The sequence below is a fragment of the Trematomus bernacchii genome, unplaced genomic scaffold (genome assembly GCF_902827165.1).
Source record: "Trematomus bernacchii unplaced genomic scaffold, fTreBer1.1, whole genome shotgun sequence".
Lineage (NCBI taxonomy): Eukaryota > Metazoa > Chordata > Actinopteri > Perciformes > Nototheniidae > Trematomus > Trematomus bernacchii.
This window is the reverse complement of record NW_022987771.1, coordinates 4,050,795-4,102,798: the sequence shown is the minus strand read 5'-3', so window position 1 is coordinate 4,102,798 and position 52,004 is coordinate 4,050,795. Positions and strand designations below refer to the sequence as shown.

Below are 52,004 nucleotides of genomic sequence, written 5' to 3'. Positions count from 1 at the left end.
CACACACACACACACACGTACACTTCCCATCCACCTTCGCTCTGTCTCTTTTTGTCAGCCTTTCTTTGATGGTGCTACACACACACACACACACACACACACACACACATACAGACCCTTTCCCTATTTATTTTACCTCCCTTTTTTCTAGCTCTTTTTTCTCTCGCCCTCTCCCTCCCTCCTTCTCTCCCTCTCTCGCCGCCTTCACTTGCTCTCCTTCTATTTCACCCTAGCAGCAGAGCCCAGCCCGTCCTCTGATTGGTGGACGGACTGCCTTTGTGTGCTATCTCTAGCGTGACGACTCTCCCCGGCGTGTGTGTGTGTGTGTGTGGGTGTGTGTGTGTGTGTGTGTGTGTGTGTGTGTGTGTGTGTGTGTGTGTGTGTGTGTGTGTGTGTGTGTGTGTGTGTGTGTGTGTGTGTGTGTGTGTGTGTGTGTGTGTGTGTGTGTGTGTGTGTGTGTGTGTGTGTGTGTGTGTGTGTGTGTGTGTGTGTGTGTGTGTACATTTGTTCACCAATGTATATGTTTGAAGAAGGGGGGGTGAGGGGGGTTGGTTAAAGGGGCATTTACATCATGCATGAAGAAGGAAAAGAGAAAAATAAGTGAACGTGTGGGAGGAAAGAGTAATAGCGATCACACAGAGAGAGAGAGAGAGAAAAAAATCCCTTTGCCGTGTGTGTGTGTGTGTGTGTGGTAGAAAGAGAGAGAGGGAGAGGGAGGGGGGTAGAGCGAGAGCGCAAGCGACACAGAGAGAGAAAGAGAGAGAGGGAGAACGTGCGTACGAGGGCTCATGTAAAACCAGATTAAAAACACAAGATGGCTTCCTGAATGGGCTGCTGGAACACAGACGAGAGAGAGAGACCGAGGAAGAAGAGTGGAGAGAGGGAGAGAGAAGAAAGGGAGAGAGAGGGATAGAGGTGAAGACAAGAGGGAGTCTTCTGATGGGGATTCGGCCAGCGGACGGCGGAGTAAAAACCAAGGCAGCTCAGAGGCTTGGAGGGTAAATATTCATCACTCCAGACTATTTTAGGATTGATAGGTGGGTGGGGGGGGGGGGGGGGGGGGTGAGGAGGGGGGGGGAGGTTGGCGGGACTAGGGAACAGCTCTAGACAAAACACATCATTTAACATCGAGACATCCAGGGTTATGCAGACAAGGGGGGACATGCTGTGCAAAATAAGAAGATCCTTTTGTTTTACACAACAGTTTCCATGTACTGCATCCCAGCTTTTCACTGACACTTGTGCACGGTTTTAACAGAAACTCTCGTATTCAGCATTTGATGAGGAGGGTTGTGTCAGGTGAGGAGGATACAGACATTACATAATTCTTGAATTGAAATTGAATCCGTGTCCCAGCAGCAGAGGGAAGTGCCGGCTCGCTGTCTGAAACACCAATCAAAGAAAAATACTTTTATTTATTTTTGAAGCATGACAGCAAGGAGGAAGACAGACATGTTACACCCGGTGCTCCTGTCCTTAATGACGAGTCTTTTTCAAACAGGCCCTTGTCGCATTATTCTATTGATTGTTAATCTCACCCCCTCCCATCTCTCTCTGTCTCCCTCTCACTCCCCCCCCTTCCCTCGCTCCTCGTCTGTTGAATGGCTGTACAGGTGGAGTATTTTGAAGACAACCAACGAGGCAGCTTGGGAAACCCTGAACCTGCAGCGGAGGTAAGACGAGTGCCATCTCTGTACATCTTGCTCTGATTCCCGCTTTTTTATGAGGTGTAAACATTAGTCAAGGCAGCGACCAATCCCTCTACTCTTTCTTTGTGTGTAGTTGCACGTGCATTCCTTTTAAATGTGACTACGTTAGTTTTCCATGTCTGTGTTTTCAATACCTATTACGCAGAAACCGCTGTGGTTCAGTCGCTAGTTTGTCATTTGACTGTTTGCTCCTCTCTTCGGCGAGCTCATTATTTCTCCCTGATATGGTCTCCGGTTGGAATAAAGGTGCATCATTAGACGTCTCAGGATGTACTTTGCCAATCTCAATTTCCCCGCTCGGTAGCTGACTGTGTTCAAGTTTATCTCCAAGCCGCGGTGAGCTGAGCGCCTCATGATGAAGTGGCGGCGTCCTCAGTTTAAAGCGTCCCACGCTGCCCTCTGATTGGTGCCAGAGAAAAGCATGTGTAGATACAACAAGCCAGGGAGAGGAGGGAGTAAGAGGGGGGAGTAGGAGGAGGAGGAGGAAGCCGACTCGCCGGCTCAGGAGCCAGGAGGGCCGTCCTTCTTCTTCTTCTTCTTCTTCTTCTTCTTCTCCTAGGTTCTGGAGTCAAATGAGGTAAAGGGAGTAAAAGTTAGTGGGTCACGCATGCGTACGTGTGATTGCCGGCGTAGTAACCTGTGGCGTGAGGCGGCCGCTGAGCGCTGCTGTTCTTCAGTCTGTCGAGTCGAGACACGCTCCTGTGTTTCTGTGCAGAGGAAGTTTGAGCGGCGAGGCTTCATGAGGAAAGGATTTGTCGAGTTATAAGATTATTAGGATGTCATCTCTGCGGGAGAAAGAGAGCTTTAGTTTGACTTCACATGCACAGGGGACAGTGTCAGTGTTGTAGAACTAGACAACGTGGAAAAGACAAGATACCAGAGGTGGAAGAAGATCATTTGGTCAAAGTAGTAAAACCACTATTTAGAAATACTCAGTTCATTTTTGTTACTAAAATATTATTTATTTTTTGATATTTGTAAAGTACAACAACTAAAAATACTCACTATGCAGAATGTCCATCTTTCAAATAATATATATTGTACTTCTGGATTATAATCAGTGATCTATGAATGTGTTTCTCGCCGCTGGTAAAGGTGGAGCTAACTTTATTGACTTATTAAACTGCTAGGTATCTTAATCCATAACGGTTCATCATAATAAATAATTGTATTGGATTTTGTATTAATAATATAAAGGTACTTGTATTTGTACAATATTTGCTTCCAAATTGTAGAGGAACAGAAGTATATAGTAGGCTTAAATTGGAAATACTCGATACTTAATACATGTCAAGTATTTCAAAGTTGTACTTAATTACCGTTACATATACTTAGTTACTTTCCAACGCTGCAGGTTACGACTGGAGGACATTCAAGCCGACAGATACACATCAGCTATGAGATGTTAGTTAATCAGTTTCAAATGTGATGAACAGGTTTTCTTTAAGCCTGCTCTAATCCCCGTGCCTCTTTATCTTTACAGTATATATAGGACCATCTGTAGGGGGGTAAGAAAGAAATCAGTGCAGACTGTGTTTAACAAGTTTTTATTCTCTGCCTTCCTGAGCTGCTGTTTGTCCGGGGTCAGGGTCCTCGCCGCGGTGTTTATCTCGTCGGGATCTGTTTCCTTGTCAAACACTTCCCCGGTCACACAAAGAATAACCCGGGCGACCGCCAGCAGCAACATGTTTTGACTAAAACAAAAACAGACAGAGAATATCAGCCACGCTTTAGCTAACCTGCACTGTCTCCAAGTGTCTTTAAGCGTTGACTTAACTGACCTGTTCGCAGCTTTTTTAAAGGTTTGGGACTAGCCTAAAGTACCAATTATTTGACATTTTATAATCCTGAAATGACTGTTAGATCCTAATGTTCCTTTATTATCAACAATGTAACACTAGTGCGTTACATTCAGTGTGTGATAGCCGAATACAGAAGTTTGCATGTTGTCCATTTTCATACCTTGACATGACAAGTTGTGTGCACATATAATAGGAAAAACCTACGTAAACAGACAACATAACTGATCAAAATGCAGACATAAACACACAAACATTCATTCAAACATATATTTTAGTCATTGGAAGTGTTTTTTTTAACCTTTGCATTAATACTATTGAATCCCATATCCAAGGCCATACAAGAAGCAAGTTCTGTAAACATATTAAAAACATATATATTGAGCATTGTGTTTAATCAGCTATCCCTCTTTTTGGTTTTATACTTTTTTATATGTATTTATTGCTTAGATTTTCACGTTTTAATCAGTTTTATCAATGTTTTGTTGCAATTTCCCCCTCGTACGGAAGGTTCTGTATAGGTAAAGTTTATTATCAGTACTATTATGATTATGATATTTCCAGGACACACACACATCAGATCAAAGACATGATCAAAAGCATGTCAGTCTGCTCTCTCTAAGTTTTGCTGTTCAGGAAGCAAGATAAGAGTTTGTACCACAACAGGTTATAAGACACACAGTGCACTCGCGTGATTCTTTTTTCCACGCACAAACACAGGATTTCCTCTCTCTACTTGTGATGAACTTCAAACGGCACGCTGGTAGGAAAGAGTCGGAGTAGAGACTGAATTTGCGTGACAGCAGATGGAAGGTGTTTTTTAAAAATCATAACGCTGGAATCCCCGGCTTCGATCGCAAAGGGTTAACGCTGACCCAGTTTCCGTGGCAACACTGAATGTCTGATGACATCATTGCTTTAATTTTAGCTCAAGTCCGGCATCCAAAGTTTGGTCACGTGACAAACTCGCCGGCACTGCACACGTGTGTTTTGTGTGTGTTTATGTGTGTAGTGTAGTAGAGACTGAGGAAGTGGAGGGTTTGACATCACCTCTTCCATTCAGCGCTGGCTCACGATGCGTTCACTGCTCTGTGTGAAGTTTCCGTCTGTGAAGAAATGCAGCTATGTTTCCTGTGTGCTCTGAAACGAGAACTAGTGATCTAATAGCTGTGGGGGAAACGTGGCTTATAGGCGAAAGTTATATCTGCTTTTTGGTTCTCAGGATGAACAGATCGTGCAGTCATGGTCTTTATTCCACTCAAAAAGTCATACATAATGATTGAAGGACACGTCTTATTATTTTTCCTTTAATATTCATTCATGAAAAATTGATTTTATATGAATTACTAGCCTTGTGTTTCCTTGAAATCTTGATTAAAATGTTGAATGCCTCCACGGAGAACATAACAATACAAATGTGGACTTGTACGTCTTGATGTCTGCACAAATGGGGCTGTGTTTAAAAACAGCAAAACTATATCAAAAAACATTCTTGGTTTGAAGGAATAATTCACACGCAAAATTGACATTTATTAGTCAGTTGCTCATTGTTACTTTGAATTGCCAAATCAAACCTTTGCATGCCTCTACGGTGAACAAAGAATCCAAAAATGGAGAAAAGTCTTAATGTGAAGTAAGATGGGGTAAGAAGGGTTGTGTTTTAGAACAGAAAACATTTACAAACTCGCACACAACCTGTGTAGTATAATCCAAGCCTCATTTAATCTGCTTTATGCTCACCCAGGGTGTCCGCGGGGTCTTAAAAAGTATTAAAAGTTGATAAATCAATTGAACGAGTAGTGTGCTTGCACAAGTTTAAGACATGCAGAGGTTATTTCAGTCTTGCTTTTAAACACGACCTACTTTTAGTTAAATTCATCAACACTTGATTTTTCTCCGTTTCTCATTCTTCGTTCACTTTAGGGAGGGGTGCAAGATCAAATCTGTTTTCTTTAGAGAGAACACAAAGTACAAAATTGATACATAAATGGTTATTTTGCAGGTGAACTATATCTTGAGGATACTGGAATATAATAAATGGTATTTTTTACATACAAAGTATATACATGTCCAGAAAAGCATACATTTACTCTGCGTCCTTGAGTTGGTGACAGATCTTCATGATTACATGACTTAAGTTGAGGCATTGTCTGCAGTTCAGAAGTGACTAATAATAAACCCATTTCACCTTGACTACAACCCTGCAAGCAAACTCAGAAATAGTCAGCTGCTTCCTGGCATTTCACAAATATCTACAGTACATTGTGCAGAAGTCATTTCCTTTAACGGTTACAAAAGAAGTATTGTTTGTATCAAAGGCGCCTGAAGGACTGGAAAACATCACATCATGTAAATCCTCATGAGAGCCTCACATACATGCAATCATTAAAGGTCCCCTATTATACTGTTTTTCATCAATATAGTATAGGTCTCAGATATATACAGAACCTGTCTCTGATTGGCTGAAACACCAAACAGATCATTGCAGCATCCCATAATCCCCTCTGTTTCAGCCCTGTTTCAAAAGTGCTGATTCTCTGTCTGTTACTTTAGATGAAAGTAAGGAGCCCCTCCCCACGCCTCTCTGAGAGATATTTGGTTAAAAAGAACTCAAGGTGCTCTAGGAGGAGATTCAGGTGATAAGGGGGGGGGGGGGGGGGGGGGGGGGGGGGGGGGGGGGGGGGTTACCTTGGTTGGTGATTGGCTAATGGTTACACAAGCCAAAACATCGTTATGACATCATAAAGTGGCCAAAATCTGATCAGCTCATTTTCAGACAGGTTTTTATATAAATGGATCAGGAGAAAAAGAGAGAGAATCTTTGTTCCTGAAACTTTCAGAATCTCTTTCCACAGAGGGGACACATGTTGATGTAGAAGAGACATGAAGACGTGGATTTTGCATAATAGGTGACCTTTAATACATATAGAGGTTTCATCTGTATTTAATGGCAGTAAAGCCAGTCTCTGTCCTGCTTCAGTGTGCCAGTGATCATGATGGATCGATGCCCTGCATGGCACCACGAGGTTCAGTGTGTGGCATTGTTGGTGGGATCAGTGTTTGATGTCGAGGGAGGCTGTCGGCCGCCCGGTGCCGCAGTTAATAAAAAATGAATGGGGAGAGGGGGGGGGGGGGGGGGGGGGGAGGAGCCCTCAGCTGTTGCTCGAGCTCTTTAACTCTCACCTCTCTGCTCACTCCCTCTGGACACTTTACTGGATCCTGAATCCCTCCGCTAACCCACCGCCAGGTTTTATGCAACACAACGCCACAGCTGTCAAAGCTTTATCTCACGCTATGGGAGCACGCACATGAACATGTTGATCTCTGGAACAACAGAGGTTTATTAATGTGCATTCATATATGATTGATCCAGAGAAATGTGGAAGATTGGACTGATTTTAATGTCAGATAGTAACGGTTATTTACATTATTGATTCATCTGCTGATTATTTTTCTAGATATATCGTTTGATCTATAAAAATGTCAGGAAAATAAATAAAAATGGTCCACCCCAGTTTCTAAATGTTCTTTAAATGTTGTATTGTCAATCAAAATGCCAAATATATTCACTATAATATGATATTAAACAGAAAAATGCAGGAAATATCCATTACTCAGGGGCTAAAAAACTGCATTTGATGTCACTTTGGCATTCAAAAATGACTCGACTTTAAAATATTGTTGTTTTATCACTTACTCTTTTAATCAACAACGATTAAACGATAATAAAAAATAGTTGGCCACCTTTTTCCTCCCATCATCTGATTGATTAGCAGACTTATCTTTGCAGCTTTGATGTAAGATAAGTAATACAACTGATAGTCCAGAACACATGGCATGTATTTACTTCAGAAAGAAATTACACATTAAACGGCAAAACATTTCCAGACATCATCCTCTATAAGAGCCTGTCTTTCATGTGACATAAAAAGCATTTGGACCTTGACTGTAAATCAGCATGATTTAGTGTAAAGAGGTGGAGTGCTGGCCCTTTAAGCCCGGCTCCGCCTCACATGAACATATGGGAAGCTAATCTTAGCCCGAGTCCTGAGAGAGACAAGGCTGGCAACCAGCCACTGAGCAGGGGGACGTTTCTCCAGCTCTCCCTCTCAAGTACGAGCAATTTAAAACACATCATATAATCTCCAAAAAGCCCTCACATAATTAATAAGTGTGTGATGTGTCTCACCTGAAGACAGGTTGCTTTACTAGGTAGGTAGGTAGGTGGGTAGGTGGGTAGGTGGGTGGGTAGGTGGGTAGGTAGGGTAGGTGGGTAGGTAGGTAGGTAGGTATGTATGTAGGTAGGTAGGTGGGTAGGTGGGTAGGTAGGTAGGTAGGTAGGTAGGTAGGTAGGTAGGTTAGGTAGGTGGTAGGTAGGTTAGGTAGGTAGGTAGGTAGGTAGGTAGGTAGGTGGTAGGTGGTAGGTGGGTGGGTGGGTAGGTAGGTAGGTAGGTGGGTGGGTAGGTAGGTAGGTAGGTACTTTATTTATCCAAAGTTGAGAAATTGTTTGTCACAGCAGCATGTTGACAGTCAATCTACAAGAATGACTACATTTCTTCAAAATAGAGAGTGTGTTTAGTGTTCCCCCCTTTTGTAAAAGCGTCCTTGGGTATATGTGAGGCGCTATATAAATGTAAGTAATTATTATTATTATTATTATATTCTCAGTAAATAACACCTAGTCCCTAAACACTATAACATATACAGAATAAATAATGGTTAGGGTTATATACCAATCTTCTACTATTATAAATAACCGTTAATGCTGGACAATGATGTGAACTTTATTACGACTTGCCTCACATTACCCTGGCACACAGTGAGGTTTTATTTTATCATTTTGTTCCCACATCCATCTCCCGTCTGTCTTTTGTCCACTCTCTTTGTCTCAGACCCAAAGACATTTCCTATATATTGATTACATTCTTCTCCTTCTTTTCAAACCTCAGGCACAAAGAGCTGCCTCTTGAAAACAGCGCCTCCTCCTCCTCGTCATTTTTTAGCAGCTCCACCCTGCCCAACAACCCCCCCCCCCCTCCTCTCCTTCCATAACAACCTTTAATTTTTCCTCCTCCCTCCTCAAACCACTCCTCTCTTTCTCTTTGTGAGTAGAGGGGTAAGGGAGGGCGAGCGAGAGAGAGAGAGAGAGAGAGAGAGAGAGAGAGAGGGTTGGCCTTCCCCAGCTGGGCTATTCGTGCCGAGTTGCACGTGCCACAGTCAGGAGGTATGACTCAGACTGGATACCGTACATTCAGCACTACGATCTACACACAAACACACCCCGAACATAACACCGTCCTGCCTGGGAGCGTGTCATGGGAGGAGCCATGATGGGGGGGCGGGGGGCGGGTGGGGGCAGATGGCAATGAAAGCAAAGACAAAGAGAGGGAAAGAGACCGGTGCAAGGTGGAAATAACACGGTGAAACCTAAAATATAACCAACATGTGAACAGATAATGTGCATTCATATATGCATGTGCACTGATCAGATGCTAGAAGCCCTGTAATACTATTCAAACAAGTACTACTTTTTACTATCCTTACCATTTTGTTTTGGCAATTAGATCAAAAACAAAGAGAGAAACAGACAGATGCAAGGTGGAAATAACACGGAGAAGCTACATGTTAACAGTCTTTTAACAGATTCAAAAATAGTGTACATTCATTTTTACATGTACACTTTTCGGATGTTGGCTATATTGCAAAAAAAAAGCCCTGATATGCAATTCAAAAATGTAATCCCAATTATTTCACTTCTTACTATCCCTACCATTTTGTTTTGGCAATAAGAGCAAAAACAGAGAGAACCAGACAGATGCAATGTGGAAATAGGAGAAGCTACATGAACAATATGTTAACAGTCTTTTAACAGATTCAAGCACACTTTTCAGATCGGCCTCAATATGCTTTTCAAAAAAGGCACTGTCTGTCGGATTTTCATCAAAAAAACAAAGACACATGGACAGACTAAAAGATGCAAGGTGGAAATACCAAGGTGAAGCTTCATATGTAAACGGTCTGCTGCTCGCTGTAGGCATTTATTATTAATAAAAGCAGCCAAACTGCGTTAAAAGAGGTATTGCGTCATTTGGACAACGCTTAATATTCTGATCTTTAACTTAAAGGTAGGGTAGGTAATTTTGGAGAAACCAGCTCGAGTGCGCTAGAATTTGAAAATACACAGCCGGAGAAAATCTGCCACTTCCTTACAGAGCCCCTCCTCCAACACACACGAACGCGCACATGACCAATGAGGGCACGAGATAAGTTTGTGCACAGATGGAAGGCTGACAGGCAGGTAGGCCATCCAGTTATTTTAGCCGGGCCGGCTAAAATGATTGGTTGTGCTTTTTACAGTATTACAGCTTCCACAGATGAAATTTTTTTATGGATTTCTTGTCAAAGCACTTAAGATATTCATTGCTATCGGGATGTTAAGAGCATTCCATGGAATATAACAAAAAGTGTATCTCGAGCCGGTTTCTCAAACTTACCTACCCCACCTTTAAAGTCGCTGTTTTGCTAACTTGGAGAGCGCACAACAAGCGAAAACCATCTGACACTCTCAGCCCACCAAATACTAAAATAGCTTTTATCTAAAAGTAGGGCTACTTCTGTCGTTTGGACTTTAACACTTCTTAACATAATGAGAAGAAACTTTACTTGTCGAGTATTAAATGCACACAGGGGTTTACAAACATAGGTTTTACCATGTGGTTGTTCTTTATTTATTTATTAAATGACCAGAGAACTTGCTATCTGACAATAAAATGACCTTTAAATCTTGAATTGAATCTGGCAATATATAAATAAAAACAGTTTAAATGACACCATGTAATTGTAATATTGCGATAACAATGTGTGTATACTGTATAAAGGTGATCTTTATCTGGATAGTGAATGTTATCCACATGTGCAGAGACTAAATATTCAAGTCTCTATGTACGACATTATAAAACGTTGTTCAGTGTTCTTTATAAAAAAGACAAAACTAGGCAAAAATAATAACAAACTAAACACAATCATAAGATAGCCCAGTAATTTATTCATCTGTATTTGTTAAACCAGGCAGAAACCCTTTGTTTTCTGCTCTGTTAAATATTTGCAGCCTCTCGTCCTGCCCACCAATAAACCCGCTGACCTGAACAATCCAATACTGTCGGCACTCTAGCATGTATGTGTGCGGGGAGAGAAAATCACTGAAGTTTGCGCCTCTGCATGTGTTGCCAGTGGATGCATTTCTTGTCCTACCTCTCTGTGTTGTGTGTGTGTGTGTGTGTGTGTGTGTGTGTGTGTGTGTGTGTGTGTGTGTGTGTGTGTGTGTGTGTGTGTGTGTGTGTGTGTGTGTGTGTGTGTGTGTGTGTGTGTGTGTGTGTGTGTGTGTGTGTGTGTGTGTGTGTGTGTGTGTGTGTGTGTGTGTGTGTGTGTGTGTGTGTGTGTGTGTGTGTGTGTGTGTGTGTGTGTGTGTGTGTGTGTGTGTGTGTGTGTGTGTGTGTGTGTGTGTGTGTTGGGGGTGGGAAAGGGGAGAAGGAAAGTCGAAGTGTGTCAGATCTGATGACCTTGATGGCTTTAGACTGCATGGTAATGTGTGGTGGGGGTGTATGGAAGTAGATGAGAGCAGGAGGGGGAATCAGCTGACAGGGAAAGATGGGAGGAGGAGGGGGGGGGGGGGGGAAGACCCTCATGTCATGACCATGATGCTCATGTGAGCTGCTTAATGCCTTAACCCTTAACCCTCCCACTGATGAGAGGTGATGAATCTGCAGAAATAGATAAATCACAGCAGTTCCTGTAAATATTATTCACCCGAATGGGTTGTTCTGTTTTGGCTCTTCATGGGTTTCCTACACACAGACTTCCCACTATGTTGGTGTGTTGGTAACATTTAAATACAAGTTTGTTTCGGGTACACAGAAGGGTTTTTACGTCAGGACTTTGTTGAGAAGAATAGAAAACAGATGATTCAGGGTTAGTCATATGCAATTCGACCCTGCACACACGGCTGAGGGTGGATTTCTCATGTCAGTCATCACTCCTACAACCAAAACCTTTCCTCTGTGATGCTGAGAAACAGAAAGCGAGAGACGTGAGAGAGATGGAGAGAGAAAGAGACGAAGGCGTGAAAAAAACCAACTCATTTGGACGATCATTTGACTCGATTGTGAGATGATCCATGTGAGAGTGTGTTGTACTTTCTTCTTTCTCAATGCCGGGTTACAGCAGGTTTGCCGTAAGTAATATTCTTCTGAAATACTTGAACTGTTGTACTTTCTCTTGAGCTCTTAGTGAACACAGTTGATTTACAAGTTAGACGACAGACTGTGTGCCCTTCAGTTATAATGTAGCCAGTCACGTTGTTCTGCTATCTAGATGAGAGTAACCCTTTGTGCTCAGGAGGTGATTTAAGGACAGCTCTCATGGGCAGCATGGTGGTGTTTTACTCACAGAGAAACATCCCGAAGCATACTATGGTGTTATATCTGGTAAACCCCTGATCTTTTGTCAAACAGGGTTCTGGTAAACACCTGCCTTTCCTGAGATGACACCGGCTACATGTGTGTGTTACTTTAATGAACTTGTATCTACCTAAACAGTAAATGTTGATCACATGTTTTGTATTTACAGTGTGTTGTTTATCCTCTGCATCGCGTGTGAGAAAGGTGGATTTCCTGTCGTGGAGGTTTCTCCTTTGTTGATGTTTGGGTCAAATTGTACTTCTTTGGTTTTACTCAGCGATGTATTTGGACAGTGACACTTTCACTCAGAGCTCGATTGTACATCAAGAGTTTAACTTGCGTTTCTGTTTCTTCATGGTGTTGATAGTGTTAAAGACATGTGATGCTATTCATTTATACACAGTTGTTGTTGTTGTGATGACTGTGAGGTCTCTTTTAGCCACGACTATTTGTAGGGTTGCTCCATTATGGCAAAAACCATTCAAATAGATGGCTTTTCCATATCTCCTATTCTTATTCTGGCTAACTATATTCACCACACTCTAGTCAATAATTCACTGCTGTTAAGGAAAGGCGGATTGTGTGCAATATGTCAAATTGGTCATTGTTTTATTTGGATTATCTTGTTTTCATAATCTTTGGAAGACAATTGTCTCCTTACTGTTTCATTATGATTTATCGTTGTGTAGCGGTTATACATTCTTTAATAAGAGCTCTGCTTTAAAGGACAGACAAAGCCTGATTTGCTCATTCGGTCTTTCAAAAGAGGAACTGTGCGCGGAGAGCATGTGGCGCAGGGGTTAAGACGAGTGTTGAGTTTGAAACTGCTGTGTCACTGCAGCCTGGAGAGTGAGTCGGGTGGATGACGCCTTCGAGTGTCCGTTGGTGTGTGTTGTGGGTGATAGTTGTAAGTGGGCACGTGACAGAAGAAAACATGTACCCACCAAAGGCGTGTGTCAGGGTGGGAGACACTCGTGACGACGATGACGGTGCAGCTACGTCACCGCCACATGTGTTTCCTACCTCTCTTGCTCATTGCTCTCCCCCTCGCTCATTGGCACTCCCTGGTCACATGACCTAATGCTCTACTTCTCTTCTCCTTCCCTTAGACAGCTTAGGCTGCGCTGTGTTCCTCTCTAGGATTTGACGCTCATCTGTGTGTGTGTGTATATACGAATATGTGTGGCAACAGAGGGACAGACAGTGTGCAATTCACAGGGCCACAGAGCGCGAGCGTCAGAAAGAGTTGGAACGGAAATGCAATAAGCTATGCTACGAGGAGAAAAGGCTCAGGAAAGAAAACAGAGAGGCAAATACAGAGAGGGAGGCACTTTGAGAAAGCGACAGCTCAAGAGAAAAAGGCAAAGTAAGAGAAGCAGGGACAGGCTACTGAAGTTGATCCAGCCATAGCACAGCGTAGCTCGGTAACATAAGAGAAAAACACTACGCAGGAGCTGACAGCGATCTGCATGGGGAGGACGGCCATGTTTCCGCCCCTCCTCCTCCTCCCGGTTTAATCTGCTCCAAAACTCCAGCAATGTTGGAGAGAAGAGAGGAGACGCCACAAGGCCGGTCTGACAGGGAACATCCAGCGATCATGGCGACGTTGATGATGATAATGATGGCAAAGACGCCAAGGCAGGACAACGGGTGAGGAGAGGAAACTAGAGGACATTTACCGGTGGACAGGAGAGGATAGAAGTCCTCAGCGAACTGTGATGGTTTCTGTGGTGGCTGTCTTCGTTTTGCAACAACCAGCAGACCCTCTTTCTCTTTGCTCCCTTACATAATGACTGTGTTTTTCTCCTAAGACATCCTCCTCTTGTTGTCTTCCCTCTCCTCAGTTGTTCCATTCTGCTACTCTTTCTCGCTGATGTCGAAGTGTCATCCGCTCTCCCCTCTCCATCGCCTCGCGTACTTCCTTTGACTTCTTTTGTAATCATATCGCCATTGCTATTCCGTTTATTTTCACCCCTCGTGTACAGAGTGATTTGACATTATACTGTCGATGAAGGATCGTTTTATAAAGCGAACCCAGCCAGACACCTTCCACCTCGTCCGTTGGATCTTCGAGGCAGGGCCAGCAGCTCCCTCTCCATCTCCCATCCTTTCCCTCTTTCCTGTGCATGCTGCCTCGCTTACAGGATCTATTACTATCCGCCACAGGTGTAGGATTCAAGCGTTTGGTTTTAAGTGATGAATAGGCGACCGATGTGAATAGGAAAGAAAATGGAGATCCAAGAACCATAACCGGTGGCTTGTCCTTTGGCCCAGAGCCGTAATCTTGTTCGCTAAAACCATGGAACAAAAACCTCCGTAAGGAAAAGCAGACCCCATTTCCAGACGACATACACATGCATAAACATAACATCGCTTTTTTCCATTCGCTCCTTTTTCCCGTTGATGGCGTTTTGAGTTGTGTATTCGCTTGGCAGTCGATGGTTCGCCTCTGCACTGGAAAACTCTGTCATAGACCAAATTGCCAACAGTGGGCTTTTTTGTGGATAGACAAAACACACAGTTATATGTAGCATCATCTAATGCAGTGGTGCTGAAGGGCTTGCACACACACACACACACACACACACACACACACACACACACACACACACACACACACACACACACACACACACACACACACACACACACACACACACACACACACACACACACACACACACACAGAGGTTTTCTCATTGGTTTTCTCTGCTGCACTGTGCTGTTTCCTAGGCTGCCGCTACTGGCGACTCTCCCCCACAGCTCTCTCTGTTTCTGCTCACTGCACACTCCCCCATTGCATCGTACGTGCCCACTGCGGCTCAGATAATGGCCTCTCGCTCTGCACACACTGGAGAGAGAGAGAGAGAGAGGAGATGGAGGGAGAGGCTGCGCGAGAGGGAGGGGAATGGAGAGAGAGAGAGAGAGAGAGAGAGAGGGGGAAGGTGGGGGCTGCGAAGAGAAGCCGACTGCATGTGTAACCGAGAGAAAGAAAGAGGATATTGAAAAAGGGAAGGGAGGAGCAGACAAGAGATAATGAGAAAGGAAAAAGGAGAGAACAGAAAGCGTCGGCCATAAGAAGAGGCACGAGAGAAATGAGAAATGTGTGTGTAGCTGTGTTTGGGGGAGGTGTGTGTGTGTGAGAGGCTTGCTGTGTGTGAATGCATGCATGTGTATTTCGGCGCTCGCTCTGCCTGTGCAGACTGCAAGAAATAAAAAAGGAATACAACCCATCGGGGTCGGATTGATCGTGGGCTGCTGTGCCGGCAAGAACCTCTCATGCTCCTCTTAACGTCTGCTTTCCCCCTCTGGACGTCTAAGACCACGTAAGTATGCGGCGCCGCTGCTCGGGCTCTCAGCCGGCTTCATATTGTCTCTGCTTCATGTTCCTGCTCGGCACGGCAGCAAAGGAAGGGGTGGGGGGAAAGGAGGAGGACAAGAGGGAGGATTGAGGGGGGGCTGTTGTGTATCTGGGATTTAGGTTCAGCTGTCTACTCACGAGCTGCACTTAACCTCCTCATCACCACCACCGCCATTAGTGTATTTAGTGGCTTTGTTTCCTCCATCTAGTTGTTGTTTTTCGTACTGTCAGAGTTAAATAGCCCTTGCAGAGCTGTAACAGCTTGTCTTGTGAAATCAGACTGCCATATCTGATCTGGTTAGCTGTGTTGATGTCTTCAGAGACACTTTAAAGTGTGTGTCAGGCATGTACTATTGTGTGTGTGTGAGTGACACACTGCGAGAGAAGACAGATAAACTCTTGGCAGGCTCTGTCACGGTGTAAATATTTGTCAAAGCACGTGGTCTGTCCAGTCCAAAGATACCCGCATAGGTGTAATGTGCTGCAGGTGTCAAGTGCAGCGTTCATTCCCAGGTTGGCAACCTCAAGGTTAATCAAGGCTGCGATCATGTGAGGACTCAGAGAAGTGTTGTCGTGCAGTATTTATTATCGGAGTAAAGTCCATTTGAGTGCAGCCCGCGGTGCTTTAAACCCACGTGACTGTGTGTCTGTGGCGGGGGTTCTGTGTATGTAACTGTGTGTAAAAGGGGAAAAGAGAGCGTCAGTGTGCTTGATTGTGGGTTGTGCAGTGTTGCAGTCACTGTGTTTCAACACACTGCAGTTCCCATAACTGCCGTGCATGCACAGCCCCCCCCCCCCCCCCCCCCCCTCTTCTTCTTCCTCTTTCCCGTGTGATGCCACTGATAGTGCAGACATGGGGCCTCTCACGTATTGCATGCCGGCTGTTCACTGCTATCCCTGACAACCCCCTCCCCTCACACCTCTTTCCAATACCCCCGACCCCCCCCATGGACCCCCAACAGACACCCGGGCGCAGAAGGTGGATTCAAAAGGCCTGAGCATACTGCCTGTCCAGTAATTAGCCACTTGAAAAGGCTCATTTTAATAATATTCAAATGATGAGGAAGCTACACGTCAGGCTCACTTCTGCTGTCGTACACTGATGGATCTACACACAGGAGCCATGTTCTTTGTTTTTTTACATCTTCTGGATCTGGAACTAGTTCACATTTATGTTGAGGAATCAGATAGCCTGCTATGGATTTGTGTTTAAGTGTAAGTTTTTGTTTTTGTTGTGTCTTCTTAAAGTGCAGGGTTTGATGCATGGAAGTCTCCTTTATAGTGAAGGCTATACAATGTGAAGAATACATAAGGTGCATGTTTAGGGTATGATTTGTGTTCGTAGTATGCATATAGGTTTAATAATGTGACCCTCAAATGGTTATAATACAGTTTGTTATTTCTCAATCATCCAATTTATCCATAAAATGTCAATCGGTGTTTACCAGATGTCTCATTTAGTCCACAACTCATATATATATATATATACATCTTACTTTCCTAGAGGAGTGAAGAAACCATAAAATGTTCACATTTATGAAGCTTGATAATATGTCTGTAAAATGTTCCAAAATGTGCATCAGTGTTTCCAAAAGCCCTAAAGTCCTTCATTTTCTTGTTTAGTCCACACCTTAAAATTATTCATTTTACGGACATTGAGAAGCAAAGAAATCACATTTAAAAAGCAGAAAATGTGCGTTTAATTTAATATTTCACATTGTATTAAATCATCTTCGCAGCTTTTGGGCTAACACCAAAAAGCTATTTATAGAGTGAGTCTGCCATTGATTATGTGCCGTTGGAAAATACTGTTCAGCCACTACATGAACTCTGTCAATGATCCCTCAGACTACCCTTGGTTTATCTCTGTTTGCTGGTACTCTCTTGAGTTATTTGAGGACAATCTATGAGGGGTTAACCTGGGTTGAATGCTGTTTGCACGTAGTATTTAAAGATTCATCAATGGATCACCATAGTTGGCTTTAAATCATATCATATCAAGATATTTCAGATCTCATCAAACATTGTAAAATGATTTGCCTACACCTATTGTTTGCCCTTTCGATGAAATCTCACCCCCCATCATGGTGCTTCAGGCTGAGCAAAAGAACAGAGTGCTTTTGAAAAAAGTCCAATTGGTGTGTTTGCTGTTTTTGGAGAAACTAGTGGTTACTGACCCAATTCTGACTCAGAGAGGAAGTGAGAAATGTGGCTGCAGTGATCAGCTCTTGATACGTGCAACAAAACATCCGAGAAAGTCTTTCAACGTTGAATACTAAGATTAAAGAAGCAATGTTTCCCCAATGTGTGACTCATAGCCAGCATGTTTATGAAATACTTATATATTTTTAAGTAATGCATGGTGGGCTGTAGCAGGTGGTTAAAGACAAATCAAAGCGTCCTTTTTAATTGACCTGTTCTTTAACGGGTATATTCCCTTTGAGAATCAGAATCTCTTTTATATGGCAGTGGCAAAGATGGAACCGTATACAAGTGTTTACATGACAGTGAAGTAAAGAACTGCTCTTTGACTTAAAAAACATACACTTATTCCAGATTACACATTTTACTGATTACATTAAAGGATGACTATAGAAACAAAAATAATCGTTAACTCTATGTTTCACTGACATAACAAGACATTTGAAGACATCACCTTGGGCATTGAGAAACTTGGAAGGAGCTTTTATTTGTACTATTAGTTTAGCCAAATCTTGCCCTTTTTTGTAGTCTACATCATCACTTAAATGTTGGTACATCCCATAGGGTGTCTTGGTTTGTTTAGCACATTTCACTCTTAAATGATCCCACAAATGTTGGGGTCTTTTGACTTGATGAAAAATTTGTATTTCCTTCACTTTTCTCACTGCATCAATTTCTCATGATGTGGCGGTCTCTCAACAGAAGCGTGATGGTAGTTCAACCATGTGGAGAAGTATTTTATATAGTAGTCACATGTTCCATTAGCCATGCAAACATGCAGTATACGTCCATGACTTTTAACACTAGACAGGCCTTTCTGTCAGCATACACCAACCCGTACATATACAACATCAATTCTGCCCAACTGCAATTTTACTCCCTACAACTTGGTAGCATTAAGTTGTAAGTTCATCTTGTGTGTTTCTTTAAATACATGCTCATGTTTGAGAGCATTACATGTACAGAGCCACAATCTTCAATGAATACTGTTTTTAACGGTTAAACCCTCAATGTTAAAATGCCAACAAAGAATTTGAGTATTTTTAGCTCTCCAGCTCTTTGACTGTGGTTTTACCAACCAGGGCAGTGAGGGGGTTTTCTTTTGTTGGTTTTGTATTTAGGATTATCTTAGCATGACATACTAATCTTCAGATATTTGGTTGATTCTGTGTTTGCCATTTAAGGTCTTGTTTTAGAAGAAAATGTCTTGGGTTGAGGATATAGTCACTCAAGCGAATGGAAGTTGCACTGCACACTTTCAGACACTGAGTTGAGTCCCTGAGTTTCAGGGACTTAAATGAGCCCATCATGAACAATATATCACAGATAAAAGCATTGCATTACAAACACATGTTGTTATCAAGTGCAGTACATTTATTTTTGTATGGGACATTTCTTAAATATCTTTATTCGTTTCTTATACTTATTGTTTTCTTGAAATAAAAAAATCACCCTTTTTAAACCATTTCACACCCTTTCAAAGTGCATTTACCCTTTTTAAATGTACTAAGAACTTTGTAGTTTTTAATGTAAGTAGAATATTTTGGACCTCAAAGTAAATTTGTGTTTTGTATATTTGGTATTTTTCTCCCCTCTGCCGCACACACCGAGGGTGACATGTTTTAGAACCAACTGCCTGCTTTGCATAGCCCAACTGATCTGGAGCACAATGTCCTTTTATATACAACAGTAAAACTATGCCTCATGACCTGTGACTTGCTCGACAAAACACTTGCCTGTTATGAAAACAGTCCACTGGAGCAATAGTTAATGCCGCTTTCCTTTCCTGACATGACCCTGCAGCGCCGTATGTTCTGTATGAAGTAGGAGGGAAACCCTGGATGAGAGCTGAAAGAGGAAAAGGGAATGGAGTCAGATATTACAAATACAAATTCATGGGGTGATTTTCCTAAATCATGCCTAGTGTACAATGTGTACTGTTTTACGAGTGTTCCTGGATTCATTAGATTGTTATGATCTCACTAACCTCAGCCCTTCTTTGTATTGCAGACTGTTCGCAAAGTCACTTCAGTGGATGGCCCCAGAAGTGGAGGCCAGATGGAAATTGGGTCACATGACCGCCTCCAGGAAGGCGCGCTGAGCCTGGAACTGGCCAATGGGGTGAACCGCTTCCCCAATGATGAAGCCTCATCTATGGAAACAGATCAGCAGAGGGCAGGGAGTGTGCCTCCTAGGCAGTGCTGGGTGTCAGGACATGGAAAGGTCAGTGACACCCAACAACAATGTTGGAACAGCAGCAGCGGTCCCACCCCTGGTGAACCTGTCCACCACGCAAACATGGAGGACGCCCACAACCTGGTGGCTTTCTCTGCTATAGCCGGCTCCCTGCCTCCTTCTTCCTCCTCCTCCTGCCCCGTGCAGCCTAACACAGGCCAGCTCTATGAGAAGTTCACCAAAGAGGTGGGTGCTGATGGAGTTCAGGCCAAACCTGAGGGAAGCTGCCAAACTCCAGAAGACTTGAACACTCTCCAGTCAGCACTGAGCCAAGCTAAGCATGGACACAAGCCCCCCAACTGCAACTGTGATGGGCCTGACTGTCCAGACTACCTTGAGTGGCTGGAGAAGAAGATTAAGTTGGCCAATAGTGGGGATCAAGGTGGCTGCAAGACGGCGGATGCTCCCCCACACGTACACCCTCATCTGCAGCATCCCCATTTGCAGCATCACCCTCAGCCCTACCCCCAGATGAATGGTGGCCACCGTCTGTCTTCTCCCTATCCCCAGCAGCAGGGATCTCAAGGCCCTCACTCAGTCCATATGCCCTGCCCCAAACCACCAATTCCCTGCTCTCCCCAGGTGCTCTCCATAGCCAAGGAAAAGAACGTCAGTCTTCAGACAGCCATCGCAATAGAAGCTCTGACGCAGTTATCTGGTACTGGTCCACAAGCTGCCGGCTCTCCCTACAACAGTAACCTCCATCACCACCAACATACCCACAACCTCCAATCTCAACCCCCCAATGGCACTAGCGTGATCCCGTCCTCTCCCGGCCCCCAATCATCCTCCTCACGCTCTCAATCCGTCCCTCCAGGACTACACAACATCCAGCAGGCCCCAGGGTCCTGCGAGCACCACAGGCCCCATTCCCAGGGCCAGCCACCCCATGCTTCCCCTCTCCCGTCCTCTACCTCTCCTTTCCCAGGTCAGGGAAAACATCCAGGCTTCAGCCCTAATCCCCAGCAGTGGCAGCAGGGTGCAGGTAGAGGCTCTGAACAGAGGAACTCGTGGATGTGTGTTAAATCTGAGCCCCAGTCTCACTACGCTGCCGCGCCTCACAGCAGCTCAGACCCCATGTCAGAGCTCAAACAGCTGCTTGGTGACACCAGCAGCAAGTTTAGCAATTTCAAGCTTCCAGTCCCACAGCAGCTGAATCAGAATGGAGGTGTCCAGGTCCAGGACAACCCAGCATTGGCCAGGATAAAGCAAGAACCGGACTCTGGTGAGCACTACCATCACACTGCCTCCATGGGGCATTACGGCATGGCTAATGGTCAGCAGCTGGGTCAGCACTACCCTGGCGGTCCTCTATCTCCTGGCCAGGCAGCCATCCGCCACTCCACTCAGGCAGCTCTGCAACAGCACCTTCACTACAAGAGGAACCTCTTCTCTAACCACTCCCCTGTCTTTGGAGCACCAGGCCCTCGTGCACCTATGGCTTGTCAAAACTTGAAAAAATGGTGGCCACAGATGGAGGCAGAAGGGTTGCCACATCTGCCCATCAAACAGGAACCCAAGGAACCCAAGAGGAGAAAAAGCAGCCAAGGTTCTCCTGTTGTTAAAGCTACGAGCGGGATGCTTGCAGTCCCTCCTCTGCCCAAACCCAAGCCGATAATCATCAAGAAGACCAAGCAGAAAGCCTCCCTGCCAACCTTCCTGCCTCAGAATCAGATCACCGTACAAAAACCATCAGTCCTCGCGATGGACAGAGCCGCAGCCCTGGCCGGCCTGCTACCCTCTCTACCCATCCACAGTAACTCCACTCAGGCTGCTGCTGCAGGCCTCCCTGCCCCAGCCCAATCTCAGGTATCCATTTCCAGCTCCTCAATGACTCCCTCTTCCACTGTTTCTGCTTTGTCTGAAAACACTCCAGTCCTCATGGGCCACATTCTCCCATCTGTGGCCCTGTTTCCTAAATCAGATGGAGTGGGCATCTTGGCCTCCAGTAACACCAGCACCACCACACCTGTGACCTCCACATCTCCATCCTGCACTTCACAATTACCGAGTGTCATGAACATAGACCCCAAGTATGAAGAACTGATCCGGCAGTTTGAGGCTGAATTTGGGGACTCGGCCTCAGACGCACCTGCCACTCAGTCCATGGAGATGTCTACAGACCCTCAGCCGCTGAACCGGTCCCAGACAAGTTCTCAGGACCTCAGTCCCACATCATCGACTCCCTTAATTCACAACTCTCAAACCAGCTCCACACCTCATCCAGACGATCGGGAGATGGAAGTCAACAAGTCAGGGACCCAAAGTGAAGCAACCATGCATAAGGCACCTACAGAAAGCCCTATGGTGGATAACAATCAGCACCAGGAGGCCAGGAGACTTGAGGATATGTTCAGCATGCCGTGTTCTTCGCTGCCCAAGCGTATGAAGATCGAATCCTCGGGGGATATAACAGTACTTTCCACCACATGCTACTCTGAGGAGGACACGCCAACTAAGGACGGACTGCTGTCCTCTCCGTCTCTCAGAGGATTCCTAGAGTCTCCTCTGCGGTACCTGGATACCCCAACCAAGAGCTTGCTGGATACTCCTTCCAAGGATCTACAGGCAGAGTTCCCCGTCTGCACTTGTGTCGGTAAGTCAGTGTGTTGAGAGCCCTTTTAGGATAAATATAGTATCAATCTTACACATTTCACACCATTTCAAACGCTTCAATTCATATCTAAGTGGAGATAAGTTGATGTCTGTTGGAACAGTAAATCTGACCAGTGTTGGATAGTAAAAGCTTTTCCTTGTGGTGCTTTTTAGTATCAACTGGGCATGCATATTCTGCAGGGAGGACTCTCTTGGGAATCTAAATCTGGATATCTTGCAGCTTAACATTCATGCACCTGTCACTACTAGGTCAATTATTACAGTCCCTCTCTGTGTGGATGCTTGTTGAGTGTTTCTGAGAATGTGTGTGTTGCCGGGGGGTGTGACTGTGACCATAGAGACTGCGACAGTGTGAGGCACTAAAGGCAGCGGGTGGGAACAATAGCAGTGGTGGCAGAAGGAGCCTTTTGTGTGGGTTTGGGTCTGGCAGGCAAGCAGAACAGAGCCTTTGTTAGACAGAAAGGCTTCAGTTTGGGTCGTACCCTGCTCAGGTTAACATAGTAGGTGGTCCTACAGTAGAAAGCTATGAAACACGTATAGATCATGTAACAGATTCCATATTTAGAATAGGATAACAGTAACAGTTTTAGACAGAATGAGGCTTCAATACACCCACATCCTTATAGTGTAAAAGAGTCTTCTTATTATTTCCAGCTTGTCATTAATGAGTGAATAACTAAACCAGTATATTACCTGAATTGACTGGTTAGCAGCCATTAACTTGTTGCAATGACTGAAAAAGGAAATATTTGTTCTCTATGAAGGAATTACCAAAAATGTTTTGCGGTTTCTAAGGTCGCATTCACACCTAATAGCCCGTTTTCTGGTGCGCACCAGACGACAGTTTGTTACATTGTTTCATTTTTCAGAAGGTTCGGTTTGCGTTCACACGGGCAAAACTCAAACGGACTATAAACTTTAAACACAAGTCATGTGCTCGGAAATGCTGTTCAACTATTGGTCAGACATTGAGGGGGTAAAAACGCAAATCCCGGCTATTTCTACCGGAGCCTCCGCCATGGAGCATCGGCACTTTCGGCAGGTTATTCTCATGCTGTTGTTAATCTGGAGATCAACAGACTCTAGTGGCCCGCGCATATGATTATATAATCAGACAACGTCCGTTAAAAAACATTATAACATATAATGAGAGACGTTCTGCAGTAAGGAGGGGCGTTTCACCGACGACCTTACTTTTATGTAGTTGACGGAGCATTTTTACTTTACACGACACTGTTCAACACTTCATTCTGCTTCACTCTTTAACTAAACAACCGCGGATGTCTTGAAAGACACTTTCGCTAAAGATTTGGAAGACATCCGCGTTCTTGTAACTCGTAAATACTACGCTTCCTATGTTTTGGTGCGGACTGCGTTCACACCAGTTCCAGAGTTCACTTGCAAGCGGTCCGAGATCACCTCTTTTAGGCGGACCAGAGTCCGGTTGTTTAGTTCACTTCAGAGGTGTTCGATTCAACCGGACTATACAAGGCTGGTGTGAATGCGACCTTGCTGTAGAGCTGTAGGCCTTCAAAAGATTCATGATATACTTAATATCTTAGTATGTTATTTTATTAGATGTTATTACATTATATGTTATTTAACTCAGTCCTCAACCCCAAATTGCTTCTGTAGGCATTTCTATGGGATGTTAGTGTACGTAAGTCGCCTCGAATATGAATTACGTACCTCATGTAACCTTCACATATTTAAGATGCCCTCCAGGGTGAATGAAGAATCATAAACACAGAAAAGTCTTGATGAATGAACCATCAAAACATCCGTTAACAAACTCTCTCACGACTCCCGCTGTATAATCCAAGTCTCATCCATCCATCCAGCTGTGCTCACTACTTCACAAACACATGACTTTTACTAAACCTTTACTATTAAACAGTTCCACACCACTCATCTGTACAGGCACCGATTTGGGTTTGAATACTAAGGTTTTCTGTACAAGTCATGTGTTTGGAGAGCAGTGAGCACACAGCTGGATGAATGAAACATAGATTATACAGAACGAGCTGTGTGGGACTTTGTATTCAACATTTCAATATAGTTTTGATAAAACACAGCCCTGATTTACTTCAATACGCCAAGACTTTGTATGAATTTCAATGATTTGATGCATGTGAAGGCATGTGAGAACACAACTTTTTCTTAAAGAGTTCTTGGTGACACAGGGTAGTTAATATACAAATGATTATTTTGGGTATAAAGTATTACTTAAAGGTGGGGTAGGTAAGTTTGAGAAACCGGCTCGAGATACACTTTTTGTTATATTCCATGGAATGCTCTTAACATCCCGATAGCAATGAATATCTTAAGTGCTTTGACAAAAAATCCATTAAAAAATGTCATCTGTGGAAGCTGCAGTACTGTAAAAAGCACGACCAATCATCTGAGCCGGCCCGGCTAAAATAACTGGATGGCCTACCTGCCTGTCAGCCTTCCATCTGTGCACAAACTTATCTCGTGCCCTCATTGGTCATGTGCGCGTTCATGTGTGTTGGAGGAGGGGCTCTGTAAGGAAGTGGCAGATTTTTTCCGGCTGTGTATTTTCTAATTCTAGCGATCTCGAGCCGGTTTCTCAAACTTACCTACCCCACCTTTAATGTCTGTTAAATAGACCTTTAACATTGAAGAGGGTGCACAGGAGGAGGAGAGCAGCTGTGTGGTGTTCCTTAGAGCAGAAAACAAGTCTTCATAGTAAAGCTTGGTCACACACCCCTGTCAACTCCCTTCAGCATAACTCAATGCTGTAATGAGACTGCCTCCAACACACAGATACAGGAAACAGCCATGATGTGCGCACCCACACACACACACACACACACACACACACACACACACACACACACACACACACACACACACACACACACACACACACACACACACACACACACACACACATCAGATTTCCAGGCTAGGATTTAGTGACTCCTCCACTTCCTGCCCTGAGCCACACCCTGCTGCCTCCTGCACCAACAGGGGAATGTGACCTCATATTGCCTCTGAGCCACACACACACACACACACACACACACACACACACACACACACACACACACACACACACACACACACACACACACACACACACACACACACACACACACACACACACAACACTTCCTGCACATACACTCTCCAGACAATCAGCTGATAGTAAAGAGCATTTAAGTCTAGAGCATTTAGCTCATGCTGTTATCCAGAGAGTGTATGATAAAGAAGTGCCGTGCACAGGAGCCAGAGCAACGCCGCTTTAGTTGACTTGCAAAGATGGGACATTTAAAATCCATTAGGAATGTAATGTAGGTAGTTCTGTGAAGATGAATCGATCAGCTGTGAATTTATTAACCACAAACTGTTGAAAATATATTTCCTTATAGACATTCCTAAACATTCCTTGATTCTAGCTTATTAAATGTCAATATTTTCTGATTTCTTTACTTCTTTATGACTGTATACTGATTGTCTTTCGTTGTGGACAATCCAGAGACATTTTAGGATGTCATCTCAGGCTTTGGAAAACACATTTTCGAAATGTTATGATGTTTTATAGACAATTGATCAATTCATCAACCAAATAAACTATTAGTTAGTTGCTGGCCTAAATGTAGTGAACATTCAGCTGCGTAGTATCACATACAAAGAGGACGTGGTCTACAACCACAGAGGCATGTAGGACAACGGTCTAAAGCAGTCACACACACACACACACGCGCACACACACACATACTACACAATATAAACACAGATGCAGACAGCGCTCACAGAGACACACCCTCACTCCCTCACAACAACACTCGCACAAACTCTCATTCATCACTACCTCAAAAAGCTTCTGCTTTACAAAGTGTCTACACACACACTCACACACACACACTCACACACACACAAACACCACACCCTGCACTCTGTGTGTTCATGTGTGTTCATGTGTGTACAGTATGTGTGTGAACTAGATGTTGCAATCAGTTGCACGTTCTCACGCTTCTCAAAGACGATGTGTCTTCAGCTACAAAGAGGATGTCTTAGAGTCTGTCTAAAAATAAATCGCAAAAGCCTTTGAATTTTTGTTTTACACCAACTGAGATTTGATTATATACAGACACACTATATTCTTGATTTGAAGTCAAAGTACTTTTACTGATACATATGAACTCTATCCAGGCACTAGTAAATACAGATTTGAGGCGTATATTATTGTGATCTGTCGAATATAGTGAATTATATTACATTACAGTTTTCTCACCCTTTACTGTCCCTGTTTCTAGAACAAATCCTCGAGAAAGATGAAGGGCCGTACTACAATCACCTGGGATCTGGACCTACTGTAGCTTCAATAAGAGATCTGATGGAGACAAGGTGAGTCTTTCCCTCTCCTCTTTTTATCTTCCTCCCACATGCTCTCCCTCCTCTTCCTCCTCCTCCTCACATGTTGTCCTTAGGGGATCCATGACCCAGAATCCAGCAGGAGAAACAGGAAACATCAGCATCATCACAAATATCTCAAGCAAGGAAAGCAGCAGATGACAATGAGAGGAATGAGGCAGGACTCAAATCCAATCACAGAGAAAGAAGATGTCTGTAGTGTTTATATTCTACTGTCTTTATTTATACCAGCTCCATAGTATATTACATTTCTACTCTACTGTATATATATATACTACTACACTCTCATCCTACTTTTCATACTGCTCATATTTTGTAAGCTGTTTTATATATATATTTGTCATTTATATTTATACTTATATTATAACATACATCCTTAATTTTATTTTTATTTTGTATGTATTTATTATTATTAATGTATTATTTTGATGTATTTTTTGGAATTGTTCCCGTTTTATAAGAAATACAACTTTGTAACATATTGACATTTTAAAGGTAGAGTATTCAAACCCAGACTCAGTCATTCAAAATAAAATTATCCCAAAAAATGAATACAAAAATATACAGTAGTGATAAATACAAACATTTGTGATAGAAATGGTGCATTTCCTATTTAGAGTTTTGTTCAGTCATTAAAGGTCCCATGTCATGGCCATTTCTACTGATCATAATTCCATTGTTGAGGTCTACTAGAATATATTTAAATTGTGCAATTCTCCAAAATCACATTGGTTTCTCAAACAGCATCTCTGTATAGTATGTGTATTCACCAGGTATTCACTCTCTGTCCTAAACGGCTTGTTGGAGCTCCTGCCCCCTACCTCCCTGTGAGCCCAGTGTGCTCTGATTGGTCGGGACGTTGCGAGGCTCGTTGCTGCGAGGAGCGGACAGGTTTCCGGGTCGGCGATACAGCGAGAACAAGCGAAACTCATCCTGACCACACACAAACACTCACAGCCGAAGTAAAAACAATAAGTGTGGCTTGATATTGAGTAAGAAAAAGGTTTATAACGCTGTGAGAATGGGTCTGCGGAGAGCATTTCTCCACGATCCCAACTCGTCTATTACCAGCGTTCAGGGAGCTCTATGCAAGTCAATGGGGACTCCCTGTTAGTTAGCCAAGGGATCCTGGTGTGTGAGGTGCTCCGCGGATTGGTCCATTTGGGCCAATCCGGTCATTTGTTGTTGATTTGGGTGTTCACACGTCACAGAACCCAGGAAGCAAACAATGGAACATGAGAAAACTCCAACGAGGCGTTCTGGGGCAGCATAGACAGGTCTTTTCTGTGTTAGAGTTTTACTCGCTACAGGGTGTACTTTGAGGGTTTGTGACTCTGCAGACCGTTTACATGCAGAAAAACCTTCATAACACACAAGGGGACGGGTAATAACCGGAAAAGCATGACATGGGCCCTTTAATATAAATTAAGACTGACATTTGTTGTTTTTGATGCAAAGAATGTACATTCAAAGCAGATTAATCAAATAATCCAATAGTCAAATTGAAGGTAAAAATCTATGTGATGTTTTTGGTAAATGATGATTTCATTCAGCATTAACCGTCAGGACCAGAGGTCGCGTTAACCAAATATTTTCCGTCTATGACGTATGTTTTGACGGAAAAATCTGAAAGCAGTCCGTCATTTTGACAGATTAGAACAAACTCGGAACAGCGCCAAAGCTTCCCTGCAGCGAGGCTCCGGTGTTATGCCGTGTTATGCATGCCCGCCAAAAAGGAAATGTTTCCAAACCTAACTTTGCCGAACAAATCATTGAAATGTTAGCGAGTATTTGCTTTACGCTGTGCGCACTCCCGTGAGGTGCGGTGGGCATGCATAACACGGCGCTAACAGTTCACGAGCGTGCGCCCACCCCCCGGTTGACAGTTCAACCCCCCCCCTCGTCAGAGTTGTGTAAAGGCCGACGGGTAATACTGGAATTTTAAGATCCTGGAATTTTACGATCCTGTCCGTCAAAATTAAGGGCTGCAAAAAAGTCTAGCGCAACCTCTGGTCAGGACTCTAATTGAATCGATGTCACATACACAACACGATCTGCACAGCTCTCCAAACCAATAAGTCCAATGAGCTGTTGTCACTTTATACTCTGAGCATCTGCAGACTTGGTGGTAGAAAGACAGATTGAGATTAGCTGCTTGATCTTCATCCAGTAGGATTAGTATTTATTTAATTTAGGGGGAGAAACCAGAGAGCTCCCAGCTGGTCATTTTAATAACCAGAGTGCATTCTGGATTAATCACTGGATTAATCACAGCATCAGTGCTTGATCTTACATGAAGGGTTGTTTTATATTTCATAACTTGGTTTAAGTCATATTTCACGTCCATTTGTTCATCAATTACTCACCCTGTTTTGCTTTTTATCTCATGGCTCTGCGGTCATTATTCTTCACCAAACAAAGGAGAACAAGTCTAAATGAATAATTGCAAACTGTATCAAAACATCCTTTTAGAAACTCCCCCACAACTCGTGCAGCATAATCCAAGTCTCATTCATCCGCTCACTACTTCGCAAACAAATGACTTTTCCAAACACTTCAGCTTAAACAGTTTTAACACAGGCAGCCATCTACACGTCCAAAGTGTTTTAAACATTAAACTATCAAGTGTTTTTGAAAAAGTAATGTTTTGAAACGACAATTACTTCAAGCCATTAAGACCTTTTGATTCTTCATTGTCTTCATGAACACAGGGTGAAACATGTATATATAATGATTCTTTTGTGAGGGAAATACTCCATTAACCCTTCATAGCCGAACATGTAATGCCTCAAAAGAATAGTTGTTCTTTATTTTGAGAACCAAATATAGTGATTTCACCACGAAAATGTACTTACAGAAGTAATACTCTGGTTTATTCATTCATTGATACCACACTTAATGAACAGGCAGGCTTAGTGCTTTTAAATAAAATAGACGTAACCTTTTAGACTTTAATGAAGTGGGTGTTTGAAATTGAGAATCCATGTAACCCAACTTTCTCTTACCAAATAAAAAGTCTTCCCTTAACTTTATGAATATACCTCATGGTGTCTGTTATTTGAAACCCTAAAACAGAAACAGCTTGTTCCAAATCTTTCTTTAATTAAAGGATGCCACATTGTGTTAAGCTTCATGTCAACAGTAGTGATCGTTGAACTGAATCCACATTTGGCTGCTATTCACTGAGAGGACCACTGAGTCATTATAGAGAGTGAGAGGGGGGGAGAAACCCCACTCTCAGTTGTTTGAGAGATGACATAAGATGTTCAGGCCACAATGTCCCCAGCCGACCTTTGACCCCCCCCCAGCAGCCCCCTCTCTGAGCCACCTCGGGGTGCGTCCCATTCAGCTGTAGCCCCTGGTGCTCACTGTCACATCAGATCAGGGTTTCACAATGGCAGGTATCTAGCAGGCAGGAGACCCGATCTGAGCCGTGTGCAAAACTGACTACTTCTGACCCCTCCCCCCCCCAAACCCAATGTAACCTCTGACCTCAACACCCCCACACTCTAACAGCAGACCTCGAGAAATAGGCAAGGCAAGTTTATTTATACAGCACCTTTCAACACAAGGCAATTCAAAGTGCTTTACAAAACTGGAAGACATTAGGAGCATTAAGAAGCATATTATGAAATGGCATTTAAAAACACTCATTTAAAAGCAAAGATAATAAAACATGAATAACAAAGGCACATGAATAAAAGTTACAGTGCAGTGTGAGATACACTCATCTGAAATGTTTAGGTCCGACTCTCAGAAATAGTTATCTATGACCTCACTTTCTTTCTACTTTCTTTTTAAACTTATCCTTTAGTCAATTCAAGTGTTTCATGCTAAACGAACCCCCCTTTGGAAAATTCTAACCTGACCCCATGGTACCTTTTAGTTTTCGCCCAAACTATTCCTCTTTTTTAAATGCACATTAGTTAAGTTTACCTTGTCTTTCTAGGACATATACACACATGCACCATCGGGAATAATAGTTACGGAGCTTTAAAATCAAGAAAATGAAGAACAATGTGTTTTCCCTCTCACTTTTAAGGCAATGCAATTCTATTTATATAGCAACTTTCAACACAAGGCAATTAAAAGAGATTAACATTAAGAAATAGTGAAGCGGAAACACATTATCAAATGTCATTTCAAAACAGTCACTGAAGCAGACAATAAAATAAACGTAAAACATGCTAATATCAAATAACACAGGTATAAAATACTAAAATTAAAGTTACAGTGCAGTGGAAGATATAAGGGGCGGTGGCGAAGTCCATAGGGACTTGGCTTGGCAACTGGAAGGTCACCAGTTCAAGTCCCGGAAAGACCAACCATTTTTATATATAAAGCCATGTTAGGGAAACTTCCATCCTACATCTGCTCCCTGATCTCACGGCGAATTGTAAGTGGCTACTGCCTGAGATCGCATGCTGTGGTTTTATTAAATGTGCCAACTGCTAGGACTGTCTTAGGGAAGATAGCATTTAGATGCGCAACTCCACTGTCTTGGAATAGTCTGCAATTGAAATGGAAACTGAGCAATCTGGTGCCACTAAATGTTTTTAAAGCTCGGTTGGATGCTACTCAATCGGAAGCTGTTGGTACCTGTTCATGTGGATAGTTATGTAAATTGTAATCCCTGTAATGATGCTGTACGATGTCCTTTTGTTATTCTGTTTATGTTTTTAATGTTTCATGTGGAACCTACTTGAGCAGGTCTCCCTTGAAAAAGAGATCAATAATCTCAATGGGATACAACCTGGATAAATAAAGGTTTGAAATGAAATGAAAGTGCTACCGAGGTGTCCCTGAGCAAGGCACCGTTCCCTACACTGCTCCCCGGGCGCCGTACATAATGGCAGCCCACTGCTCCTAACACTAGGATGGGTCAAATGCAGAGAAACCGTTTCGTTACATAGTACCTGTACTACGTAATGACAATAAGTTGAATCTTCTTCAATATGAATTGTTCAATTTGAAGCAGCGGCAAGAAGAAAGGTCTTCAGCCTCATAGTGCTATTAATGACTCTGGATTGTTTTGTAGTGAGTTCTTGGACTTGTTTTGAGAGGTTTCATGTAGGAACTATTTTCTTTGTACTGAACTACACTCACGCAATCAAATCACCACTCACGGACAATAATGCAAGATTATTTGTTATGTTGTACATTTGTCTTTTCTCCAGAACATTATGATTTCAAAAGGTCTTCCTGTTAACTGTAGTGTTTTCTATCGATGTAGATTGTTTTGTTGTGTGTTGCCAACTTTTAGAGATATCTACTGCCTCTCAAATGTAATGTAACTATATGGCACTCAGCTTGTGTTGTTCAAAACACCAAAAACATACATTTTAAAAACTCAAAAGCAATGTATCTTTCCAGAAATCATGACGTGTTACACAAGATTATCCACAGAGCTTGTTGTGATCAATTTCATGTTGGAACTTGTTCTTGTTGTGTTATTGTGCATCTACTCATAGACAAGAAGCTAACCTGAGATATCTCACCTCACAGCTGTCTCATCTTGCACTGGGACAAGCCTCTCATCCACGAGAAGCTGCATGCTCCTTCTGCACAGAGATGAGAAAGAAGTCACATTTATTTACGAGGCAACTTGCTGTACAGACAAGAGCAAGTAGCCAAAATCACAAATAAAAAACACATATAAACGTTAACGCAATAGCTCAATCACTCAAATAAACAACACATCAGCCACATCAGCCTTCAAATGCTAAGAATTAAAAGTATGTTTTGACACCCAACTCAATATAGTCCTTAGAGAAGGGATTGCTTTTCAACAGTCCAGAAAACGGTTTTTTCTACATTCAAATTCTCACAACAACATCTGTGGATTATCTTGATCAGGTTTAACAGAAAGTGAAATAGCTTTTGAGATTTAAATGTATTTCCTTTGGCAGTTTGAGCACCCCAGTGCCCTCTAGTTACAATATATTGGAGGAAAGGCAGACATCTCTACAGCCGAACTCACACCAAAACAATCTAGATTGATAAAAGCACTGTAGGTAAGGAGGGAACATTTTGTTTCTTTTGGGTGAACTGTCCCTTTAAATATTCTCTCCCCAATCAATTATTAGCTCAAGCAGGTGTTCACAGTCCCAGACAAACAAAACAAATGTAAATAGATGTTATGTGTGCACTAAAAAGCTCATGCAGGCACACGTGGACACAAACACCAGGAGAGAAATGTTCCTCTTGGCGTCGCTTCGGGTCTCGTGGGTTCTGGTTCTCTGTGCCGTGTTAGTGTGAATCTCAGCAGAGCCTCGTGAACACACCTGTCTCTGTCAGGGCTGGCATACAGTCCTACTTCCACACACTGAAATAATAACACAGACTTAGACCACCTCGCTTAACACATAACAAACACTTGTGAGGAGGTCGGTGATGACCAATAGGAATCATTGATATCCTATAAAAATGTGATTATGTCTCATATTGCAGCAGAGATGCACTGATTTACTTTTCTTGTCTGATTTTTTTAAGAGTTTGACTTGACAATAATTGACAGCATACACACGATTTTGTAATGACTTTACTTCAAATGTTGGGTCATAATAAAGCATTCAAAATCCCAAAACACGGAAGGTTTTAGTTTGTTGTCAAAACCTTACTCTAAGGTTGCTGCTTCACCCTGAAATGTGGACTTGCAGGTGTTACAAATTGCATTTTTCACACCCATTTCTTCTGGGTTTGGCTGTGATGTGCCACTGCGTCCACAATGTAAAACAAGTATGCGTTTAAATATAACCTTCCTAAAAGGAAACATATACAGTATGACACAGTCAGTCTCATCTGTAGCTGTTCCTGTTATTGAGTGCCAATATTTAAACAGTTTGAACTGTGAAATGCAGGCTAGTTTTGCACATGTTTTTAAGGTTTTATTTGGTTGTAAGTACATTCATGGAGCACAGATCCATATTGCTGGTTACTTGTTTTTCAGTATTTTTCAGTTTTCTTGTGTTTGAGTGCAAATTGGATATGATGAAGTATTATTTTCCTCATCTTTAAACTGACACTTATAGTGAGCAATGTCTATCCCAGTTTAACTCCAAAGTGATGTCTTTTTAATGTCAAAAGATATTAAGTTTATATGATAATACACACAGAGAAACAGCACATCTTCATGTATTTGAAATTAAAAATAGCCGTCTTTATATGAAACATTACTTTAACAGATTATAAAAATAGTTGCCGCTGTGGATGAACTTTAATAACACTGAATTGTATTGTTGCTCTTGTGCAGGTACGGAGAGAAAGGAGATGCCGTCCGGGTCGAGAAGGTGGTTTACACAGGCCGAGAGGGGAAGAGCTCACATGGATGTCCTATTGCTAAATGGGTAAGCAGCATCACATCTAACATGGGTTTGAGGTTTTGACAGAGATGGTGAGGTTTCTGGGACGTCGGATTATGAAGCACCAGTTTTGGGAGCCATAGTATTGTCTCGTCTTATTCCTTTTATTACATTTCCATTTTAAAATACTGGCCTTTAACTCTCAAAAACACAGTTGTGACAGTCTGTCAAAAACTCAGCCAAATCCTGTTTTCAAGTGAGAGAACATGATTTTGTTGGACTTTGTCCCATCCGACAACAATGGCAGCCAATCAACAACAGCTGTGTGTGTGTGTGTGTGTGTGTGTGTGTGTGTGTGTGTGTGTGTGTGTGTGTGTGTGTGTGTGTGTGTGTGTGTGTGTGTGTGTGTGTGTGTGTGTGTGTGTGTGTGTGTGTGTGTGGTGTGTGTGTGTGTGTGTGTGTGTGTGTGTGTGTGTGTGTCCTGGGGAGACACCTAGACAGGTTTGTCACCCACAGTGAGTAAAGAAGCAGGAGGCCTCCCCCTCAGGTGTCACCCCTGACACACCCTGCTAATGGCTTTATGGATTCAAAACAGCCGTCCTGCTGAGTGTTGGTGTTGGAGACATAAAGAGGGGGGGGTGTGGGGATAATACACCCCCCTCTCTTTACACTTATTAACAGTCATTTATCTTTCTTTGTATAAGCAAAGATTGTAAAAAAGAAAAACTGCCGTGGACAGGGGCAGCTGCAAAAAGTATTTGAACCACCTAATTTAAAGGCCCACCTACAGAAAACCATATCAGTTCAAGAGTATGTTATATATAGAATACTTTCACAGCTTAACCTTGCTGCCAAAGAGCAACTGAAGCCATTATTGAAGCGCTTTTGAACGCTACAAGATTCAAACACAAACTATAGGAGTTGCTGGTCTACCGCTGCCTCCATATTTGGGTTAGTTTGTGTTATTTAATCACTTTGATGGATCTGAACCAACCGTTTGAAACACCAAATTCACACAAACTAACAAGACAAGTAACTCCCATGTTCTGCAGAATACAAGTCTTATTTATTTTATTGAGTCTGGTGGTGGTGTTATTGGCGAGAGCATAGATCACGGCTTGAGTCAGAAGAATAGACTTAATAACTGTCCGTATTTAAGGTAAAGCAGGGAAAATATTTCCATTTTTGCGTACATGAAAGCCGATTTAGATGTTCTTTTACGTGGGTCTTTTTCTAGGTGGCTTAAATACGTTATCCGTACATTGTTCAGCTTCCTCATTTATTCAACGTAAAGCGTCAGAAGCACATTTGGGACTGGGATCCGGTGACCACAGCAGGTCAGATTTCAGTAAAGGTGTCAGATATCCTTTCAAAAAGCTGTGTAACATCACCTGTTTGTCATTGTGTCTTTCAAATGCACAGGACATCGAGTAATGTTTGTTGCTAACACAATAATCACAAGCAAATGATCATGCATACCATGTGAACTACTCCCTATTTGACCTATTCCTCCTCTTGTTAGTTATATTTATACTGTTACTTTATTTATATTCTCATTATCCTTGAGTGAACTGCTGTTGCTGCTTTTCCATCTGAATTTCCCCAAGGACATTAATAAAGGTTTTTCAGAATCTGATTCAAGTTGTAAGTTTGTAATTCTATATTCAAATTAAGAATAAGCTAATTTAATGAGCACAAATACAAGTTTTGCTTTAACCTAACCTCTCCTGAATGACTTAAAGGTCACCTATTATGCAAAATCCACTTGTTCATGTCTCTTCTACATCAACATGTGTCCCCTCTTGTTCATGTCTCTTCTACATCAACATGTGTCCCCTCTTCTTCATGTCTCTTCTACATCAACATGTGTCCCCTCTTCTTCATGTCTCTTCTACATCAACATGTGTCCCCTCTTCTTCATGTCTCTTCTACATCAACATGTGTCCCCTCTTCTTCATGTCTCTTCTACATCAACATGTGTCCCCTCTTCTTCATGTCTCTTCTACATCAACACGTGTCCCCTCTTCTTCATGTCTCTTCTACATCAACATGTGTCCCCTCTGTGTAAAGAGACTCTGAAAGTTTCAGGAAAAAAGATTCTCTCACTTTTTGTCCTGATCCATTTATATAAAAACCTGTCTGAAAATGACCTGATCAGATTTTGGCCACTTTGTGATGTCATAATGTTTGTTTGGCTTGTGTAACCATTAGCCAATCACCAACCAAGGTAACCCCCCCCCCCCCCCCCTATCACCTGAATCTCCTCCAAGAGCACCATTGTGTTCTTTTTAACCAAATATCTCTCAGAGGGGCGTGGGGAGGGGCTCCTTATTTTCATCTAAAGTAACAGACAGAGAATCAGCACTTTTGAAACAGGGCTGAAACAGAGGGGATTATGGGATGCTGCAATGATCTGTTTGGTGTTTGGAGCCAAACACTTCAGAGACATGTTCTGTATATATCTGAGACCTATAATATATTGATGAAAAACAGTAAAATATGTGACCTTTAAAGCAAAATAATTACAATCCTCTGCTTCCTGTCAGGTGATTCGTCGTAGCGGTGAGACGGAGAAGCTGCTGTGTTTGGTGCGTCACCGTGCCGGACACCACTGTGAGAACGCCCACATCATCATCCTCATCATGGCGTGGGAGGGGGTGCAGCGGGGTCTCGCTGACCAGCTGTACCAGGAGCTCAGCAACACCCTCACTCAGTACGGAAATGCCACCAGCCGGCGCTGCGGCCTCAACGACGAGTGAGTAGCGTCTCGGTGCTCTCTGACACGCTTTGGGTTTATAACAGGGGTGTCTAAACTACGGCCTGGGGGCCAAATGCGGCCCGCGAGCCATTTTGAATCGGCCCTCATCAAATTCAAAAAGTATAATGTTATACGGCCCAATGAATGAATGAAACTTGAGCTTGTCTTGTATTGTACTTCTTAAATACATCTGTAAACATATATTACTCAGTAGTGTTCATGTGTTAATAAGCCCAATTTCCAATAAATTAAGTCAATTAAAGTAAAAAATATGTTCTAACAAGTTGATAAAAAAAGCCCAATGACTTATTTACATAACAACCTTGAAATACACCTCTTCATATTTCCACTTATAAGCAATCTGAGGCGTCTGTTTTAAGGGATGAGCTGCCATCAAAATAAATGAAACCCTCTGGAGAGCTGTGATGTCGGCTGTTTATTTTTCTTAAAGCATATTCAAGTAACAAGCATCATTTACCTACATTTGATTGATTTTGCTGACTTCTAACTGAACTTATGAGGCCATAAACCTCTCCTCTAGGGAGTGGCCCAGCCCTTCGAATACGTTTCTGTATGTGGCCCTCAGTGAAAAACTTTGGACACCCCTGGTTTATAATATACATGTGTGTGAATGTGCAGAGAGCAGAGGGGTTGCATGTATTTCTGTGTTTTAACTGCACCTGCATTTTAAGTGTTTTTCTTGGCATCCTAATAAGAACTTTTTGGACCTAAGACAAGAGTGGAAGTATGCGAAAACATTTTTCTTATGTATTTGAGTGGACGAGTGCAACTTCATGAGCTTCTGTACAGAATATGTGATGTTAAAACTAGTTTAAAAAGGCTAAATGACCTCCCACACCCTAAGAAGATTACAAAAACAAGAAATAGCGAAAAAAGTTAACTTACATATTGTAATATACAACTTATAATATGTAAGTTTCATGGATAAAACCTTATGAGATGGGGGTCCAAATGCTCCCTAATAAGGGTCTGTGACAATGAAAAGTCATTCCAAAACAAGCCACATTTGACCTTTTAAAGGTAGGGTATGTAAGTTTGAGAAACCGGCTCGAGATACACTTTTTGTTATATTCCATGGAATGCTCTTAACATCCCGATAGCAATGAATATCTTAAGTGCTTTGACAAAAAATCCATAAAAAAATGTCATCTGTGGAAGCTGTAATACTGTAAAAAGCACGACCAATCATTTTAGCCGGCCCGGCTAAAATAACTGGATGGCCTACCTGCCTGTCAGCCTTCCATCTGTGCACAAACTTATCTCGTGCCCTCATTGGTCATGTGCGCGTTCGTGTGTGTTGGAGGAGGGGCTCTGTAAGGAAGTGGCAGATTTGTTCCGGCTGTGTATTTTCAAATTCTAGCGAACTCGAGCCGGTTTCTCAAACTTACCTACCCCACCTTTAAATGATGTATGAATACACAAAACGGAACGTTGACGGGAACTAGTTTTTCCAAAAAGCTATGCATTTTGAACACACCCTTGTTTAACCTGTTACAGCAAGCCTTCACCAACTACTGCCACACTCGGTTATTACTCTACTTTCAAACTGTATAAGCTGATGAACTGATCATATATGAGGTCAACTTGTATCTGTTTGTCTTACACACATATATACATAGAAGATAAAGTAAATATATGTGTTTTATGACACTTCTAAGAAGTAACTGCCAGAAATTCACCAGATAATTTACATATCAGTTCAAAAACAATTACACTTTAGATTCAGTGAATAAGAGCTTGTATTTGCACTCCTGATATAATCATATTCAATTGCATTTAGCGCTTTTCTAAATACTGAAGCACGCTGTACCATTTAAAAAAAACTATAGCATACAAACAAACAAACATAAACAGATACAAAGACACAAAATGCAATAAAATGAATTAGAAAAGCAGAAAATTACAAAACAAAAAAAGTTGTGTCATTCTTTTCCCTAAATTCCCTTTAGACATTTCTCTCTGCCATGTTGTTACATCCCACTCAGCCCAGTTAAAACAGAATGTTCCCAGGATGTAAAACATGCACAGGTTACACATCATTGTCCGGCAGTGGCTCAGTCAGTAGGGGCTTGGACTGGGAGCCGTAGGGTCGCCGGTTCAAGTCCCCGACCAGACCTAAAATATGGAGTGTGGACTGCTACTTGTAGAGGTCCAAGTTCACCTCCTGCCCTGTCGTGGTGCCCTTGAGCAAGGCACTGGACACCCCCCTTCCCCCCTCACTCCCATTGCTCCCCGGGCGCTGTACAATAGCTGCCCACTGCTCCTAGTACTAGACTCCTGGTTCTAATCAAATCAAATCAAGGTTTATTTATAAAGCACATTTATAAAGCACATTTAAAAGCGATTTTTGGTCGGGCCAAAGTGCTGTACATGTAATAACTACAATCACATAAAAACACATTTCTATAATCACAATAAAAGATAATAAACAGATATTTAAAAAAAAAAACACAGGGAAAAGTCAGGAGTCGTGCTCCGCTCTAACTAGAAGGCCAGAGAGAAGAAGTGTGTCTTAAGAGTAGATTTAAAAACCCCTAGGGTCTGGGCCGACCTCACATGGAGGGGCAGAGTGTTCCAGAGCCTCGGGCCAGCTGCTGCGAAGGCTCGGTGCCCTCGGGTTTTGAGCCTGGTCTTGGGCACTATCAGCAACAGCTGGTCAGCAGACCTTAAAGCTCTGGCTGGGGTGTAGCGCTGGAGGAGTTCAGCTATATAGGCCGGAGCCAGCCCGGCTAGGATGGGTTAAAAGCAGAGAACACATTTCACTGTGTGTGCTGTGTGCTCTGCATGTGTGACCATTACAGAGGGTTTCATCCCTCCTATTCTATTCTATCATTTATGCATTAAAACAGGTTTAAATATCCTAATTCTGGGAATTGAAAAGAAAAGTGGTTTAAAGGTCAAAGATGGGTTTGGGTAACAGTAAAATAGGGGGAAATGCATTGTCTGGGGATGCAAAATGATTGAAAGAGAAGAATGAAAGGAATATAAAAAGGTTAGCGAACCGTCAAAAGAACTGTAACTTCACGGGAAGACTAGGGGTTAGAGGAATGTGAGAATTTGGTTCAGGGTATTGTCAAATATCTGGAACAAACTCCCAGAAACCTGCAGGTCCGCTGCAACTCTGACTACTTTTAAATCCAGGCTGAAGACTTTCTTTTTCCCGCTGCGTTTAATTGAACTATTCACATCTTACACTGCACTGTAACTTCTATTCATGTACCTGTGTTATTCATGTTTTATTATCTTTGCTTTTTAAGGTTTCTAATGTGTTTTATCCCCTTAATGTCTTTCATTTTTGTAAAGCACTTTGAATTGCCTTGTGTTGAAAAGTGCTGTATAAATAAACTTGCCTTGCCTAACCCTGAGAGCGTGCTCCCTGTCTCCCCCTGCAGTCGGACCTGTGCGTGTCAGGGTAAAGACATGGAGACCTGCGGCGCTTCCTTCTCCTTCGGGTGCTCCTGGAGTATGTACTTCAACGGCTGCAAGTACGCCCGCAGCAAAACCCCGCGCAAGTTCAGGCTGCAAGGAGAGCGCCCTGAACAGGTACTCATTTTATTTCACACTTTAGTCACTTGTTGTCTTGGGTAAACGTTATATCTCTGTGGCTTTGTGGTTTGTTTTAACTTCAAGCATCAGTTTGCACGTACTACTGTAGTTGGCGTAAAGAAGTGGAATTCTTTGCCGAATGATTTAAAGGGCTGTAAGAACATTTTTATGTTTAAGAAAATATATAAAGAAAGCGTAATTAGACAGTAGGAAGTTATTTATTGGTTTTTCCCACACAGCACAATAACAGGAGAAAATACAAGAGTACAAATGCAGGTGCTATCTAAAAAAGCAAAACAATTATGACAAAACAATAATGATAATATCATAAAAAGACCATTACAGTAATAGCAATGACAAAAATAAACCAAAATACACAATGACATGATAAGACAGAAACAGAAGACCCCTAAGACCTCGGGTCCCCCCGCACATCCGACAGTCAGACACAATCACCATATTCAAATCCCAATTAAAAACCCACCTGTTCAAATCTGCCTACTCACTGTAGTGCTCCCCATTATATGTTTCATTTGTGTCCACTTGATTGTCTCCTCCATGATTTCCTGTTTGTGTTTGAAAGGCGCCTAAAAATAAAATGTATTATTATTATTAAGACCTGAAGTTGACTTTTGAGTGTGTTCTGGTTTTATGTTTCAGTATGTGTAAGCAACTGTGACTGAAAGAATATTGCTTTTATTTTACTTTTTTATGGTAAGGGGCAGGTAAAATAAGATGTTCTTCTCCCTGCTCCTTTCCACCATGCGCTATACACAAAAGAACATGTTTTGTAAAGTGTACATGTTTTGTAAAGTGTACCTGTGTGGTTCTGATCTGTGTGTGTGCTCTTCAGGAGGACAAACTGGGGCTTAACCTTCAGCACCTGGCGACAGAACTGGCTCCTCTGTACAAGCAGCTGGCTCCGCAGGCATACAGCAACCAGGTGAGTTGGAAAGTCAAATACTTGGGGGGTCACGGTATTCAAAAGTTAAGGTTCAGTGCAAGAATACTTTCTTTCCATTTATTTTAAGGCATAACAAATGATCTGGAGGGGACTGAGGTAACAATGTGCCCTCTTGTAGCTTCTGTAAACTATTCTCATTTAAAAAACTAAAAAAACCTTGTGTATTAACACAGTCAACGAATGCTGAACACACAGTTTCCCAAAAAGCAACAGGTCATAATTAGAGCTACGATGATTAGGTAATTGATAGAAAACGACTCACTGCTAAAAGTTTCAGTGATAGTTCGGTACAACAACATTAACAGTTCAATTCGTAGCAAGTACCAACCATAGTTTTTAAACAGTAACACATGTCTACCGCAAACAACTACACTTATAATCGTCCTCACACACAATGAGTAGAATCCTCAAGACGTTCACATGATAGATAGATAGATATATACTTTATTAATCCAGAGTTGGCATATTGTTTGGTAATAACACTTCTTGCATCTTTGCAAAAAGACTAATGTGCTGTTTATACGAGAACGCAAACGGTTGTATCCGCTACTTTTCTCTTTCGTATAGCCCGTTCGTTCACACGAGGCCGTAACGGAAACGCGGAAACGGACCCCGCAAACGATAACGGGTCCCAAGGTGGATAGATCTGCAAACGGAACGCTCTGGGGGGCCAAACGGCTCCGTGTGTACGCCCTATATACGATCATTTCCTGATAACGATGAAGCCATAGCCCCGCCTCTCCTGCTCACTGCTGTAGCATGGTCAGTAGCTACTGACCATGCTACAGATGTTAGTGCAAAATCTACAGCTCCACAACCATCAGCAACAAGTGGACATGGAGAACTACATGAACTACATGTTGCTAAATCCACCGCGGGGCATAAACAGAAGGGCAACCATGGCAACCATGCTCGGGGGTCTTCCTCGCTGCTTTTGGTGTATTTTGTGGCGGCAGCAGCGCCACTTACAGGCCCGGCATATGTACTACAGCGTCTCCAGCGCTCCCGAGCGAACGGAATACTTTTTTGTTATCGTATTCGGTTTGTTTGCGTTTCGTATGTGTTTCCGTGTAAATGGGGTCTAAGACATTTACTTTTACAATGTGTCACACCTCTGAAGTGCTCCTTTGTGTGTTTATCTTGAATGAATGTGAGGAAATTAGATTAGATAGACTTTATTGTTCACCCGGGGGAAACATTTACTTTGGCTTTTCTAAGGACAGCAACGGTACATACAATACTCACCATTAGAACATAGCAATAAACATAAACACTTGTTCAAATGGGAATGTACTGTAGCAGCAATAAATTAGACAAGTATAAAGACGGCTTATTATAAAATAGAAAGCTTAACCTGATCAGCAGGGCGAGACATGAGCAGCTTAAACTGTGAAAGAGAGGATATAAGGTGTCTGCAGATATGTGTAATAAACTCTGTCCTCTCCCTCAGTGCCTGACAGAGTCCAAGGCTCCAGAGTGCCGGCTGGGACTGAAGGAAGGCCGGCCGTTCTCCGGAGTCACCGCGTGCATGGACTTCTGTGCACACGCTCACAAGGACCAGCACAACCTGTACAACGGCTGCACAGTGGTAAGATCACGACAAATGTCAGGGTATTTTGAGATGAATTAAGAGTATAATACAATGTTATTACTGTAACAAGAATCTGTAAGTAATGTATCATTTTACCTCTGTTATCTAGCTTCTATGTTTTATGTTTACTTTGTAAATTGGAAACTTTTTCATTTTAAATATTATTATGCATGCCCTTCATCTAATAGTGTTTTATTTTTTGTCTTTCACTTTTGCTGTAACGTAAATGTCCCCTATGTGGGACGAATGCATACGTTTTCAAGATTCAAGGCTTTTATAGTCATGTGTGCATAGCTCCAGTGGAGTTATGACAATGCAAGTCTTAGGTCCCAGGCTCCTCCAACAGTGCAACACAATAACACTGATAATAGTGCAAGTAAATAAAATATAATGGAAATTGTGCAGAATAGTCTATATACTAGTAATTGGAATATTGATATATATTGATTGATTGATACATTTTATTTCGAACAAGTAAAATAAATAATTACAAAAACAAAAATGTTTGCAGTGCATAGTCATGTAAGAGAAAACAAAACAAAGTGACATTTACAACAACAACAATAACAGCATTAGCAACATAAACAGTCCCACATCTAGTGTTCGAAAAGGAGTGAGAAGAAGTATCATTTATTCAATCTCACCCCCTTGTCCCTAAATTATTTATTTATAATCTATAAATAGTTATCATTATTATTATTATTGTTATTATTATTATTAATCTGCTTTACTTGTTGATTGACATATATACATTTACACATATACATAAACACACATACACATATACATACACACACACACACACACACACACACACATACACATATACATATATACACATACACATACATATACATCGATACATACAGTCAAACACCCTCCCCATCCCTGTACCTGGAGAAAATAAGTTGCAAACAGGTGAATGTCATGGATGTTGTTTCAAAAGTTCCGGTGTTTAACAGTCTGATGGCCTGTGGGATGAAGCTGTCCCTGAGTCTGGTGGTTTTAGTAAAGCAAAAGAGATTCATAGTTTAATCTACTCTCCCTCTCTCTGTGTTTTAGGTGTGTACGTTGACGAAGGAGGACAACCGCGCGGTGAAGGGTGTCCCTGAGGACGAGCAGCTGCACGTGTTGCCTCTCTACAGGATCTCTCCCACGGACGAGTTTGGCAGCGAGGAGGGGCAGCGGATGAAGATGAAGACGGGAGCCATCCACATGCTGCAGGCTTTCCCACGACCGGTGCGCAAACTGCCCGAACCGGCCAAGTCCTGCCGACAGCGCCGCCTGGAGGCCAAGAAGGCAAACTCAGAGAAGAAGAAGAACAAACTCCTGCAGCAGGCGGGGGAGACGCCGGAGAAAACCGTGGTGAAGACAGAGGTCTGCGTCACGGGGTCCCCTCACCCCCCAGGCAATAAAGGTAAGATGATGTTTTGGTACTCATGAATGAAATTGTCGTTTGAGCAGATGTTCAGTAGGGCTGTAAGGAATAATAATAATAATAATACACTTTATTTGTAGAGCACCTTTCATGCACAAAGCAGCCCAAAGTGCTTTACAGAACAAGAAGAAAACACAACAATATTACAATAAATACAGAACAAGATAACACATACAGTGATCCTAATGAAATTCCCTTAAATTAAAGCTGACAAGAAATTAAAATAGGTTAAAATAAAGCAATTTTAAATAAAATAAAATGAAAAATGTAAAATTAAAGCAAAACAGTAAAAAAGACAGTAAAACATGGACCAGTGAGAATGGAAAGTTAACCCAAATTAAAAGTCATAGTACTACTAAGATTCATTCATGATATCAGAGCGCTGCACAGCATTTTTGCTTTCTTTTCGCACCATATATTATATATTACTATTAGATTCCAGCGGTGGCTTTGTAGATATTGTTTCATTTTAGATAACTGAAGAGCTTTGTGAAATACAAAAGTACATTTGTTGAATAAAGATGTATTTCATCTCTCCCAAAATGGTGATTTTATACAACAAATAAAGGCTCTTCCTCAATCCAGGGTAGCTTTGTTGCAGTAAGTTATTTGAGTGGGAATCGATTAGAACCTTGCAAAGATTGTAAAGTATTTCATTAACACTAAAAAGAAAGCTCAAACAATTACAAACTGAAATGCATTTGAAGTTTGTTTTGTTTTGACCTTGTCTTGTGTTTTAAACTTTCAGCAATTATAAAACAAGAGGTGAAGCCCAACATCAAGAAGGAGCCCTTCAACGGATCAATGGATGGATACCCTGTGCAGGCAGCAGACCCCTTCAACAGCAGGTACCCCCACCCTGCCTACTATGCAAGGGGAGGCCCCCCCCCCCACCGGCCAGCCCTCTGCACTCGACCCCGTCAACGGTTTCCACCCCAATCTGCCCGCAATGCACTATGGCTACTACAACTACCCCCCCAATGCACTTTTCCGCCCCAAGCTGAGGACCTACGAGGGTCGAAACGGCTCTTTGCCCAAACAAGGCGGCACTCCTGTCCCGGTGGACACTAAGCCGGATGTTCAGAGTCTCCAGGCCCGGCTGGCGCAGTCCTACCCGAACCCCCCCGAGCTCGCCAACCACCCGAACCACAGCGCTTACATCCAGCCTGCGGACTACACCCAGTCCCGCCCCTCCTCCGTCTGCTCCGACTCCTCCAACAGAGGCACGCCGCTCATCAAACAGGAGCCTATGGACATGCCGGTGTATGAGAACCCGATGCAGAGCCAGGCTAACACACCGAGCACCACCCCCCAGCCGGCCCCCTGGCCTGGGCACAAGCTCAATGGGAGGATCGCCCCCGAGGCCTCGCTGATGACCCCCGACAAGCAGCAGCCGTTCCCCCAGCAGTGGACGTCCTACCCCGGCTTAAACCCCCGGATGGCATCCCCTGCCCCGTCGCCATCACTCCAGATACCCCCCTCTCCATCTCCGTCCCCTCATCTCGTCCCAGCACTCCCGGGTAACATCCACCAGGGGTCTCCCCGTCCGGGAACACCTCAGCACTGGCCCAGCCCGGCCCCCAGCCCTCAGCCCAACCCGTGGGCCATGGGGCCGGCGTTCATCCCCGGTTTGAAGCACAGCAACCCCGCAGGAGCTTACCCCGACAAGATCTGGTCCAAGACGGGGGAGAGTCGGTGTCCCACTCCCCTCGGGCTGCAGGAGAAATCGTGGAAGTCGTGCGGAGGTTCGCTGGCGGGCAGCACGCCGTCCCCCGCCCCCGAGGGCCGCCTTTTCCCCGACGCCCTGCAGCAGTCGGATCAGGCGTGCTGGAACCCCGGCCGCGCAGAGAGCGACGCCGAGAGCAACAAGGGCCGCGAGGAGGACGAGTGGTCCGACAGCGAGCACAACTTCCTGGACAACAACATCGGGGGTGTGGCGGTCGCCCCGACCCACGGCTCCATCCTGATCGAGTGCGCTCGGCGGGAGCTGCACGCCACCACTCCGCTCAAAAAGCCCGATCGCTCCCACCCCACGCGCATCTCCCTGGTCTTCTACCAGCACAAGAACCTGAACCAGCCCAACCACGGCCTGGCCATCTGGGAGACCAAGATGAAGCTGCTGGCGGAGCGGGCGCGGCAGCGGCAGCAGGAGGGCGCGCTGCTCGGCCTCTCGCAGGAGGAGATCAAGGCGCTCTCGAAGAAGCGCAAGTGGGGGACGACGGCGGCCGGCGCCAGCCCAGGACCGGGACAATCTAAAGACAAGAGGGAGGGGCCGGTGACGCGGTTAGCCCCCACTTGCCACACCTCCTCCATGGTGACTGTGTCTCCCTATGCCTTCACCCGCCTCACTGGGCCCTACAGCCACTTTGTCTGAGGGCGGACGTTCACACACACTGACGGTGGAGCAGCGCAGGGTGGATGAATGTCTCTCAGCCGTCCTGCAGTCTGGCATCTCCCCCCCCCCTTCACAGTCCACTTGGAGGAGGGGATGTTTTTATTGTTTTTTACCTCATGTCAGGCAGGTGTTTCCGACACGCTGCCTGTGGTGCTCTGCCTCTCTCGTCCCCGGAGAGGAACTCCATTTGCTTTTTCTTGTTCATAGAATTTTAATGATTCGAATTATTGCTATTATTATCAATATTATTATGATTGCTATTGTTACTGTCAATGTTGTTATTACAGGTATTATTATAATGAAGACTTGTTTTTTTTTATTATTGCTGTTTTCATTAATGTTATTATTAATGATGTGATTGTTTGTTTTTTTTGGTTATGTATTTTTTTAAATCAATCAGTCTGAGTCCGTCAGACATTTGCTTTTTCTGTGTTTGGAAAACGTGTAACCTTTTGTCTCTGTTTCCGATTTGTCTTGGTTCTTGTCAAACTTCCAGCTGTACCTAGAGGAGGAGACACGATCTGCCTAGCAAGAAACGCGCAAAGTAATCATCCGTACATATGTGTACAAAGCCTTAGATACCTATCAGATACGTATCTTTGAATTCAAGGCAGTTTAGACTTCGATAAAAGATCATTGCAATTGTTATCAACTTCCCTACTGTGTTTAATATTCAAATGTCATTACCTGGAATGATTCAGTGCACCAGCAGCACTTTTGTCGAATACATTATATTATATTTGCTATTACCTGGCACTTGCAAATACTTTATCTTGGTATTTGCTTCAAATTTTCACCATTTCCATTTTCCTAGCATAATGTGCAACAAGAACATGTTCTGTTGTTGTCTGATCAATAGAAGTGGTTTCTGCTGTCAAAGCAGTGTAGTGGAAATAACAGTTGTATTTGCACAAACAATTGGACTTTAATGTTGACCTTTTTGATGTGGTCGCAGTAAGAAGTAGGACACATGAAAAGGCTGCGTCTTTGATGTTCGAGCTGAAGAGCAGCGCTTGGTTTTGCTGTTGATCCCCTAGCACTCTAAAACAAGTCAATCTAAATCAAGCACTGCCATGCAAAAACAAGGAAACAATGCCCAGGTTAGAACAATTGACATTTGAACCCAAATTCGGACAGAAAGTTGCTGCTTGACTTGCCGTTAGATGACGTGCTCCTCCTCTTCTACACCCCTCCAGCTTTTTCCGACTGGTGCTCAACTTCCAGCTCTGATCGATTCTCATTCCTTCGGCTACTCTTCATGGCACTTGATGCTGTGCTTCGGTGCTCTGACTCTAATCTGGCTCAAATAGCGTTGGCAAGTGAATTGATTTTGCCCAGAGGCAGAGTGATGATGTAATGCTTCGAGACATTTGTCATTTGTGCAAAGTCGTCGTTTGCTTGCCATTTGTTCCTGTCACTTTACACATCTGTTGCCCCACAGAGGCTGAAATAAGTGACACCTTTTAGCAAATGCCACTTGACCCAGATCTGCAACTTCTACCGCACAGAGACAGAACTGGTGGCACACGTTTTCTTCCTATTACATTCAAGTAGTGGTGAGCATCTCTCTGTGTAAGCTCTAGAGGGCAGCAGTGTCAAAGCGGTGTGTACAAACATCCTGCAAGTACCATTCGAGCCTTGCATTGCTGCTTTACCCATCCACCGCCAGCAGGGGGGGGGGGGTCTCGCTCCCTTCCTGCTGACCGTGCATGGGCCTTTGAAATGCAGCTAGAGGTAAAAGTTGTCCACTTGTGGCACAAATGTGAATAACGTCTAGAGATGCCCCTCCTGGGTTTGCTTCAGACCTGATAGTGGTGCTCCTACACACTCTGGTGCTCTCCTATCAAACTTGATTTACTGTGAAGGGCCTTCCCTCTGCATGGTGCTGTCATCTTCGAGCAGAGGGGGGGGGGGGGGGGGGGGGAGTGGGTGCGTCCTTCAGCAGGCACCACAGAGCCTGTTAATCAAAGTGGGAGTCTCTGGTTTATTTTGAGGTGCTTTTATGCAGTCTATTATGGCTGAGAAAAATCATTTGGTGCATAAGTAGTAAACCATTGACAGAGCAATAGAAAGAGCTCAAAGGAAACCTTGGAAACAAACGACTGTCGCTTCTAGGAGTTGGCGCCAAGTGCATTGAATCTGAAAATGACTCAAATGCCAGGGTGCGTGGGAGAGAAAAGCCAAAGAGAGAGACTACCTGATGGATAGAATCACTCCTTTTAGATTTCAGGCAGCAACCACGTGATCCATTTGAATTCAAACGGTCACATGGTTGACTTGCAATGAAAGTGAGCGAGTAATAGATTTGGGAACAGGCTAACTCCTGGATGCTGGGGGGGGGCGGTGTTACCTCTCTGAGCGTCTCCAGCTCTGTCCTCTCTGCAGAGACACCGGTCACAATCACAACGTGCTACTGAGGGCCGAGACACACTCATTTGAAACCTCCTTTTTTTATTTTGTACTCTTATTTATTACTACATGGTGATGATGATAATGATTGTCTTTGATGTTTTTTTTTTCGTCTTTGTTTTTTTATATAGCTAATACAAATTGTACATAGAGAAGAAAAGATTTATAAAAGCACTTTTAATCTTGATTTTAATGACGAAAAGAAAGAGCCGATTATTGACAACTTGAAGCTTAGTTTTTTTGTTCTTTTGTTTTTTTTCTCAAGAGAGAGATAAAAATGTAAATATTAAAATATTTAGGTAAGATTATTTAACTGGTGAGGATAGTAACTAAACCATGAATGACAGGGGGGTATTTTGAAGTCTCTGACAGCCCTCAACAACAGTGAGCAACACGTGTGTTGTGTGTAAATGTGTGCTTAGTAACACTGCTGTTTGCTTTCCTTAGTACTGTACCCCTCGTCAGCATGTCGACTGACAGAGACCCCTCCCTCTATCAAACTAACTCATAACCTAGCATGAAACTACACTTCACTTGAAACAACTGGAGGTTCCCCCCATAGTGACCACACCGTCATGCCTACAACAAGTATAAGTAGGTATTAAAAACCCAGGAGAGAACTTACTTTAAGTTAACACTTTTTTAATTGTGTTTAAACATCTTAAAAGGGAGCCGTACATCTGATTGGAGCAGTTTGTGGTTTAAAGGAGCAGTGTGACATTATGGGAAATCTGCCTGTTCACTTTGTTTCAGAGTTAGATGAGAAGATGAGATGTTAGATATGGAGCTCGAGCAAACTTATCTTAGCATAAGGATGGACAACTGTCATGGTTATTCTACAATAGGTTTCAAATGCTTTTAGTCGTGCATTTTGTCTTTTTAAAAGAAAGCTAACGACTTAAATCATTTGGTGTATTTGAAACAACTCCATTTTTACCACAAAGAACAAACAAATACAATCATCTTAGTTCAGAGTGTAACACTGACAGGAACAAACTCCTGTTTTGGATGAACCAATGTAGCTTTATACGTTTATAGAGGCCATGCTAGCTGTTTCCTATCTTAATGCTAAGCTAAGCTAACTAGCTGCGTACAGAATTGAGAGTTACATCCATCTTCTCATCTCTCTTTCAAACGTTTCCCCCCCCCCCCGAATATCAGAAGAGTTTCCCTTTATTCATTTTTACCGTGGATCATGTGCAGGACCACATCCAGAGGGGGGGGTGTAAGGGATATACAGTCAGTCCGAGGGGATCAGTGGGCGATGTTTTAGCCAGTAATAAGCCCGGGTATCTTTGTCAGTTGTGTTAGCCTATCAGGAAAGAGACGGCCTCCCTGCGTGTTTGAACGTATCTACGATTATCTACTATAGCTCGCATACTAGTACGTATGAACTTGGCATAAAAATCATGACGCCCCGGTGTTTAGCTTGTAACAATTGATCAAAAATCATGAACAACGGTAGTTTCACTGGTGCAATTTTACTCTTTAGCCCTAATGCATGGCCCACATTACACACACAGACACACACAGACACACACACACTTGCCTAACGATTGGTGCTGAGGATACAGTGTATGTGATATCTTAATAACTTTGTACATTTCTATGGTTCTGAGATTTGGGGGTTGGTAAGCTGGTGCTATGAAGCTACACCTTGAAATTCACTGTGTTCAAAAAATTGCAAGGGGAAAAATGATACCACAAATATTTTTCTGAGCTCTTCAAATGTCAGGAGAAGTATACTTTTGATTCAAGCAGTTTCACATGAGGGGAAGCTGCCCCGGTGCTGACTTTGTGAAAAGTCTTTTGTTACGATGCTACAAATGTACATCTCTTTGTGAGGCCAGGGGGGGGCGCTCAAACAGCTCATATTCTCTGATTAATATTCATTGCATATTGTACTTGAAGTCATTAAAACTAGGGTAAGATTTAGAATCATAATGAAGACTGTTATCCGGGCTTGGTGCAGCGCAAGAACCAAAGGCTCTTGAAATGTTGTACTAACTGAAGATGTTTTGATCAAAACAAGAACCTCCCTTCCTCTCCCTGTTCATGCACTTCCTCTACTCACCCCCTCTTTTTATTCCTCACACCTTGTATATTTTGTCTCACACATTCACACACACACACACACACACACACACAGATTTACATCTCACTGTGTATGGCCCACTTTTAAAGGACACGTAATTTAATTGTTGAACTCTCTGAATTTTGAGACTTGGACTCTGGCCCCGTACGATAAAAAAAGATGAACCTACACAACGGCAGCTACATTCCTTTCTGAGTTTTAGGATTGTTCTTGGTTCTTTATTTTTCATGTCAAGGATGCAGTATGTAAAAAAAAAAAGTGTTTTTGTTCAGTCTCTCTCTCTTTGTAGCTGTATGGTGTATTATGTGAATACATAGTGTATGTGGTAAAAACCCCACAATATTGTTTCATGTTGCGCGATAAATAAAAACATTGAAGTGAAAATGTGTTTCCTGAAGTGACTTCTGTTTGTTTTCCCTCACAAATCTCCTGCTTGGAAATAAAAGGTGTGTTTGATAGCGAGTGGTGAAGATAGATGGATAGATAGAGGATCTTTTATAACACACTACACTATGACTATTTTATAACACACTATATTGTGACTATTTTATGATACTGTGAGTTTTCATTACAGTACATACCATACAACTTTTTCATTACATACCATACTATAACTATTTTATGAAATACTATACTATGACTTTTTTACGGCATATTTTGACTTTCTTCATGACATAATATACTGTGACATTTTTAAGAAATACTCT

General features: G+C 42.9%; 1 protein-coding gene across 1 annotated transcript; it reads left to right on the top strand.

The window, feature by feature from the left end:
- Nucleotides 1–814: 814 nt before the first annotated feature.
- On the top strand, nt 815–51,681 carry tet3 (tet methylcytosine dioxygenase 3). The gene is given in 12 exon segments (XM_034148830.1): nt 815–998; nt 1,614–1,673; nt 19,538–22,358; nt 26,662–26,752; nt 34,032–34,125; nt 36,627–36,835; nt 40,252–40,402; nt 41,259–41,348; nt 42,820–42,957; nt 44,023–44,377; nt 45,147–45,280; nt 45,282–51,681. Coding segments are annotated over 10 exon segments (5,526 nt in total). The 5' UTR covers nt 815–998; nt 1,614–1,673; nt 19,538–19,585; the 3' UTR covers nt 46,773–51,681.
- The last annotated feature ends 323 nt before the right edge of the window (nt 51,682–52,004 follow it).